Source organism: Oncorhynchus keta, chromosome 29 (assembly GCF_023373465.1).
Source record: "Oncorhynchus keta strain PuntledgeMale-10-30-2019 chromosome 29, Oket_V2, whole genome shotgun sequence".
Classification (NCBI taxonomy): Eukaryota; Metazoa; Chordata; class Actinopteri; order Salmoniformes; family Salmonidae; genus Oncorhynchus; species Oncorhynchus keta.
In genome coordinates, this window is record NC_068449.1 from 16147618 (window position 1) to 16219706 (window position 72089).

The 72089-nt window shown below is 42.6% G+C and overlaps 4 protein-coding genes across 6 annotated transcripts in view; all 4 read right to left on the bottom strand.

Annotated features, from left to right (window-relative positions):
* Positions 1-6870: 6870 nt before the first annotated feature.
* LOC118362028 (CD109 antigen-like) lies at positions 6871-21648 on the bottom strand. The gene is made up of 23 exons (XM_035742239.2): positions 21361-21648; positions 20696-20800; positions 19948-20010; positions 19662-19844; positions 19328-19477; positions 18693-18788; positions 18252-18321; positions 17910-18012; positions 17652-17769; positions 17236-17349; positions 16724-16942; positions 15865-16006; positions 15078-15254; positions 13932-14013; positions 13601-13829; positions 12235-12406; positions 11799-11989; positions 11475-11630; positions 11267-11332; positions 8648-8790; positions 8292-8448; positions 7902-8004; positions 6871-7792 (listed from the first exon to the last, which is right to left on the bottom strand). Exons 1-23 carry the CDS (start codon positions 21646-21648, stop codon positions 7602-7604), a joined length of 3318 nt encoding a protein of 1105 aa, XP_035598132.2. The 3' UTR covers positions 6871-7601.
* An 832-nt stretch (positions 21649-22480) lies between these two features.
* On the bottom strand, positions 22481-24452 carry LOC118362153 (CD109 antigen-like). The gene is made up of 8 exons (XM_035742347.2): positions 24377-24452; positions 23955-24191; positions 23706-23831; positions 23532-23571; positions 23288-23369; positions 23063-23171; positions 22743-22881; positions 22481-22512 (listed from the first exon to the last, which is right to left on the bottom strand). Exons 2-8 carry the CDS (start codon positions 24018-24020, stop codon positions 22481-22483), a joined length of 594 nt encoding a protein of 197 aa, XP_035598240.2. The 5' UTR covers positions 24021-24191; positions 24377-24452.
* Positions 24453-29441: 4989 nt separating this feature from the next.
* Positions 29442-53573, bottom strand: LOC118362341 (cytospin-A-like). 3 transcript variants are annotated; one of them, XM_035742587.2, is made up of 11 exons: positions 53091-53573; positions 51746-51855; positions 49902-50834; positions 49632-49705; positions 39927-40489; positions 39407-39500; positions 38479-38545; positions 38184-38356; positions 34366-34482; positions 30202-30261; positions 29442-30087 (listed from the first exon to the last, which is right to left on the bottom strand). In XM_035742587.2, the coding sequence occupies exons 2-11, from the start codon at positions 51783-51785 to the stop codon at positions 29998-30000; spliced, it is 2211 nt and encodes a 736-aa protein (XP_035598480.2). In that variant the 5' UTR covers positions 51786-51855; positions 53091-53573; the 3' UTR covers positions 29442-29997. The 3 variants fall into 3 exon arrangements, with proteins under 3 accessions (XP_035598480.2, XP_035598479.2, XP_035598483.2); XM_035742586.2 differs by having other exon boundaries at positions 39407-39503; positions 53091-53563; XM_035742590.2 differs by lacking the exon at positions 34366-34482 and having other exon boundaries at positions 39407-39503; positions 53091-53570.
* An 18139-nt stretch (positions 53574-71712) lies between these two features.
* LOC118362344 (glutamate-rich protein 1) overlaps positions 71713-72089 on the bottom strand; it is a 15948-nt gene continuing 15571 nt past the window's right edge. The window contains exon 6 of the mRNA XM_035742592.2: positions 71713-72089. This exon is cut by the window's right edge and continues 1000 nt beyond it. The gene's annotated coding sequence lies outside the window, so the exon portion shown is untranslated.

Consider the following 72089-nt stretch of genomic DNA (forward strand, 5'->3'; position numbering starts at 1 on the left):
TGTGTTTAGAACAGCACACACATACACAAGTATTTTCCAATTCAAGTTGCATTGTCCTCCAGGATTGGCTCAATATTTCCTTAACTCATGCATCTTGGTTGGACTGTGAGGTTAAAGACAGTACAGTATGAAGATGGGCAGAAATCCATCCCTGATCACGCTTGTAGGCGATGTTATGGCAACGTTGGCTATTTAAGATCATGCACATAAACACATCAGGTCTAACAGTCATCTTACGCTGAACATTTCACTCAAATCAAAAGGACTCCTTCAATTTAAAGTTATTTTTGATGAAAATGAAAACGTGTCAGTTTGTCACTTTCGCAGCGGTTGGAGTAATAACATGTTCAACTACTTCAGATATTGGTTCAAATCTAGGCTATGCATTTAGATGGAGAAAATTAACAACTAAGGATGAATTTTTCACTTCTTGCATTGACTTCTTAAACCCCAAACCCCGGCCTGGTCTGCTTGGTCTGTTTAGCAAGCTTTTCCGGAAGTCTCACAATGTTGCACCTCTGGGTTTGAAACTCTGTTGCGAGATACTGTACCGAGTCTAGTGACACTATAGTGTTGCTTTTCCTGGGCAGAAGCAGCAGCCTACTATAGTAAAGTTGAGGCTATGATCCCCCGCTGTGAGTAACTAATTCAAACACATCCAATCAAGTTTAACACAACCTCGGTTCACCAGGTTTCACAGAGCCATGCCAAAGCATCAGGCCAGATTAATCACACAGAGGCAGCTGATGAGGGGGTCCTGCCATGTGTCAAGGCAGAATAAATCAATGACAGAGACTTCAGTTCACGACGTCTCAGCCTCTCATGCTTTCCCATTTCACCACACTGAGAACATCTGCATTTTGTTGGTTTAAAAGCCAATGGGACCTATTCAAAATAGTTGACTCGTTCTCTTTCTGCGTGGCCAGGCCTCTGAGTGGAAGGGTCATGACGACTTTCTGACTGGGAGAATAATACTGAATTGTGAAAGAGGACTCTTTGTTTGAGTTTCATGGTCTTTGAATGGCAACCTTGTGATCCAGACATGCACAGACACACACCCTCATCATTCCCAGTGCTTCCTGACAACACCCTGTGCTAACAACTTTTTCCAGACTCTTCATGTACGTCTCACTTCTACCTGGAAGCATTATGGTATTGTGGTGAGATTAGGGCGGTTTCATGTGTCTGGAATGACTAAAGCAGATAGCTGATGTTTCTTAGTCCATACAGGCTCTCTCTAATCCCCTGTGGGTCTCTTTGTGTCTGGGTTGGCTCAGCCCCCACCAACAGAGCAGAGCTGTCTGTATGGTGCTGTGGAAGGTCCCTGAGGAGATAGCACAAAGCAGCTCACAGGGTTGTGTAAATACAATCTGGCTAGGATGAAAGCTCAAATGAGTTTCCATGACTCTCCAGGATGACTGGAGTGTGGCCACCCAAACTCACACATCATTATGGCGGACATCACAGCCAATACAGAGACCAGTTAAAGCCAATCACTAGGGTTTTTCCTCTGTTCCCCATCCCTCTTCTTGTTGTTGAGAAGACCCCTGTTGTCTTTCATGTAGTTTACTGTCCTAGTTTACCAACCATGTGATTTTTGTTTGATTTCCCTTTTGTTATTGCCTTCCATTTAATCTCTGATGCCAGAACAAAACATTATGCCTATGTTTGTATGAAATACCAGGTATAGAACTCCAGTTTGAACAGCAGAAGTGTAATAGGCCTACAACTTCACATGCAAAATCATATGCAGAATGAATTCAAAAATCTAACTCATCCCCATGCAGTCACTGAGGTTTATTTGTAATAAAGTTAAAACTGTTTGTCTTTCCTTGCGTCAGATCTCTCTTCAACAGCAGCAGTACATGTTGCTCACCAGGCTTCCTGTTAGGGAGTGGGGATCATAAGTTAGTGTATTTCCTTAGTTCATTTCATGTTCTTCCCCATGGCGACAGTATTTTAGCAAACCATAATCTCCAATCTCTTGGACATTATTGAATATGAATAAATGTCACCAGTCTCAATGGTCGTGATTTGAACATCATGGTCATGATGTTGTCTAGAAACCAACATTATGACAGTTAGGGACAGATGTCTGCACCATCAGCCAAATTCAGAGATTCCTTCTATCAAACATTGCAAGTTTCAACAGCTGATTATTGAAAATAATTGCATTTTCTCTAACCATAAGTCTACAAATCATTCAGTTTCATCCCGAGAATAAATGCAATAACAGTGTTGTATCTGCATTACCAATAAAGTCTTCCCAAAACAAAAGCACATAACAACAGGGACTTACTACCATCCTGCTCCATGTGAAAATTGGCATCCTACTGCAAGACAATGATGCACCCCCGATACCCAGCTTTTCTTTGGTGCATAAAGGTGTTATAATTTCTCAGTTGTTTTAAAAGACACATAACCACATACTGAGTGGTCTGTCGTCTGTCCAGACTCCTTGCCTTCTTCCAGACAGTTGGATAACTTGTGGGGGGAGGATCTGCGGAGAACTACATTCTAGGCTACATTCTGGTCAAAATAACAAAGCTACATTACCTTAGACACTCTGACCCTGCCAGCAAAGATTCATGGTACCGTTCATCTCTAGCCCTAAATCCTCCATAATACCATGGTAACACCTCATAGAGACCAATACTTTATCACCTGTGTGGCATAACAGATGCCATAGACCTGACATCAGGATCAAGGTATGACCATGGCTGGCTAGTTGGTTGTCTTTAGCTAACCAAAGTGTTGGTATGTGTCAATGGTCAGTCATGACTAGATCGTCAAAACACTAAGATGGTTACTTGTAAACATGTCTTTAGACAACATACCTTAGATTTGCATCTACATTTTCCAACCAACTGCAATGAAAATCCCCAAAGGAAACTGACTCCCTCTAAGGCTAATTACAATGACACTCCACAACTATGTTTATGATGAGTACTCACACCTACATATGTGAGCACACAGTTATCATAATAATCACAGATATGTATATATGGCAAAACTATGTCCTAGTGTGTGAGGTTGTGTCTGTTTCCTGTTTCTTGGGATTACAGCACAGCCTTTGCAACAGAGCAGGACAATAACAAGCCTGCCATATACTGGCAAACAAAAGGTACTTCTCAGCCTGTCACACAGAAAGTATTCATACCTCTCGACTAATTCCACATTTTGTTGTGTTACTGCCTGAATTAAAATTAGATTAAATAGCTATTTTTTATGACCCATCTACCCATAATACACCATAAAGACAAAGTGAAAACATATTTTTAGAAATGTTTGCTAATTTATTGAAATATCAATTAAGAAATATCTCATTTCCGTAAATATTCACACCCCTGAGTCAATACATGTTAGAATCACCTTTGGCAGCAATTAAAGCTGTGAGTCCTTCTTGATAAACAAGGAGGTATTGTTTCAGAACACATTTTCTTATAGATGCAGACTATAACGATAATGATAAATTATATATACAGAAAAGTATGTGGAATTAGTGAATTTGGCTATTTCAGCCACACACGTTCCTGACAGGTGTATACAATCGAGCATACAGCCATGCAATCTCCATAGACTGTTGGCAGTAGAATGGACTCACTAAAGAGCTCAGTGACTTTCAACGTGGCACCGTCATAGGATGCCACCTTTCCAACCAGGCAGTTTGTCAAATATCTTCCCTGTAGAGCTGCCCTGGTCAACTAAGTGCTGTTATTGAGAAGTGGAAACATCTAGGAGCAACAACAACTTAGAAGTGAAGTGGTAGGCCACATAAGCTCACAGAGTGCTAAAGCATGTAAAATCATCTGTCCTTGGTTGCAACACTCACTACCGAGTTCCAAACTTCCTCTGGAAGAAAAGTCAGCACAAGAACAGTTCACCGGGAAGTTAATGAAATGGTTTTCCATGGCCGTCCAGCCACACACAAGCGTAAGATCAACATGCGCAATGCCAAGCGTTGGCTGGAGTGGGGTAATGCTCACCACCATTGGACTCTGGAGCAGTGGAAACACGTTCTCTGGAGTGATGAATCACACTTCACCATCTGGCAGTCCAACGGACGAATTTGGGTTTGGCTGATGCCAGGACAAAACTACCCCAATGTATAGTGCCAACTGTAAAGTTTGGTGGAGGAGGAATAATGGTCTGGGGATGTTTTTCATGGTTCAAGCTAGGTCCCTTAGTTCCAGTGAAGGGAAATCTTAACACTACAGTATGCAATGACATGCTTCATGATTCTGTGCTTCCAACTTTGTGGCAACAGTTTGGGGAAGGTCCTTTCCTGTTTCAGCGTGACAATGCTTCCTTTCAGAAAGTGAGGTCCATACAGAAATGGTTTGACAAGATCGGCGTGGAACATTCTTGACGCACCCATCCCTTTAGTGGGATCATTTTCACCAACATCTGCTGAATTGCAGAGCTCCAAATTCAAATGAAATTACTAAAAATATTTAATTTTCATGAAATCACAAGTGCAATATAGCAAAACACAGTTTAGCTTGTTGTTAATCCACCTGGCGTGTCAGATTTCAAAAAAGCTTTTCGGCGAAAGCATACCAAGCGTTTATCTAACGACATCTCTCTCAGCAGACAAAACATTACAAACCGCTAGCAGCAAAGTAGTTTGGTCAGGTCAATAATAAAGATTATGTTATATCCAAAATACCTCCATTTGGTTGGCGCGTTATGTTCAGAAATCCACAGGCTCGAGCGGTCACGACAGGGCAGACGAAAATTCCAAATAGTATCCATAAAGTTCGTAGAAACATGTCAAACGTTTATTATAATCAATCCTCAGGTTGTTTTTACAATATATAATCGATAATATTTCAACCGGACTGTAGCTTCTTCAATAGGAGAGAGAGAGAAAATGTCGGCTCCACTCTGTTTGCGCATGCAAAATGCAGCTGGCACCCAGCCATCCAATGACACGATGTGATCATTCTCGCTCATTTTTCAAAATAAAAGCCTGAAATTATGTCTGAAGACTGTTCACACCATGTGGAAGCCATAGGAAAATGAATCTGGTTGATATCCCTTTAAATAGAGGGAATGCATGCAATGGAACAGAGAGCTTTCAGGAAAAACAGCACTTCCTGGTTGGATTTTCCTCAGATTTTTGCCTGCAATATCAGTTCTGTTATACTCAGACAATATTTTGACAGTTTTGTAAACTTTAGAGTGTTTTATATCCTAATCTGACAATTATATGCATATTCTAGATTCTGGGCCTGAGAAATAGGCAGTTTCATTTGGGTACGTTTTTCATCCAAACATCAAAATACTGCCCCCTACACTCAAGGTTTTAACTGGCCTGTACAGAGCCCTGACCTCAACTCCATCGAACAGCTTTGGGAAGAATTTGAATGCCGACTGCGATCCAGGCCTAATCAACGAACTTCAGTGTCCGATCTCACTAATACTTGCGGCTGAATGGAAGCAAGTCCTCACAGCAATGTTGATATGGTGGCTGTTGTAGCAGCAAAGGGGGACCAACTCCATATTAATGCCCGTGATTTTGGAATGAAATGTTCGACGAGCAGGTGTCCACATAATTTGTCATGTAGTGTAATTTGGTGTTGCATACAAAAACAACCATTCTTGTGTACACAGCGACCTGACATGTTAATATTGAGGAATGAGGAATTAGTGTGTGTGTCTATTTCCTTTAAATGTGCTTAGAATGTGTGTGTGTGTGTTCCCATCCCCTCCTCAGCCTTGTTTATATTCCCAAGGGCACAGCGTGCCGTCACAGCTGACTGAGCAACATGTGTATTTAAGAGGGTGTCTTTGATTATTATGTGTTCGCATCTCACCACAACACAGGAGGAGCAAGGCGTGTCTGTGAATCCGTCTTTCCTGTGTACACTAACAACCTCATCCTCTGGTGAGCACACCAGTTTTTAATAGACGCTGTATGATATGGAGCCGTTCTGTGTCACTGCTCTGGGAGTTATAGGTGGTCACACAGCCAACAGGCTGCAGAGACTGATGAGTTGCATGACCTGTAGATTTAAATAGTTTTGTATGTTTACAAATGGACAGAAATTGTATGGACAAAGGTATTGTCAGTTAGTCACTCTCAGAGGAAGTCACTGGGAATGATATGGGAATGATAATAAGGTATTGGTGCGAAGACGTAGAACAGGCCCTGGAACAGTCCTGCTGCATCAGCTGCCCACGCTACGCCCTGTTATGTCTAGTCTGCGGTCTGTCCGTCCGTCTGTCTGTCTGTCTGTGAATAGAAACAGTTGAGGAACCCTAGTTGGCCAGTACACTAATTATCCCCATTCAGCTGGCTGTAGATAAAGCAGGGAAGGTTTATAATGACTGTGTAACAGTCATTCTGACAGAGTGGTGCTGTCCAGTATGGTAGAAGCAAGGTATTACAGGGTGAAAGCCAGAGAGCAGGAACTTGTCACACCCAAGCTTTGAGCTACATCACAATAAAGATGTGACGAGAGATATCCCAATGACAGATACTAGAGACATTACACATGTGAGATTAGCCAGCACCTGAAACAGAGTTTCACTTCTAAGTCCTTTCATCATCCTCGTGGTAGACTTTACGGTTGACTGACCCAAGCCATAGAAACCGTGGTTTCTCTCTTAACCTCGTCGCCAGGCTCAAATTGCTGGAGCATAGAGAGAGAGCCGGCTGGTGGACGAGATTACATCTTTCCTAAAGTGGCAAGAGTTACACAAACTCACAGAAGAGTCCAGTGCACGCAACGGCCAGATGCTGCCAAAAGTGCCATACATCACTGTAAGCTAAAACAGATTGAACCCACAAGATGCATTTGCATGGAGTCAAGTTGAGTGCTGCCAGAATAAATCTTAATTCACTATTTTACTGCTTCATCTTAACATGTCTGTCTTAATCTTCCAAAGGGTCAGAGACATGTGGAGGGTAAGAACCTAATCATCTTTATGTCTTCTGTTGCCAATCATCCAGAATCTGGGTTACATCATGAGCCATTTAGTCTGCCACGTAACTCATAATAGTGTCCTGCAAACTGTATATTCACCTCAATTTATTTGACTTTGTTTACATTTGGGTACAAATGAATGAGGTTACTAAAAAACCCAGATTTATGATAAATATTAAAAGTACATTCCACATTAAATCCAGCGCATCAAATAGCTAATAAAACAGTCTGATTTGGCCAATTTACTGGTTAAGGCTAAAGTAAATAAAATATATTCATAGAATAATAATTAGATATTTCTACAGGTAGTTTTTGCCTTCTGACAACGGCTTTTAAAATATGCAGTTTATATTATTACAATCTCAGTTAACATAGAACTAAAGTCTTGTGTAAATGGGCAGCTGCTGGATTAAGTTCTGGGTCCAAAAGTGATCAAGAAATGCTAGAATCAGGAGCTCCCCCCTCTCTCTTCGGGCAGAATGTCCGCTCCCATTCACAATTCTAAAGACGCTAATACCTGCCAAATCGTGATTTGTCCAAATAACTAGCGACGAAAAAACCTCAACATCAGAACTACTACTGCTCCTACTGCTCGTTATCTCACACATCCCATAGATTCTATGGTGCCAGTTATGTCTACGTAGATCTGTCCAGGAGACATTGATATTGTTATAACAGTAAAGCTGTAATTGCAATCAGTACACATCCCAACCAGTAGATGGCAGTGTTCTTTGTGTGGGCGGTGGAGGAGCTCGAGATTAATATTTCTTGCCTGCAGAGACCACAGTCTCTCCCACAGAAGGCACAGGAGCCCATGTCCTGCATCACATCGGAGTTGTAGGACCTCACTGCTTTACGCCCTTTAAGATATGGCAGAGGGAAATATTGTATTGATAAATATTGCATTGATAACAAGAGAGACAGTCTACGAATGAGTGATTGTCTGCTGTGATAGTAAAAGTTACTTACTTGGTTCATAGTAGTCGTACACCTGAACCACAGCATCATGCACACGTGACACTTTGAAGTTTCTTATCATTGGGATTCTGATGCACACCTGTGTTGTGGTCAACTGCAAATAAAAGTAATGAATTAGCTACACAATCAATAGATGATTGGCTACACACAATGTACACAATCAATAGATGATTGGCTACACACAATCCATAGATGATTGGCTACACACAATCTACACAATCAATAGATGATTGGCTACACACAATCTACACAATCAATAGATGACACAAATTAATCTTCCAACGTACAGCCAATACAATGTGTATTTTCCTAATTCCACCTCTGAAACAGCAGTGCTATTGTATCTAAACATGGGACGTACAATATGTAAAGTTAACTTACTGAATCTAAATAGAGGCTAACTTTCCCAGAAGAAGCCTCAACTTTTCTGACCAGGTCATCCGTGGCAAAAGCCTGTGGCGCAAGGGTGAAGCCACTCAGCACACCTACATCTACCAGCACCATACCTGTCTGAGCTATCTTCTGGCTCTCCAGCAGCCTAACACAGAACAAATACATGATTAAATGACCAAATACATGATTATATAATGAACATATTTCTGTCTGCTCACAGACATTTATCAAGACATAAAACTGTCTAGATAAATGTATAATAGTGGCTCAAAACACGAACATGTCTTGATGCCTGCAACAGACAAAGAATGGTTGAAAACATCTCCATAGAGATGGACACTTACCTGGTGCATATGGATAACATGATATGGTCCAGGTCATCCTCATCATCTAACACTTCAACTTCCAGAGAGAAACCTTCATGGTCTGTGTCATCATGGCTCCTCTCAGACAGCACTCTGTCCTCTATGTTGTAGAACACATTCATCTGAATGACAGGAGAGGTGATAAAAGTCAGTGGGTATCTGAGTTACATTGTAATTACTATAGTTATATTGTCTAAGGATAGTACTGTATAACTTGTTGTGGGCAACTACAATACTACAATAAACAAGAGCTTTGGGGGGCGGGGGTCTGCAACAAGATGTTTTGGGGGGTCTGTAACAAGATGTTTTGGGGGGTCTGTAACAAGATGTTTTGGGGGGTCTGTAACAAGATGTTGAGGGGGTCTGTAACAAGATGTTTTGGGGGTGTCTGTAAAAATATGTTTAGAGGGGGACTGTAGCAAGATGTTTAGGGGGGGTCTATAACAAGATGTTTTGGGGGGTCTATAAGATGTTTAGGGGGTCTATAAGATGTTTAGGGGGTCTATAACAAGATGTTTTGGGGGGTCTATAACAAGATGTTGGGGGGTCTGTAGCAAGATGTTTAGGGGGGTCTATTACAAGATGTTTTGGGGAGGGTCTATAACAAGATGTTTGGAGGGGGTCTGTAACAAGATGTTTGGAGGGGGTCTATAACAAGATGTTTAGGGGGGTCTATAACAAGATGTTTAGGGGGTCTATAACAAGATGTTTAGGGGGTCTATAACAAGATGTTTAGGGGTCTATAACAAGATGTTTAGGGGGTCTGTAACAAGATGTTTTGAGGGGGGTCTGTAACAATATGTTTTGGGGGGTCTGTAACAAGATGTTTTGGGGGGTCTGTAACAAGATGTTTAGGGGGGTCTATAACAAGATGTTTAGGGGGGGGGTCTATAACAAGATGTTTAGGGGGGGTCTATAACAAGATGTTTAGGGGGGTCTATAAGATGTTTAGGGGGTCTATAAGATGTTTAGGGGGGTCTATAAGATGTTTAGGGGGTCTATAACAAGATGTTTAGGGGGGTTTATAACAAGATTTTTAGGGGGTCTATAACAAGATGTTTAGGGGGGGGTCTATAACAAGATGTTTAGGGGGGTCTATAAGATGTTTAGGGGTCTATAACAAGATATTTAGGGGGTTATAAGAAGATGTTTAGGGGGTCTGTAACAAGCTGTTTAGGGGGGTCTGTAACAAGATGTTTAGGGGGGGTCTGTAACAAGATGTTGAGGGGGTCTGTAAAAATATGTTTAGAGGGGGTCTGTAACAAGATGTTTTGGGGGGTGTCTGTAAAAATGTTTAGAGGGGGTCTGTAGCAAGATGTTTAGGGGGGTCTATAACAAGATGTTTTGGGGAGGGTCTATAACAAGATGTTTGGAGGGGGTCTGTAACAAGATGTTTGGAGGGGGTCTATAACAAGATGTTTGGAGGGGGTCTATAACAAGATGTTTGGGGGGGTCTATAACAAGATGTTTGGGGGGTCTATAACAAGATGTTTAGGGGGGGGTCTATAACAAGATGTTTTAGGGGGGTCTATAACATGTTTAGGGGGGTCTATAAGATGTTTAGGGGGGTCTATAATATGTTTATGGGGGTCTATGAGATGTTTAAGGGGGTCTATAACAAGATATTTAGGGGGGGTTATAAGAAGATGTTTAGGGGGGTCTATAAGAAGATGTTTAGGGGGGTCTATAAGAAGATGTTTAGGGGGGGTCTATAACAAGATGTTTAGGGGGGGTCTATAACAAGATGTTTAGGGGGGAGGTCTGTAACAGAGGACTACATTAAAGGCAGTTGGAAGCAGGACCTTCCATCATATCCTCTCTGTGATACAATCGGAGCCGATTTAACATGGACCAGACGGTATGTGTTCCAGATGGTAATTGCCGTATTAATGTGGTCAATTACCACGTTTTTGTGTTGACTCGTCTCAACACAGGGTTCATGCTGCATTGTGGCGGGCAGATCTATGAGTCACAGCTGTTGCCTTCATTCACACTGGACATGGTTCCAAGATTGCATGGAAAGCTAGTGAGACAACCATTGTAATGTATGGCCATTAAATCTGAATTGTAGGAGTCATTGGAGGCCCCCTCCATTGCCTGTAATGGGTACAGGGGTACTAGGACCCCTGGGGTTACTTGGTCTATCCACAGGGGGTACTTGAGAACTCATGAAACCATGAAACCATAGGCCATAGGCCTACTGGGAAAATTCAAAACATACTTCAAATCAAATCCAATTTGATTGGTCACATAGGGGGGGTCTATAACATAAACATGGTTAGCATACACATGGTTAGCAGATGTTAATGCGAGTGAACCACTGTTCTGACATAGTTATGTCATCACATATCATATCAACTGCAAGCCCAAATAGAAAATTGTGTTCATAGGAATGACTTTAGGCATCCAGTTTTTTTATTTTACCTTTATTTAACTAGTCAGTTAATAACAAATTCTTATTTTCAATGATGGCCTAGGAACAGCAGGTTAACTGCCTTGTTCAGGGTCAGAATGACAGATTTGTACCTTTCGGTTACTAGTCCAACGCTCTAACCACTAGGCCACGCTGCCGCCGCAGTGATAAATAAGTAGCAATACCTGAAATAAGGCGAATCCTCTTCCCTCCATAAATACATTGATGAGTAAATCTTGTTCAGCATCTACCTGGAAAAATACAAGATCTCTATTAATACTGTACTGCCTTTAAACTATACATTATGGTGGCTGTTTGCTTGTGTATGCTGTTAGATGATCGTTGAAATATCATATATCTTGAAACAGACAAAGACCACTATGCCCAATTTACCTCTTTGCTCTGATGTACCAGGTAGTTGGTGGAGTTGATGTTGAAATGGGACACTGTAGGTGAGACTGAGGTGGACACTTCGACCCCCAGCTCAATGGCATCTGCCCCACTAAAGGCAGCGTAGACAGACAGGGCTTGTAGGGCTACCACTGTGTCCTAAGAGAGGAAAGGGTCAAAGGAGGTATCATCTTGGAAATCCGCCCATCAGGGATAAATCTCTCTTATTGAAAAGGTCACTTGAAGACAGAGGGTCATACAGATTCAGTGGCATGAAGATAGAGAGACTAGAGAGGGTCTTCTACAGTATGTGAAGTTAGGGTCTACCTGTGTGCTCCCGTATGCCCCCAGGTGGTTCCTCTGCAGACTCAGCCACTTCATGAGGGAGATGGCCTCCACCACACTAGCCCGCTTGTACAGCGCCAGCAACACGTAGGCAGCCATCTCTATCTCTGCTGATCGCGGCTGCCATGAGTCAGACACCTCGGCACTGGACGACCGCCAGGTCTGGACCCCATCTGGAGGGGACAGCAACAGACACCAGGTCAAACAGGATCTCGCAGGTAGATGGGCTGATGTCATCGATATTTACACATTATGTACATTATCATAAGACCAATGTCGATGGTTGAGACCATACTGTTCCTCAACTGATCACTCAAAAACAATATTGATTGTCAACATTTTGTCATGGGCTGTCACGGGCATCTTCTCTCTGTGGCACAACCTGTAAATAACCATAGCTAATTCAATCGCAAATTACCTCTAATATCAGCTCTCCTCTTGAGCTCATCCAGGGCTGTGCCTGCGGTGAGACTGTTAGCCAGAGACAGGGCGTATGCCGCCAGACACAGGCTGTAGTTACTGGACACCCCGCTAGCCACTTCGCCCTCCAGATAGCTCCTGGTCAGGGACTCGTTGCCGGGGAACATGCTCTACACACAGACAAGAATAAAGGATGGCATGAGACAGGGACACATCAAGAGAGACAAGATGGTGGCCCAAGGCCATCATTAAGTTTGCAGACAACACAACAGTGGTAGGCCTGATCACCGACAATGATGAGAGAGCCTATAGGGAGGAGGTCAGAGACCTGGCAGTGTGGTGCCAGAATAACAACCTCTCCATCAACGTGAGCAAGACAAAGGAGCTGATTGTGGACTATAGGAAAAGGAGGGCCGAACAGCCCCCCATTAACATTGAGAGGACTGAAGTGGAGCGGGTCGAGAGTTTCAAGTTCCTTGGTGTCCACATCACCAACAAACTACCATGGTCCAAAAACACAAAGACAGTTGTGAAGAGGGAACGATAACAACTTTTCCCCCTCAGGAGACTGAAAAGATTTGGCATGGGTCCCCAGATCCTCAAAAACTTCTACAGCTGCACCATCGAGAGCATCCTGACCGGTTGCATTACCGCCTAGTATGGCAACTGCTCGGCATCTGACCGAAAGGCGCTACAGAGGGTAGTGCATACGGCCCAGTACGTCCCTGGGGCCAAGCTTCCTGACATCCAAAGACTCCAGTCACCCAAGTTATAGACTGTTCTCTCTAATCCTGCATGGCAAGCATAACCGGAGCGCCAAGTCTAGGACTAAAAGGCTACTTAACAGCTTCTACCCCTAAGCCAAAAGACTGCAGAACAACTAAACTAATCAAATGGCCACCCAGACTATTTACATTGATTACTCCCCCCTTTGTTTTTACAATGCTGCTACTCGCTGTTTATTATCTGTGAATAGTCACTTGATAAATTACCCTGTATATTACCTCGTTAGTGGTATGTAAATGTATTGTGTTACTTATTGACTTGAGTATTTTTTACTTTAGTTTATTTAGTAAACATTTTCTTAACTCTATTTCTTGAACTGCATTGTTGGTTAAGGGCTTGTAAGTAAGTATTTCACGGTAAAGTCAAATTTGTCACATGCACTGAATACCTGTTGTATTCAGTGCATGTGACACATTTTTATTTGAAGGCTGAGACTCCTCAAATGTTTAGATTGTCAACCTTCTTCTGCTTACACTTGGTTCTAACTTTGGAGTGTATCAAACTCACTCAACTTGCCACCACACACACTGTGCTTTCATCATTTTTTTTGTAAATCTCAAACTCTTGGTTCTCCTTACCACATAGGCCTGGTCCTCCAGCAGTGTCACCAGTACATAGGAGGTGAGAGAGACGGGTCCATCCAGGCCTCCCTGCAGCTCAGTATGAATGACTCTGCCCATCTCGATGAACTCTCCCTGGGATCCCTGCTGCTGAACCAGCCAGCCCATGGCCTTGGAGAGAACACTCTGGTCAATCTGCATGAAGGACCGGGCCTGCAGGAAACACCTCAGGACAAACGCTGTCAGCCTGGACCAGGGAGAGTTGTGTTTGAGAACAGATACACTTTGAAATGAATGCCTTAAGTCTGAACCACAGTTATGATATTCACATGATTGTATAATGACTTACCAGGTACTACCAGAAGTGTCGCTGGCTCCAAAGGCACTGAAGGATCCATCATCTCTCTGGAAAGATAGCTGTCTCTGATATCCTGAACAGGAATGACAGAACATACTGCATATGAACATAACTCTTCAGAAGAGACAACATTATACTCAAATCATACAGAGTTATAGAGCATGGATTAAATAATACTGAGGATCATACTGAAATATAGGGCATGGAATAAATCATACTGAACTATAGGGCATGGATTAAATCATACTGAGTATCACACTGAACTATAGGGCATGGATTAAATCATACTGAGAATCATACTGAACTATAGGGCATGGATTAAATCATACTGAGTATCATACTGAAATATAGGGCATGGATTAAATCATACTGAGTATCATACTGAACTATAGGGCATGAATTAAATCATACTGAACTAAAGGGCATGGATTAAATCATGCCGAACTATAGGGCATGGATTAAATCATACTGAGTATCATGCTGAACGATAGGGCATGGATTAAATCATACTGAACTAAAGGGCATGGATTAAATCATGCCGAACTATAGGGCATGGATTAAATCATACTGAGTATCATGCTGAACGATAGGGCATGGATTAAATCATACTGAGTATCATGCTGAACTATAGGGCATGGATTAAATCATACTGAGTATCATACTGAACTATAGGGCATGGTTTAAATCATACTGAGTATCACACTGAACTATAGGGCATGGATTAAATCATACTGAGTATCATACTGAACTATAGGGCATGGATTAAATCATACTGAGTATCATACTGAAATATAGGGCATGGATTAAATTATACTGAGTATCATACTGAACTATAGGGCATGGATTAAATCATACTGAACTATAGGGCATGGATTAAATCATACTGAACTATAGGGCATGGATTAAATCATACTGAGTATCATACTGAACTAAAGGGCATGGATTAAATCATACTGAGTATCATACTGAAATATAGGGCATGGATTAAATCATACTGAACTAAAGGGCATGGATTAAATCATACTGAACTTTAGGGCATGGATTAAATCATACTGAACTATAGGGCATGGATTAAATCATACTGAGTATCATACTGAACTTTAGGGCATGGATTCAGCATGTGTGAAAGCTCATCACCTTCCATCATGTATGACAAAGCCTTGCTGCGTATCTCCTCGTATGGCTGGATGGATTTTGCCAAGCGCTGCAGGACATAGACGTTGGGAGCGAAGTTGATCATGTTCTGCTCTCCACAGCCGAGAGGCATCTTAACCAGCAAGCCCAGCCCTGTGATGGACAGGCCCAAGATATCACCTGTCACACCACACCCCACAAACAAGAAGGGAAGGGAGGAACCATTTAGACGTTATACAACCTGAACATTGTGGTGGTAATACAGACGGATTGGGTTTGATTTCACCAGAGGACATTTCAGACCAAGCACCCTGAACCGATGTGCGAGCAGAAAGAGAGAGAGAGAGATGGACAGATTAAAGAGAGGGAGGAGAAGAATATGGCAGAGATGAAGAGACAGAAAAGCTCTTGGTGTTTAGAAAAGAGGAATATGCCCTGTACAGTAAACACAAAGCGCAAGAAGATTCTAGGTTAGCATTCTACCATGACAAATACCCAACATCTCTGGACCTGACTGGTGATCATCATAAACAACCCAGCAGCTGCTCCGAGTCGGCTTGCCACAAATATTGTTTTGATAGCCCTCATTTCCTTTTCCATCATCTAACACCCAACATGGTAAATGACAGCTCTTTACTGGACTACCACCTGCCTGCTTCATGCCCTGTGTCTAAACACAAAATGAAACATGGGCGTATGCCGCGGTTGAGTTCACGACATGTAAAAAGTAAACAGAGCTATGTTGGTGATAACAAAAGATGGATTGTATAGAGTAGGGCAGGGTACATACCAACCACTGCCACGTGAACCCTCTCGCTGCCTGGCACTACATCTGGAGGGAAGGAGAAGTGGAGCTGTCTGGACAGGTTATGGTTGGTCGGAACCACCTCCAGGAACACGGTCTCTGAGTAGGACTGTTCTTTACCCTCAGGCTAAGAGAACACACAGACAGCGATTACGGGAGGAGTACCAATTGGAAATATACACAGAGTATACCAAACATTAGGAACACCTTCCTAACATTGAGTTGCACCCCCCTTTTGCCCTCAGAACAGCCTCAATTCGTTGGAGCATGGACTCTTCAAGGTGTCTAAAGTGTTCCCTAGGGATGCTGGTCCATGTTTTCTACAGTTGTGTCAAGTTGGCTGGATGTCCTTTGGGTGATGGACTATTCTAAATACACACAAGAACCTGTTGAGCGTGAAAAACCAAGCAGCATTGCAGTTCTTGCCACAAACTGGTGCGCCTGGCACCTACTACCATACCCCGTTTAAAGGCACTTAAATATTTTGTCTTTTCCATTTACCATCTGAATGGCACACAAAAATAATCCATGTCTCAATTGTCTCAAGGCTTAAAGTTCCTTTTTTAACCTGTCTTCTCCCCTTCATCTACACGGATTACAGTGGATTTAACAAATTACATCAATAAGAGATCATAGACTGACCAGGTGAATCCGGGTGAAAGCTTTGTCATGGAAAGAGCAGGAGTTAATGTTTTGTATACTCACTATAGTGTTAATTAGTGATTTACTGGGGTGTTCTGAGAGGGGTACTGAAAGGTGTGCATCAAGATACAGTTCATCATTTTACAGTCACCAAGGATCCATTTTATAACTTAGAAGACTCGGTTATTCAGCCCCGTTGTACCTTCACAAGCACTTTACGAACAATCTTTTCTGTGGCCTGTCCAGTCATTGCTTTCACAGACATCAATATCTCTCCAAAAACCAGAGGCCTGATGGGAAAGAGAGCGGTGGCGCCGCCCTGGCTCCCCACCGTCACTCTACGTGCGTTCACCATAGAAACAAGGTCTCGGTCTGCCAGAACAAACTCAAAGCGAGAGCTCTCAGCAACCACCACTATGACCTGTGGAGAACAACAGGAATGGGAAAACAATTGAGGAATGGCAAAACAATTGAGGATGGATCACTTACATCCAGGAAGCTGTTTGATGTGGGAGATACAAAGAGAATGGGAAGAAGGTAATGATTTCTAAGACGTTTTCACAAGTGTTTAACAACTTGGTTTTTTTGTTCACTGTTCGAGAGTCACACAAACTGTTCTTTGAAGAAATCACCCTCCATGGTGAGATTGTTAAGACCATAAACATGTGAGGAGAGGTAAAAAACCTCCTGGCCATTTCAACCAAGACCACCGACCTCCGTGTCCTCTTCTAGATGGTTGAAGAGGTTGACCTCGAGGACAAGCTGCTCCCCTTTGGTGATGCATTCTGGGACATCCAGAGACAGGGAGACATCTGTGGACACTATCAGCTGTGGGAGACAACCAATACTCAAGATTATCCTCAAAAATCGAATTCTAGAATATCTGAATATTGCACTGACATTAAATGAAACATACCATCTTTATCAACCATGTATTTATGTCACGCAGCCATACATGTAACCTATTGATTAGAGAGGCCAGCCAGCAACTAGAGGGGTTAAAAGTGGAAGTCAAATTTTGGTTGGACCTTGGGTGCAATTGGCCAATAAAGTTATATTAATCTTAATAAACTACTAGTTAGCTGCCCAAACTAGGTAACGGTGAAGGTAGTGGATAGGTCTTAACATACCTTCTGTGGTTTAAAGGTGAGGCCCAAGCCCAGGTTATCTGACATAACAAACGCCATTGCTCTCCAGGAGGTGATGCTGTCTGGGACAACCACATGGAAACTAGTTGTTGTTGAGTCACTGACACAGACAGGAAGGAATAGAGTATTTCAACATTCCCTGCAAATAACCCTGACCGTTTTCAATAGTGGTGAATGTAAACGGTATCCTCAAGAGTATTCACACCTAAGCCTTGTTAATGTGCTTCTCCTAATGCTCACCTGATGTTCATGTCCAGCCACAGCCAGGTCTTCGAGAAGTCCTGTCCCATGGAAGGCCTCCACTCCGGCCGATCCTCTCTCATGAGAGCCTCCGCCTCATGATCTGATGGATACACAACATAGGTCATCAGAACTATCTCAGCCTCCGTCACAGAGCCTGTACCACTGTGAATGTAGATGTAGTCTTTTATTTATGTAGTACGCCACAGCTCCACAAGAGGGAACCCTTGATTTCATATTCAATTCAGACACACAAATATCTCCCAATGTGTGTTTGTTTATACATTTTGTTCAAAATGTTTGTTTATCCAAACACTATAGAGTGTGTAATTGTTTTCATACCCATTTCAGTCTCCTGATAATCTCCAGTCGTATGTAAACTGGCATCTGTTAATACCACAAGGTTGCAAGCCTAAGATTTGAAAAGCAAAAAGCAAATGTTCATGACAACATTGTACACAAAACACTGCAGGGCAATTAGACCTGTGTGTATAAACAGAAAAGGTTTTGGATACTTTATATGGAATTTCATCTGCATGGTGTTCAACGTGTGAAATGAACACAATAGTAATACAACACATGTAACAAAGCCAGAATGATACAGTATGATAACAGGCGCTTCCATCACTGTCAAATACGTGTGTACGGCCCAGAAGTGGGTCAGGTTGCTCATGATGTTACATGACATTAGATAACTGGGTTGATTTACAGTGAGGCGAGGCTTGGGGTAACTCCAGGTTCAGTGTGGTCTATTCAGCGAGACACAATGTGTGGTGTCAATACCGTGAAAACGGAGAGCGGGCTGTCATTCCCTCCAGTTATTCCACTATGGTGAAGGGTCATCTCCTCCTTGAGGTATTCAGTCATTTCCGCCAGCACCTGAGAACAGTACAACACTAGAGTTACCACAACCTCTTAGAAAAAACATCATTCCACAACAATACAACTAGCTACATTACAGCCAGTTGGGTCAGTTCTGGGGGAGACTGAAGTTCACCATGTCTCCATTGATACAGAGCCTGACTGCTGAGCTGATTCGCAAAACTGTTACAGTCACAAGATGAACCACTTGAGGGTTATTCCAGGCTCAGTAAAATCTTTGAGATGAACCACTTGAGGAGATCATTATGAATGCAACTATGTTAATCGAAGGGAAAGCCCAAAGAGAAATACCTTTATCACTGACATTATCTGAAACCTCCTTTATGTCTGATTGAAATGTTCACTGCTTCACAGAAGTATCCATTTCAAATCAAATTTGATTGTATTCACAGATGAAATCTCAGATACGGGTGCTTTACAGACAATAGAGGCAATAAAGCACTGTAAATCCTAAACGTTGTTTACAGTAGGCTGTATTTCACGTGGCAGGGATTATATACATGTACAGTACAGTTTGGTATTGTTGTGTTCCTTACCTTCTTCTCTGTGATGTCACCAGAGTCAGAGTCCTTGTCCCCCATGTCCACCACCATGATTCCGACCAGAGAGCCAGGTTCAATCACAAGGACAGTGAGGGACACCTCTTCACCTGGCATCACCTTCTCATGGCTCCAGCTCAGATATACCTGAAGAAACATGTACACACAGTATAAGCAAGTAAAATATGCCAGACCTAGTCTGTACACTTAACAATGTTAGCATTCCATTTGTATTTCATGGCTTCTAACAGAGTTGCTAAAATCACCATTGAGGCTCTGTAGCATCATCAGTAAGGTTCAGACTGATTTATCTAGTGAATAAGTTAGTTACTTCATTTTGTAGGACTCCATGGGGCTTGATGAAGACGTGCATTGAGTCATTGATGATCTCTCCATCTGGTAGGACACAGAACACAGTGATGCAGGCCTCTGGTGACCAGGATACTGCAGGGGAAAGAGAGAAGGAGGGAGAGGTTGCTGTCCCAGCAGCCACCACCTGACCCCTGGACGTCACCTGGCAGTTAATGACACAAGAGGTCAAAGCAGAGGTCAACCAAAAGAGCACTGAGGAATCACTATACTTCTCTACAATCTCACCAACCAAGAGAAATACCTACCAGATAGTGAAGCTCAGTGAGTTGGAAAGTGCTCCCTACAGATATAGGAAGAGGTTTTCCAATCTGGAACATAAAATGCAAAAAAGTATTATTTTCATCAACTGTATACCATAGGTCAGGGTGACTCTACTCTTACCCTACAAGGTCTGGAGCCTGCTGGTTTTCTGTTCTACCTGAATTAATTGCACACACCTAGGGTTCCAGGTCTAAATCAGTCCAAATCAGTTGGACTAGTTATCGGAAGGTTGCAAGTTCAAACCCCCGAGCTGACAAGGTACAGATCTGTCATTCTGCCCCTGAACAGGCAGTTAACCCACTGTTCCTAGGCCGTCATTGAAAATAAGAATTTGTTCTTAACTGACTTGCCTAGTAAAATAAAGGTATTTTTTAATTTTTTAAATAACATGTTTCAAGTTAAACTGTAGCCTGGAAGATGGATAGCTAAACAAAGAGAGGAGCATGGACTCACTGAGGTCATACAATGTATAGCTGGGGAGGTGATGCCAACAAGGGAAGAGTATAAGATGTGTTGTGAGCTTTCTAAATGGATGCACTCAGCTGATGGCATCCTTGGTATAAAACACTTGAAACTTCTCTTGAGCTTTGGTCTCAATTCCTTATTGCAAAGAGGTTGCAATAGCATTTTTCTTTTAACAAGATACAGAGCTGAGTTTGAGGGCCTTAAGTTAAGGCCAGACTCATTTAGAGTTGCAGTCAAGTTTTGGTGATCTGGATGCTGGTATGTCACCTGTGGTGGAGAGCGGAGGCGTTGGATCTGGATGTATGATCCACTGGGAGAGGAGTGGTTACTATTGTAGAGCTCCAGGCTCTCCTCACTGCCCATGAACATGGCCTGCAGAGAACAAACTCATGGCTTGTAGTGTCACGTCACAGATAAAAGGTGCACACGCACAATTTACTCCGTTCTGGGTCCCGAGATTATAGCTCGTGGTGCACATGTTCATACAATCATAGAATGGTGACTTGGGATTGTGTTGGATTAGATTCATCTTGACCTACTGCAGGGCTCTCCAACCCTGTTCCTGGAGATCTACCCTCCTGTAGGTTTTCAATCCAACCCCAGTTGTAACTAACCTGGTTTAGTTTATCCACAAACTAATTATAACAAATCAGGTGCGCTAGATTAGGGTTGGAGTGAAAACCTACAGGACCGTAGCTCTCCAGGAACAGGGTTGAAGAGCCCTGACCTATACTACTGAGAGGAAAATCTGTGGTTCCATACTAGGTCAAGTATACCTTCCGATGTGTATTTCTTATATAGTTTTACTGCTTACCCTCACTTGACAACTGAGTCATGATTAATATCCGTTCAGCTGAATTGCTGAAAGTGAGTTTCGTTGCGTATTGAGATTCCTGTGGTAGAGAGTAGCTCCTTGAAACGTGTCTATTCACCTGAATGAAAAGCATCTCTACTTGTTTGCGTAACTGGAACTCAATGTGTACGATCCCATCCTCAGGCACTGGTAGAGTCAAGCGTCTATAGCTTTTTATGTCCTCCATCTTGTCTTGTTGTAAATCGGAGTTGGTTTCTCCCTGGTTCTGTCCGATGGGCTTAGATGTTCTGTGATCGATGTCAATGAACACAGAGTTAATCCGATCCTCTGGAGTCAGAGGGTCGTTGTCGTACCTGGATATTTTCAGCTGAGGGATACAGGAAGGTGTAGTCTGTGATTCATACATTATTATTAGAACAGTGAACTAGTGGTACCAAAGGTAGAGGTATGTAGAGGTATGTATTACTCCAAGCCAATAGATATTTACCACTCACATGTGTTGAAAAGTTTAAAGATGGCTTCAGAACATGTGGGAAATTGTAGAATTCAAGGTGGTATGTATTCTCCATAACGTGCACGACCACAGTCTTATTGGTTTTGAGTCCTTTAGGACAAAAGACAATGAAACAGGTAACTACCAAAATAAAGGAAACACCAACATAAAGTTTATTTTAAAACGGCAGGGCGTTGAAGCCACCAAGAGCCAGAACAGCTTCAATGCACCTTGGCATAGATTCTACAAATGCCTGGAACTCTATTGGAGGGATACGACACCATTCTTCCATGAGAAAATCAATCATTTGGTGTTTTGTTGCTGCTGTCGTGGAATACGCTGCTTCAGAATCTCCCTAGAAGTGCTCAATTGGGTTGAGATCTGGTAACATACGACTCTGGCATATGGTTTACACTGTTTTCATGCTCATCAAATCATTCAGCGACCACTCGTGCCCTGTGGATGGGGGCATTGCCATGGTAGTCAAAATAATGGGCAACTGGGCCTTTTATACATAAGCATGATGGGATGTTAATTGCTTAGGAATTGCTCAGGAACACACCTGTGTGGAAGCACCTGCTTTCAATATACTTTGTATCCCTCATTTACTAAAATGTTTACTTTATTTTGGCAGTTATCTGTGAACAATCCAGCTATATTAAATTAATTTAAATATGCATCAAATTGTTACTTCAATTTTAGCAATATTCTCAAAACACGTGATATACAGATGTAGGATCTTAATTTAAGCCAGTTTGCTACCGCAGGAAAATAATCCTGCAGCAATAAGAAATGTGAATTATTATGTGGATTATAATCAATTGACATGTTTGTAGGGGTTGATACATTTTACATAAGGGAAAATCAAGTCAAATGTGAAAGTGGAAATTAAACTTCAGAAGCCTTTTTAAACCTCAAATACACTACAAAGTTTTGAATTTCCTGCATTGTAGGAACGTTCTCCTGCAACAGGGTGATCAAATTAAGATCAATCATCGGTACCTCACCTGTGGACATCTCTGTAACACAAGCTGTAATATAAAGGATTCCATTGGTGTGGTGCTGAGAATTATTCAGATCTGTTGCCCTGTGCTGGCGTACAGGGGGATCATCTTGGCTGATGAGAAACTGGGTCGACCCATGAATCTGAAAGAGATTGTCAGATAGATGATGTGTATGACATTCTGGCACCATTGTCAGGCAGGTACACCTGTAACATATATCCATTTTGGATCAAACAGTTACTGAATCCTGGCTCAAACTGGATTTAGCTAGCATGGTTTGCTGTTACTGGTTTCACTTCATAAACTTAACATGACAGTCTTACATCTTTAGTTGCATTATGGACAATGGTTGGACGGCCAGAGTTGAACAAAGCAGACACCAGAGTAACGGTGACAGACAGTGTCCCCTGGACTGGCTGTCCATTGGCGTGTCTAGAAAGAAATATCATGTATGTGAACCAATAGAATTTACATATTGAAAGTACATTTTTCTAGCACCTTTAATATCGATATTAAATATTTGCTTGTTATATTAAAGCCTGACTCACTGAGCAGTCACAGTCCCTGAGAGGTCGTCTACCATGACAATCTCTGGGGCCGTCTTTACCTGCACATTAAAGTGGGGCGGCTCTAGAACAGCCAAAAAGAGAGGTTGAATAGATAGTCTGATATGTCAACTATCGGAAACATTTCAATGACCCGACCCCCCTCCACCCTTCCATTCCTTTAGCCAACCCTTAACTAGGCTGTTTCCAATCATTAGCTATGGCAACATAGCTAGGATTATCTTACCATAGTAATCCACCACGAACTGCTCCTCTGTGGTCAACTCCTACAGAGAAACAAAAACCAATGTCGATGGGGTGAAACTAGATCAGATCTTCATCACCGATATGAAAAACAGAACGTATTCATGGTGGAATACAGTAGGATGACAATGCAGAATGATAGTATGGTGAATCATACATCCACCATGGTCTCGATGGTCCATATGCCGAGGGGAGTGGTCTGAGACAAGTGGAATTCTTTGGACACAACGCCCAGGTAACTGTTCAGGGACGGCCACCCTTGGATGAGGTTCCCTTTGGGATCCTGGATTACAGGGCAGGTAGCACAAAGGGATAGTCAAACTGTTTAGAACACAACACAGGCTGGAAATCTATTCATCACCCTGGGTTTTGTTTCGATGTTCTCACACAGACAATTCAGACCCACCCTTATCGAGACATACACACGGCCCTTGTGTGGCTTGCCGTCTGGTTGGACGGACAGGACTCTCATTTTGACCGTGTCTCCTGGTCTATAGTTGTGTTTATCAGTCTGGATGAAGGTGGAGAAACTCCTGGGGTTGAAGCGTAGAGTGGTTGTGTTGATGAATACCAATCGTTCTCTTTGGTATCCCCACACATGCAGTTTAAAGGAATACCTCTGATCAACAGAGCTCTCAGGAAACTAAAAAATAAAAAGTATATTACTTAATTGAGTTGATCTTATATATATAGTCAAAATGAATGCCATGCTTGGTCTAACTGGTCAAATGTGTATACTTTTTGTATCATCAATGGTTCTTCACACACCCCTGACCAGCCCAGATATTACCTCAATAGACAATAAATACAGATTTAAAAAATACTCACTGGAGGAAGATCTAGAACTCCAGTCACACCTTCGGAAAAAAATCAGCAACAATGTTTAAGTTGCTTAATAACAAATAGTAAGTTTAACATCTTGCCAAGTTATCTTGCAGTAAGCATCATATAAGTCAATGTCACCTCCTGTAAAGGTGCTCTCTGCCTGGACCAGGCTGGTGTTGCCATTGGTCAGCTCTGCTGTGACCCTGACTGGATCGTTAGTGAGGATGGTGACAGCCAGGGAGGTAGGGGTCCCAGGATGCAACACACTGGGAGCTGATATCAAGTATTTTGCACTCATACTGAGAAAGAGGAGATAGAATTCTGATCTTTTTTCCACTAATCGGTCTTTTAACTAATCACAGTTATTTTTAAGAGGTAATCTGATTGGTCAAAATACCAATTACTGAAAAAAAATATTAGAATTGGTCAGCCTGTGTAAAGCCTACGATTGTTCAAGCAATCAATAAAACATGCTTCTTGGCTCCTATGAGTTCTGACTATCAGACATGAGTACTTCTAATAATAAACAGATTACCTGACAGAGAAGACCCAGTCATCTTTAGAAGTTCAATTTAAAGATATGGCAAAATATATGAAATAAATCACAGAAATATCTAATTATCATCAGCTCAAATTGAAGGTGAATTACCTGGAGGAGACCTGAGTAGAAGTAGAAACGACAGCCAGTGCCACACAAAATCTCAGGAGCCAAATCCTCTCCATGTTTTCTTTACTGTACCCAGGGCCAGACTGAAAGAAACACCAGTCCGTATTGCTCGAACCAACTCCACTGACCCGTTCCGTACCTGTACAAACCACACCCAGTGTGGAGTCCAAGCGGCTACCGCCCTGCCCTTACTCAGCCCCACACACAGACAGCCATATCAGGTTCATCCTGTGTCATGCTATGGGGGGCTGAAGAGGATCATGTGGGGATTGACACTACATTTTGACCCAGAGGGACCATAGTCAGTAGCTGAGATGATACCGCGCATTAACTAAATCCAGCTTTTTCAATATCACCAACTTGGAACAAAAGTTAGCTTGTAGCAAAACAACTTCCAAGCCAAGAGCTATATGAGTAATATTATTCAGTGTTCTAAGGTTTTCATCATTCATTCAAGTACAGTTGAAGTCAGAAGTTTACATACACCTTAGCCAAATACATTTAAACTCAGTTTCACAATTCCTGACATTTAATCCTAGTAAAATTTCCCTGTCTTAGGTCAGTTAGGATCACCACTTTATTTTAAGAATGTGACATTTTAGAATAATACTAGAGAATGATTTATTTCAGCTTTTATTTCTTTCATCACATTCCCAGTGGGTCAGAAGTTTACATACACTCAATTAGTATTTGGTATCATTGCCTTTAAATTGTTTAACTTGGGTCAAATGTTTTGGGTAGCCTTCCACAAGCTTCCCACAATAAGTTGGGTGAATTTTGGCCTATTCCTCCTGACAGAGCTGGTGTAACTGAGTCAGGTTTGTAGGTCAGGTTTGCCTCCTTGCTCGCACAAGCTTTTTCAGTTCAACTCACACATTTTCTATAGGATTAAGGTCAGGGCTTGGTGATGGCCTCTCAAATGCCTTGACTTTGTTGTCCTTAAGCCATTTTGCCACAACTTTAGATGTATGCTGGGTGTCATTGTCCACTTAGAAGACCCATTTGCGACCAAGCTTTAACTTACTGACTAATGTCTTGAGATGTTGCTTCAATATATCCACATAATTTTCTTTCCTGATGATGTCATCTATTTTGTGAAGTGCACCAGTCCCTCCTGCAGCAAAGCACCCCTACAACATGATGATGCCACCCCAGTACTTTACGTTTGGGATGGTATTCTTCGGCTTGCAAGCCTCCCCCTTTTTCCTCCAAACATAACAATGGTCATTATGTCGAAACAGTTCTATTTTTGTTTCATCAGAGCAGAGGACATTTCTCCAAAAAGTATGATCTGTGTCTTTTGTACCCGTTTCCTCCAGCATCTTCACAAGGTCCTTTTGCTGGTGTTCTGGGATTGATTTGCACTTTTCACACTGTCGTGTCTTTAGCTATGCCGGATTAAGTGATATGACATGCTATTCTATAAAACCCTTTCTCCGTAATTAATATTACCTAATTGAGCTAATCATGTAAATGTAATTAACTAGAAAGTCAGGGCACCACAAAATAATATTTATAGAGCTGTATTCTTCCGAATAAACTCTTAAAGACCGAGTAATATTTTACATCAAAAGCAGTCAATATTAATCGTCACCTTATTTCAGTCTCATATGAAAGTTGTAAATTCTCAGTTATCTTCACAAACCCTGGCTAACAAGTTGAATCAGCAATAGAGAATTGGGTTTAATTATTTATTTACTAATTACCTAACTAAATCACACAGAATTACATATACACAGAATTAATCATACCTTGATTACAAATTACGTCATAAAGGAAAACGTCCCTAGTGGGCAGAACAGATATGACAGCTGGTTAACACAAAAAAAGGGGCTGGGTTTGAGTGAAAGAGCGGGAAGACTGAGGAACAAAGAGAGAAGCGATGTCTCTATCGTAAATACAGTATCTTATGCATTCTAAATTACCTCCCATTTGGAAAAGGAAAATGCAATAAATATTTACTCTGAGCTGTGGTAGGTTGGTGGTAGATGAAAGGCTGTGTCCTTTGAAGAATGTCTCTGCTGGTAAATTGTAGTAACGTCGTTGTGTGGTAGACAGCATACTCTGTCTGTTCTGTCCTAGCTCACGTTTGCAGCTGCTGTTGCCAACTCAACGGCTAGGAGGTATCACTTCTGTCGTGAAAAAGAGTTCAAAGGCTTTGCAACCAAAGCTCACGCTGAGGTTGGCTTTGTTCTGTAGTTGACATCTGACTTCCTCAGAACAGATAGTTATTTGCTCTTTTAACGCAGAGGCTGCAGACCTCACGTACTTGGAACAGGAGGTTACATTTTCATCAAAGCTTTATATAGTGGAGCGAGAAGGGTGTTTTTGAAAAGTTTTATAACCCATGTCTCTTCACAGGGGCGGGCCACTGATTAAGCAGAGCCCTAACCTTATGAAAACACGAATCTCTCATTTGGAAGCTAAAATAGCTAAAATTACATTTAATCTCTTCACCAATAATTTTATATTCAAACATGTAAATTGAACAATTCCATGTGAATCTGATAACTACAATGTGCAGACTTTCCACTGTAGAATTTATGTCATCCTATCATTGATGAGAATGTCTCAGATGACAACCGAACTGACATCATATTCATTAAGTACCACTGCATATGTTCAATTGGTCAGATTACCAGAATATAGTTAATCCCCCCCCCCCACCTTCTGATGTTCCCAGAATCTCTATGTTAACCAAGGGATTTTCAAATGTCACATCAGTAGGGTAGAGAGAGGAAAAAGGTGGGGAAGAGGTATTTATGGCTGTCATAAACCTACCCCCAGGCCAACGTCATGACAACACCAAAGTATGTTCATCTCTAGGAGACAGAACATGTCTCCTTCCTGAGCAGTATGACGACTGCGTGGTCGCATGGTGTTTATACTTGTGTATTATTGTTTGTACAGATGAACGTGGTACCTTCAGGAGTTTGGAACCATACTTCTGGAGGTCTACAATTTATTTTGATTTTCCAATTATGTCAAGCAAAGAGGGTTGAAGGTTGGCCTTGAAATACATCCACAGCTACACCTCCAATTGACTCAAACTATGTCAATTAGCCTATCAGAAGCTTCTGAAGCCATGACATCATTTTCTGGAATTTTCCAATCTGTTTAACGGCACAGTCAACTTAGTGTATATACATTTCTGACCCACTAGAATTGTGATAGTGAATTCAATTTGAAATAATCCGTCAGTAAACAATTACTGTCATGCACAAAGTAGATGTCCTAACCGACTTGCCAAAACGATAGTTTGTTAACAAGACATTTGTGGAGTGGTTGAAAAACTAGTTTTAAAGACTCCAACCTAACATGCTGACCAGACCCGACACGTCACCTGCGTTGCAAAATAAATTGATTTTTACATGTTATTCAATTATTGCACCCACACTGCTCGCGCACGCCAACAAGCGTCTGCGTTGCCAAGGGCTAAAATAGAACTCATTGCTATTTCTGACGCAGATCGCACTGCAAGTCCTGCCTCTCCCATCTTCTCATTGGTTTATAGAAGCAGGTACCCACGTGCCATCTCCTCAGTGGTTATACCCATGTGGGTGATTGAAAGACAAACTGTTTTGCTGGTAGTTGTTGTAATACAAGGAAAGTTTAGATGCGATCACCATATCAGTTAAACGATGAAAAAGCCTGGAAGGAGGAGAGATGACTAGAAACGATTCGGTTGGCCGTTTTATGTGTGGATTAACTGTCGGAGTAGAGGTCCTAGTGCATTTCAAGTAAAATAACAAAATGTTTATATCCCAGGACAAATAAGCAACAGCAAGTTAGCTAAATAGGACAAATTAACGTTAGCTAGCAAGTGCAAGCTAACTAGTTAAATTGCCATACATGTTTAATGGTTTTCGACCTGTCCCCAAAATAATGTCATTGGTTCAGAATTTGTTTTGATATTTTAACCTGCGTGTCATGATCGCGTTTGGTGTGTGGGGGGCAAAATAAATGTATGCACGATAGCGCACGATGACGCATGCGCGCAGCCGGTTTTGGGTTCCACGTGTATGTAAACTTCCGACTTCAACTGTATGTAATAAATGGATGTGATCCTTCCATTACCACTTGCGAACAGATTAATACAGGTGACAAGAGGGCAGCAACTGGGTGGATATTTTCTTAGCCGGTCATTGCGTGGGTGTGTCTGCCTCTGTGTGATTATGGTTCTTCTGTAATAATCTTTGAAAAAACCTTTCAATTATTACATTTGTTTTGATCACAGTACTAATCACTACAATGGCTATAACGTGTCAACTTCGAAGACCCCAGTAGATGGAGACAAAGACCATACTAACCAAGGCCTCCCATATGATTTCCCAAGTCATGTCACTGTAATAAAGCACTTCGGTCTCCCTGCTGGACAGCACTGTACAGAACAAACACACATATCTTTATATTGCCCATTTTATTTATTCTGCATCTTTGGCAACATAGTCAGCGTTCACATTTTAGTTACATATAAGAATCAATGGATTGCTAGACAAGGAGACTGCATCCAATACACTCCCTTTCCCCCTTCCTCCCTTAAATTACAATCAAAGTGCTTATTAAAAGTGCATATTTACAGAGTGCTAAAACGGACAGAAACATGAACATGTTTTAAATGGAAGATTGTGGTACTAAAGGCACTGGACACAGATCAGCAGCTTTAGATGGCACTGCTGAGAAAAAGTTTAGGAGTCAAGCAAAGGTTTGGTATGATAAGATCAGTTACTTTGTGTAACCTTCTGATGGGGTCCCAGTGTAGACATTTACAGCAACCTGCACCTGCACTCTTCACCAGAAGGGGGCTCTGTTGTGCCAACAACGCCTAACTTTCTCTATATGGCTGTCAATGACCATATCAGCTAGTAGAGGAGTGACTCCCACTCCCCATCCTTCCACCAATAGCAGTGAACTGTACCTCCCGCCGAGGTTTCCCTCAAAAACACAGTCCTGGGCGTTACATCTCAAAGTGACGATACATGCACTCCACGTATCCCAGAACTCTTTGCCAGTCTGGTCCTCCGGCCCTCAGCATCTCCTCCATGGTCTGTAAAACACAGATGACTTCAATACTGCAGCGTTCACTGTTGAGTTTTTTCATACAAGCATACAACAAACTTGACAGTCTTTAAATAACACAAGTTCTGATTAACAGACTCACCAGCGATGTTGTGATTCCAACATTCTCTCCCGTCTTAAATGCCAGGCTGAGGTTCTCGCTCTATGGATAAAAGAAGCAGCACCATGTCTGAGAGGCAAATCACTGAATGAGTGTGCAATGCATGCGTGTGTTACCTAGGACTGTTCCGGTGACCATACTACTGCCACACCGGCATTCACGAGTCATGACTAATCAAATTCCATGTGATCGTTTAGTCACAGTAACTAGGCTTCTCCATGAGAGCCCATGAGCTCATATTGCGCCACATTTCTATAAACTATACAATTGCGTGAGGAAACAGAGTTGATGGCCTCTATTAAAAATTGTATCCCATCAGCTTTCTATAGGCTAAGCCTACTATATTTATTTCTCAACTTTATTTTAATGCACATTGCTTTGTGTTACAACAGGAGTAGTCTACCTGGCTGGCATGAAAATTAACCACGGGAAAAGCATCCTCCATTCGCTATTTACAGTGGGGGAAAAAATATTTAGTCAGCCACCAATTGTGCAAGTTCTCCCACTTAAAAAGATGAGGCCTCAACTATGACAGACAAAATTAGAAAAAAATCAGGAAAAAAAATCCAGAAAATCACATTGTAGGATTTTTAATGAATTTATTTGCAAATTGTGGAAAATAAGTATTTGGTCATCTACAAACAAGCAAGATTTCTGGCTCTCACAGACCTGTAACTTCTTTAAGAGGCTCCTCTGTCCACTCGTTACCTGTATTAATGGCACCTGTTTGAACTTGTTATCAGTATAAAAGACACCTGTCCACAACCTCAAACAGTCACACTCCAAACTCCACTATGGCCTAGACCAAAGAGCTGTCAAAGGACACCAGAAACAAAATTGTAGACCTGCACCAGGCTGGGAAGACTGAATCTGCAATAGGTAAGCAGCTTGGTTTGAAGAAATCAACTGTAGGAGCAATTATTAGGAAATGGAAGACATACAAGACCACTGATAATCTCCCTCGATCTGGGGCTCCACGCAAGATTTCACCCCATGGGGTCAAAATGATCAAAAGAACGGTGAGCAAAAATCCTAGAACCACACGGGGGGACCTAGTGAATGACCTGCAGAGAGCTGGGACCAAAGTAACAAAGCCTACCATCAGTAACACACTACGCCGCCAGGGACTCAAATCCTGCAGTGCCAGACGTGTCCCCCTGCTTAAGCCAGTACATGTCCAGGCCCGTCTGAAGTTTGCTCGAGAGCATTTGGATGATCCAGAAAAAGATTGGGAGAATGTCATATGGTCAGATGAAACCAAAATATAACTTTCTGGTAAAAACTCAACTCGTCATGTTTGGAGGACAAAGAATGCTGATTTGCATCCAAAGAACACCATACCTACTGTGAAGCATGGGGGTGGAAACATCATGCTTTGGGGCTGTTTTTCTGCAAAGGGACCAGGACGACTGATCCGTGTAAAGGAAAGAATGAATGGGGCCATGTATAGTGAGATTCTGAGTGAAAACCTCCTTCCATCAGCAAGGGCATTGAAGATTAAACGTGGCTGGGTCTTTCAGCATGACAATGATCCCAAACACACCGCCCGGGCAACGAAGGAATGGCTTCGTAAGAAGCATTTCAAGGTCCTGGAGTGGCCTCGCCATTCTCCAGATCTCAACCCCATAGAAAATCTTTGGAGGGAGTTGAAAGTCTGTGTTGCCCAGCAACAGCCCTAAACCATCAATGCTCTAGAGGAGATCTGCATGGAGGACTGGGCCAAAATACCAGCAACAGTGTGTGAAAATCTTGTGAAGACTTACAGAAAACGTTTGACCTCGGACATTGCCAACAAAGGGTATATAACAAAGTATTGGGATAAACTTGTGTTATTGACCAAATTCTTATTTTACACCATAATTTGCAAATAAATTCATTAAAAATCCTACAATGTAATTTTCTGGATTTTTTCCCTCTTTTTGTCTGTCATAGTTGATGTGTACCTATGAGGAAAATTACAGGCCTCTCTCATCTTTTTAAGTGGGAGAACTTGCACAATTGGTGGCTGACTAAATACTTTTTTGCCCCCCTGTAAGTGCATAAGGATGCCATGTATTTTTCCCCCTGCTCCTGTTCGACAGGTGCATGATAATGGTCAAAACTAAAGAAAAAATTAAATTGAGAATAGCGTGATGGTGACAATATTATCACTTCTGAATGATGCCCAGCGTGTGCAGACAAGAAACAGCTATGACCTTTTTGACTTTATCAAATCATAGTTGCACGCATCATGTAGTCTAGCTCATAGGCCTATATATTTAGATAAGGTTTGTATCACAACTAAAGTGGCCAAATAACTCCAAACGTGGTCTATAGGCCTAGGACCCCTGGAACACGATCAGAGCACATAGCCTACGGAGCGCACAGCCTACAGAGCCTAGTGAAATGTGTTCTTATAAGCCCAGTCATTGAGCAATCGCGTGTGAAAGAGTTTTGACTGAACACTATTTAAAAAGAGGATCCCAGCTTTCTCATACTGCTATATTTATTGAAATTAAGCACATTAATCCCCTTTACAACAGGGGTAGCCTACCTGGCATACATAGAATGCAGAAGGGGGGAGTGCACTCAATATTTGGAAGATGCTCCTAATGTTTGGTATACTCAGTGTACACTAATATAAAAGTTGCACCCCCCCATTTTGCCCTCAGATCAGCCTTTGGGGAATGGACTCAACAAGGTGTCGACAGCGTTCCACAGGGATGCTGGCCCATTTTGACTCCAATGCTTCCCACAGTTGTCAAGTTGGCTGTATGTCCTTTGGGTGGTGGATCATTCATGATAGACACGGAAAACAGTTGAGTGTGACAAACCCAGAAGCGTTGCAGTTCTTGACACAAATCGGTGCGTCTGGAACCTACTACCATACCCCATTCAAAGGCACTTAAATGTATTGTCTTGCACATTCACCCTCTGAATGGCACAAATACACAATCCATGCTTTAAATTGTCTCAAGGTTTAAAAATCCTTCTTTAACTGGTCTTCCCTTCATCTACACGGATTGAAGTGACATCAATAAGGGATCATAGGTTTCACATGTAATGAAAAGACAAGGTGTTATTGATGTTTGTATACTCAGTGAATATTAGTAAGCTATATGTAAAGATCATATTAGATTAAGAATAGTCTGATGGAGGGCCTCCCGAGTGGCGCAGCGGTCTAAGGCACTGCATCGGGAGTCCCATGGGGGGGCACACAATAGCCCACCGTCATCAGGGTTAGGGGAGGTTTTGGCCAGAGGGGGCTTTACTTGACACATCATGCTCTAGCGACTCCTCGTGGCGGGCTGACCTCGGTCGTCAGTTGAATGGTGTTTCCTCCGACACATTGGTGTGGCTGGCTTCCAGGTTAAGCAGCGATGAGACAAGATCCATAAGACAAATCTTTATTTTAAATTGTTTTATTTAGGTGAGAATATTATCAAGTGCTTGTCAAATTGCGAATGAGAGACCGATGAAGTGTGTGCAGCCTGCGCAAGAAATAGAGCTGAGCTCATGCCTTGCATGCAACTTTTTTAAAATCAGAGTCGCATCATGCAGTCTCAGAATGTACTAATCATCTAAACATATAGCCTAACATTTGTATCACAACTAAAGTTACATAATTAACTCTAAATTAAGCATATAGAGGACCTGTTACCTTGTAAACGACTCAACACAAAATAACCGCATGTGCACACATCTGGAAATCGTTTGGGGAAAATATACTTTTAAAAATGTTTACTCCCAGCTATGTTCAATTATATTCTTCATACTATAAAATAATGCCACGGAATTCTAAGCAAGTCTGCTATATGAACTAGTGTTGCCCACAGCCATATGACATAGCAAGATCAGAGACTAACATAAGGACAACTCAGAATATGCTATTGTGTTCTTTTGAAATAGACTCAATTTTCTTCATATCATGTTTCTTTAGACCTGTCTAAAATTAATAATGGATTTATTGTGATGGTCTAGGCGACATTAAATGGATGTACATGTTCCAATAGTCTGTATCAATAGCTTGTAGGCTATGCGTGGAAGCCTGGAGATGCTAAACGCGTTTATGTTAATTACCGGTAAATTACCGTGAGACCGGCAGATTTGGATGAAAATCAACATTTGACAAAATGTCATAACCGCCACAGCCCTAGTATTACCCACCTTGTTGTCAGGGCTAAGGGTGCAGTAGGGGATGTGTGAAGGGAGGTAGGTGTGGTATACAGCACAGAAGGCCAGACCATCCGCCCAGCTACTGCTGAAGTTAGTGATGTCAATATTCTGTCAATAGAGAAAGTGAGCGGGGGCAGAGAGGGTAAAGACACCACCATAATGAGTGCTGAGTTATTACATCAGGACAACATTCTCTTTACATCAGAGTCCCAAAGCATTCTTTCTCCTGACCCTGTTCAACACACACACACACACACACACACACACACAAGGGATGGGTGATGTCAACCTTTGTCATATTGTGATTATGTACCCATAAAACATTGTGATGAGCGATGCTTTCGCCCCTACTAAAATAAATAAATAATACAAATCTGCTAAAATGACTATTGGGCTGTAGCACGAAATCGAATCAAACTGGACATGTCGAAAGATAATGTTGTTGAAAGCCTGGGCAGAGGCCAAGTGCAGACAATGGCAAATATTTTCTACAATTCCTTTCTGGTGGAGGAGCAGAAAAAGTTTGTGTGTGTGTGTGTGTGTGTGCGCGTGTGCGTGTAGTGACTGTGATGAGGAACAGCTGTCTTACAGTAGTGAGCTCTAGGTTACAGGACTATATCAAGTGCTGGATAGAAGCAGTCCACAGTACTGGATAATTCTTGCTTTATTTGCATCATAATATAGACTTAGGCTATAGACTTTTCTTGTTCTTTTTGAACAACACCTTAAGACTAGAATATTTAGGAAATAAGCTACTGTTCTTAAGTTACATTTTTCTTAACTTTTATGATCAGCCTAGGAGGAGGATAGGTTATTGGTCATTTGGTTTACCGTCTCACGGAGGGAGTCTCCCAGGCTGCATGAATCATTTCTGTCTTAATAAGCTTAAACGTGTCATTAGATTTTTGTATAGGCTATTGATATTGTTTGTTCTCTCTCATTATTAGTCCTCTGGTTACTAGTGCTGAGTGATTAACCAAAATGTTTTTTAAACAACTAATTGACTGATGTTGTTTCAATTACTTGAATTCCATTTCATACTTTTTTCTTTCTGTGAGCTCAATGGCATATTTTGCTGCAGTTTCTCTATAGATAAATCATATCATCTGCCCAAACTGTGCGATGGAGTAGGGAGTTGTAGTTTCCAACAGGGTAATGTTCTACACAGTTTAGCGTAGAAAACTTGATAATCAACTACAATTTCAGATCTGTGCGATCAAGAGGGGACACAGAGAGCAGTTTCTTTGTGAGGTATCTGAACTAAGGGATTGATAGTTGGTATTCGGCAGTCATAAAAGCATGCCTTATTTACTTTGAAGAAGTACAAAATAGTGATTTTGTCAGAAAGCTTAGCCGGCAGCTCTATAGATATGAGAATTATTTAAAAAAAAATATTTAACCTTTATTTAACTAGGCAAGTCTGTAAATAAGAATGCGTTCTTAACTATGACGGCCGACACCGGCCAAACCCGGACGATGCTGGGCCAATTGGGCCGGATAATGTCATCAAATAAAACAAATGTAAAATCCACAACAACTAAAATGTTTGATTAAAGTACTGTGAATAAATGATGGTTCATAAGTAATCAGAAGTAATGGGCAGTCACAATATACATTGCTTTAGTCTTTGTTACAGCACTCAACCCACAAAATGCATAGTGCATTTAATGTAAAAAATATATATATTTAACACTCAGCAAAAAAAAAAAAACTTCCCTTTTACAGGCCCGTCTTTCACAGATAATTCATAAAAATCCAAATATCTTCACAGATCTTCATTGTAAAGGGTTTAAACACCGTTTCCCATGCTTTAATGAACCATAAACCATTCATGAACATGCACCTGTGGAACGGTTGTTAAGACACTAACAGCTTACAGACGGTAGGCAATTAAGGTCATAGTTATGAAAACTTAGGACACTAATGAGTCCTTTCTACTGACTCTGAAAAACACCAAAAGAAAGATGCCCAGGGTCCCTGCTCATCTGTGTGAATGTGCCTTTGGCATGCTGCAAGAAGGCATGAGGACTGCAGATGTGGCCAGGGCAATAAATTGCAATGACCATACCGTGAGACGCCTAAGACACCTACAGGGAGACAGGACGAACAGCTGATCGTCCTCACAGTGGCAGACCACGTGTAACAACACCTGCACAGGATCGGTACATCCGAACATCACACCTGCAGGACAGGTACAGGATGGCAACAACAACTGCCTGAGTTACACCAGGAACTTACAATCCCTCCATCAGTGCTCAGACTTCAACAATAGGCTGAGAGAGGCTGGACTGAGGGCTTGTAGGCCTGTTGTAAGGCATGTCCTCACCAGACATCACTGGCAACAACGTCGCCTATGGCCACAAACCCACCGTCGCTGGACCAGACAGGACTGGCAAAAAGTGCTTTTCACTGACGAGTCGGTGATGGTCGGATTCACGTTTATCATCGAAGCAATGAGCATTACACCGAGACCTGTACTCTGGAGCGGGATCGATTTGGAGGTGGAGGGTCCGTCATGGTCTGGGGCGTAGCGTCACAGTATCATCGGACTGAGCTTGTTGTCATTACAGGCAATCTCAATGCTGTGCGTTACTGGAAGACATCCTCCTCCCTCATGTGGAACCCTTTCTACAGGCTCATCCTGACATGACCCTGCAGCATGACAATGCCACCAGCCATACTGCTTGTTCTGTGCATGATTTCCTGCAAGACAGGAATGTCAGTGTTCTGCCATGACCAGCGAAGAGCCCGGATCTCAATCCCATTGAGCACGTCTGGGACCTGTTGGATCGGAGGGTGAGGGCTCGAGCCATTAACCCCCTAGAAATGTCAGAGAACTTGCAGGTGCCTTGGTGGAAGAGTGGGGTAACATCTCACAGCAAGAACTGGCAAATCTGGTGCAGTCCATGAGGAGGCGATGCACTGCAGTACTTAATGCAGCTGGTGGCCACACCAGATACTGACTGTTACTTTTGATTTTGACCCCCCCATTTGTTAATGGACACATTATTCCATTTATGTTAGTCACATGTCTGTGGAACTTGTTCAGTTTTAGTCTCAGTTGTTGAATCTTGTTATGTTCATACAAATATTTACACATGTTAAGTTTGCTGAAAATAAATGCAGTTGACAGTGAGAGGACGTTTCTTTTTTTGCAGAGTTTATATACCAAAAAATAATAATACTGATACAATTTCAAGAAAAATAAAATCGCTGAAACCGAAACCAAACTGACCTCAAAAGGCACTAATCGCTAAGCACTACTGGCTACCTTAAGTTTTTAAGCTGTTCAAATAACTTTGAGATGGAACGCCGTTTCATTCTGTTTGATCGGGAGAAAGCCATGCATGAAAAGATGAAGCGTAGCCTTCTGTCATATTCATTGCCTATATTCCTTTCTCTCTCTCCATTCAACAGGCTACGTTATTTTTTTAAACAGCTTGACATAAGATATTCCTTAACTGTCTGTTATTTAGAAAAAATTTAAAGGTTTAGGCTACTATAGCCTGATGCCAATGCATCTGACAGAGAGAGAAACTATATTTTCAGACTGGACATTTTGTGCTGCTTTTGTGGAATTCTCCGCTCTGTCTGGCCTTCAGTCATCACGTGTTCTGTAGCTCCTATAGAACATATGTATAGAAATGAACTATAGCAAATAGGAAACAACAAATTACTCAGAATGTCACGTGTGAATCCCTGCGAGACTACGTTTTGGGTCACATCACGATGTCATCCCCAATCATCGTCGAAAGACGACGCTATCATAATAAATCGCCCAACCGTAACACACACATACGTTACAGTACCTTGTAGCCCTGAGTGCGGCTCTGACACCAGCGCAGAAGAGAGTTCCTCTTGGAGCCTCCATGGCGGCGTAGCAGTAGATTAAAGCCATCCTGAGACCTGGTCTTAGAGGTCGTGTTTGGGGGCAGCTCTGCCAGGGCAGAGTTGTACTGGTTCAATGCCTCCTCCCGTTTCCCTGGAACACACATATGTCAATAGAAAGGGATTTAGCTCATTTCCGTTACTAGACATAAGAGCAACATGGAATGGTGAGCGTACTGACACATGGGTGATTGTGGAACGCACATAGAAACACACCTGTGTGAGTGCTGGACCAGCTGTCTTGCCATTCTAGCCCTTTTCTTCCTCTGGTTTGACTTTGGTTCTGAAAGGACACACCATACAGTATATATATTTGTTAGGAAAATTATGATTAAATGACTGAACAAATCATTTTAAATGGAACTGTAACTAAGTAAACTTATACTCTGTTTTATTATATCTGATTAACAATATGAGTTCATAAGATATCTGATTAACAATATGAGTTCATAAGAAGTGTGACACGGACAAAGAGTAATGAAAGTTAAAGAACACCATTCCAACTAGGAAGAAAGGAATGGTTTGTGGATTAAGTAAACAGATAAGGTAGTTAACCTATGATTGAACCGACGAAACTGAGCTCTGGGGTGTTTTGGATAAGGAAGTGAGTGCATTCCTAGGTTCTCTGTTAATTAGAACTGTCAGCTAAGTGGTGATCGATAATGTTGAGGGGGTCAAAAGTTAATTCAATTATGTTGTGTGACCTGGGAGTGTGTTAGTAAGTTAGAATGAATTTTTAACCTCACTTTGTCCCGGTCGAGAGGAGGGGATTCTGTTAAGTAATGAAATGACGTCATGTTATTGTATATAAACTGTTGCTCGTGGTAACGTGGCAGCGCGCTCCAAGAATAAATTATGTTACCTATTATTGAAATGGCTGGTCTCCGTCTATTTTATGCAAACAAGAATCTTACAAATTATCATAAAATAGATTAAGGGTTTTCAATTAATGAAAACACATTGGCATAATTAAATTACAGTAACAATATTCCTACGCAATAACATAGCATTCAAATTCTAGTAGATCAGAAAACACACTGACTAACACAATGATGCCAATGGTTGGAATAGTAATATCGTTAAATATTTCCAGAGGTATGACACACAAACAAGCAGTTAGACCCCAACTTTTAAATGGTCTCACCTTGTTTATAGATCCAGCTATTGTGGCAGTATTGGACTGGGATGTTCCATTCATTACAGCAGGGGAGTCTGAAGATGCGGGTAGTCTGGAAAGGCTTCTGAAATCAAGAAATGTGCTTTGCTATTATTGGATGAACTGAACTCACACAGCCACACAACATTTGTTGTTCAACTTATCAGGGGTCAGACATGAGAGCAAAGCCAACTGTTATTGATACACATTATTCTCAGTTCATGTTTAAAAAATATATCAAAACAGAAAATGATTATTTTTGAATAATCTAACTGAAAGCGTAGTAGTGGATCAGTTTTAACATGGTTTTTACAAATCCATGTCCTCAAGTGCCCTGCCTGTTAATCTCTGTTCCATTACAGCAGTCCAAAAATCGGTCTGGATTGCTTTTTGTTAGAATAGCCAGCTATATAAATCATGGACGTTAACCTTCATTACAAGCAGGAGGCTGAGCGTAAGTTCATGTATAGTTGAACTCATACAAACAGGAAGTCACCATGGTACTCACCTTGCCCTCTCCTGTGTGACTTTCCTCTGTGTCTCCCTCATGCTACACCCTTCCTCTCCACTCCTCTCCTCATTGGTCACGTTCCTCAAGTACCTGTTGGCTACGCCCTTAGTGTCCGTTCGAGCCTCTTTCACACTTATATTCTTATTCCCTTCTTCCTGGCTCCTCTTCTCCATCTTGTCATCTCCTCTTCCTCGGCCAAACCTGCTGATCCCCCTCTCCCTTCCCCGGTGTGTCCCCTCCTGGGTCTCCAGTGTGCTGGTCTCCCCAGTAGCCCTCTCCATGCCCTGGGTCTTGGCTTGAGCCTGGGCCTGTCCTGGTCCCTGGTTCTGGGTGAGGTGGACCAGTTTCTGCCTGCTCTCCCTCAGCTCTCCTCTCAGGCTGACCAGCTGCCCATCAGTCTCTTTCTGTCTCTGCTGGGCAGCCTCCAGCTCCCGCTCTGTATCCATCTGAGCCGCTCTGAGCGTGTTCAGCTCCTCCTCGGCCTCGGCCCTCAGTCGGTCGGCCACTGCTACCGCCACCTGCAGGTCAGACTGGAACTGGTTCCACTCCACTCGCTCCGTCTGCAGGAAGGAAGACACTAACAGTTAGCTACTATGAAGAACAGTCCAACGGTTGAATCATGTGTGTTAGTGTTGGGCTGGAACAAACATATGTATAGTCTGCAGCTCAAGGCCTGGAGTTAACTAATTTGGTCTTAAAGTTTATTTCTATATTCACACCCAGAGTGCAAGTCTTTAATCTTTGATTTCATATGACATCATTTCCATATTCATTTGTCTGCCAGCATCACATTATACACAGCACTGGGCCTCTAGAGACTATGAGCTATTTAGTGATCAAATATCCAGTTGGCATTCATAATCTGACTCAAATATTGGACAGAATGAGAGGCAAGCTTTTGCAATTTTAGAGGAGTGGCACTAGGGAATCAAATGAGCCACATCGGGACCCTGTGCCAAAGGGTTTTGACATGGTGGCGTCGACAGACATGGAAGCTCTGCTTCTTGCTCCTAAGCAACTTTGCTACACCGCAATAACATCTGCTAAATGTGTATGCACCAATAAAATTGTATTTTCATTTAAATAGCCCTGGCCCCATTCAGGTGCTCAAATCAGATCCACTAACCTGGAAGTGTTAACAGCTCTTACTCCCAAGGGTTTTTGATGCACTGAGATTATTGTATATGTTTCCTTAGAAATGTATCAAGTTCAAACAGGGAAAGGAAATCAGAGCATTATTGGTAAATTTCAGTTCTGCAGAGTGGTCACTAGCTGGCACAACCACAAAGTCATACCATCTGATTTTAAACCTAACCCTAACTTTACCCACAATGCTAACCCTAATTTAAGATCAAAAAGCCCATTTAAGTTCTCATGAAAATGTACAATATAGACAATGTTGACTTTGCAGCTGGCCAATCTAGCGAGGATCACTTAATTTTGCCTCCAGGACAAGACTCATTCCAATAAACGTCAAATAACATTTTATTGGTCGCATACACATATTTAGCATATGTTATCGCGGGTGTATTGAAATGCTTGTAGTTGGCTAGAAGCTAGGAACAGGGCGACCGTGTCTATCAGTTCCATCTTGAATTACCCCCGCATCAAGCTATTAACTCATGATAAGGGTGATACCAAGATACCAACACCAAGTCCTCAAATCAAAACCAGACGGTGCATCTCAATATTGTAAAGTGGGCTCCTCCCCTAACCTCATCTGCAATGATAGAACTGCACCAAGGTAAAGTACCAACAAACATCAACCATGTTTTCTTCACATCTCCTGTGTCCAAATTGAGTTATTGACATACTGTAGCCTTGTTCTCTACCTATATACCCCCAATTAATTTAGTTAAATAATACAATGTAAAAATTGCTGAAACCATTCCAATGAGGACTTGGACATTCAAAGCCAATTATCTCAGAATCATCTTTTTGCAGATAGAATCTTCTAGTCCCAAGCTCTCATATTGAGAAAAGCTTTTGAGAGCAGACATCCCTATAATGATGGAAATAGAGGACTAACAAGCTCCAAAGCACTCAGGTAACATACAGATGGACTCGGTTCGTGAACATTGCAATGTGACCCGCAGAGTAACGTGGGAGTGTGGAGGAGTTGGGTCGTTTGGTAATTAAATGAAGAATGGATAGAGACGTGGAGGAGGAGGAGAAGAGACAGAGAAACTGGAGCCAAATCATTTCCTCATCTGACCAGCGACTCAAGACCACAGCTGGGGCCAATTATGCAGTCACTGGAGACACACACACACACACACACACACAGAGAACATATTCTCTTCCACCCACTCTCGATAACACACACCTTCCTTCTTTGTCTTTTCCCTTCGAACACAGCCATAAAGTGAAGTTCACCCCTCTCTCGAACACAAACTTTACAGCATGTAAAACCACACAAACCCTGAACAACCCGTTCCCATATTCTTTGATTCAAATCCACAAACACACAGCCTCACACAGAGTTTAAACTGCCTTGTTATGGCAGCAGAGACAAACTACTTTTTATTAGTACACATGATGCAACTCATAACGCCAGATGGGAGAAAAAGGACAACGTGGGAAACCATTAGTCTAAACCCCCACATTCTTTAGTAGCCTGTTCTGAATCCTGTCTGTACAGCTAACTAACTGTCAGTGTCCAAATAGGGTATGTCTTAGAAGGGAAACAGGATGGGACACTCCTTAACTCAAAGATAACACTGTTGATTTTCCCTCAGACACACACACTCGCTCTCTCTATATATATACATCCCTGAGGTACTGACATAGTGACCCACCACAGGCACAGATGTGGACTCTCATACACTGATTCATGAACAGTCTCTCTGGGAGTGTTGAGCTAATTCCAGATGTGTTTCTCGGTTGGTGCGTGTGAGAGATAGAGAGAGAAAGAGAGAGAAAGAACCATCCATCTGTCCCCACGCCTCAGTTTACGTCCACACCCAGACTCCCTAACGCGTACTTGGGGAAACATCCTCACTCTACCGTGGCTCTGCAGCTTTCCACATTCACTGGGGTGTGTTGAACAACCAGTTCCCATACACTCTGATACTCATTAAGAGACTGGCTCAGTCCCTCTACTTACAAGGCCTGTGGATACACTCACCCACTCACCTAGAGAAAAGACATACTGCTTATACCTCTCCCATATACACACACACACGGTATCTACCTTCTCCCCAGCCTCCACCATTTTTTACGCATTGCAAATTTGACACACAACCTTCATTTGGCATGTAAACAAGTTCAACCCCAGCCTCTTGAGTTTCTGGAGCCAAAACCAAATAGCTCATTCCAGGAAATCTGCAGCACTGTCCACCTGGAAATGATCCCAGAGCAGACCTGAGAGCTATTAAATCCTTGGGATCAGCCCACCCACCAACCAACCACACGGACAGGGAATGGATGAATGAGGGGAGACATGGAGGCTAGCATGGGGGGGATAAGAGTCAAAAGCAACAGTTGTGAAGTAATTGTTGTAGTTTCTGTGCTGAAGGAGGGGGGGTTGGTGAGAGAGGAGCGGTGAACCCTCAGATGTCCAGAGAGAGAGGCACAGGAGAGAGAGAGAGGTACATTTACAGTTTAGTCATTTAGTAGACGCAGATTACACAGATCCACAATTAGACAACAAACCCGATTTTGATAAACTCTGTATCTACTGGGTGGAATATCAGTGTGCTATCACAGCAGCAAGATTTGTGACCTGTTGCCACAAGAAAAGGTCAACCCATATTTATGCTTATTTATTTTCCCTTTTGTACATTGTTACAACACTGTATATATACATAATATGACATTTGTAATGTATTTATTATTCTTTTGGAACTTCTGAGAGTAAAGTTTTATTGCTCATTTTTATTGTTAATTTCACTTTTGTATATTATCTACTTCACTTGCTTTGGCAATGTTAACATATGTTTCCCATGCCAATAAAGCCCTTAAATTAAATCTGAATTGAGAGCGAGGCCCAGGGAAAGAGAGAGAGAGGTGGAAAGAGAGAGAGAGAGAGAAAGAGAGAGAGAGGGGTAGAGAGATGCACAGGAAGAGAGAGCGAGGCCCAGGGAAAGAGAGAGGTAGAGAGTAGAGGTCGGCCGATTAATTAGGGCTGATTTCAAGTTTTCATAACAATCAGTAATCGTCATTTTTGGACACCGATTATGGCCGATTACATTGCACTCCATGAGGAGACTGCGTGGCAGGCTGACCACCTGTTACTCGAGCGCAGCAAGGAGCCACGGTAAGTTGCTCGCTAGCATTAAACTTATCTTATAAAAACAATCAATCTTCACATAATCACTAGTTAACTACACATAGTTGATGATATTACTAGGTTAACTGTTAATTTATCATCGAATCACAGCCTAGTTTGCCAAACGGGTGATGATTTAACAAAGGCACATTTGCATAAAAAGCACAATTGTTGCACGAATGCACCTAACCATAAACAAAATCAATACAGAGAAGTATATTTTTTTAAACCTGCATATTTAGTGTTAGCAGGCAATATTAACTAGGGAAATTGTGTCAATTCTCTTGCGTTCATTGCACGTAGAGGCAGGGTATATCCAACAGTTTGGGCCGCCTGGCTCGTTGCGAACTAATTTGTCAGAATTTTACATAATTATGACATAACATTGATGTTTGTGCAATGTAACAGCAATATTTAGATTTAGGGTTGCCACCCATTCGATAAAATATGGAACGTTTTGTTTCGAAATTACAGTTTCCGGATTTGACCATATTAATGACTTAAGGCTCATACTTCTGTGTTTATTATATTAGAATTAAGCCTATGATTTGATATAGCAGTCTGAGCGGTGGTAGGCAGCAGCAGGGTCGTAAGCATTCATTCAAATTTTACTGCGTTTGCCAGCAGCTCTAAGCAATGCTTGATCACAGTGCTGTTTATGACTTCAACCTTCTCAACTGCTGAGATTAGGCTGGCAAAACTAAAGTGTATTTCTTTCCTGGGAATATTGAACCTCCAGCTTTCATATTTTCTGAGCAAAGAACTGAAACGTTAGCTTTTTTTACATGGCACATATTGCACTTTTACTTTCTTCTCCAACACTGTTTTTGCATTATTTAAACCAAATTCAGCATGTTTCATTATATATTTGAGACTAAATAGATTTTATTTCTGTATTATATTAAGTTAAAATAAAAGTGTTCATTGGTCCTTCAGTATTGTTGTAATTGTCATATATATACATAAATATATACACAGTGCCTTGCGAAAGTATTCGGCCCCTTTGAACTTTGCGACCTTTTGCCACATTTCAGGCTTCAAACATAAAGATATAAAACTGTATTTTTTTGTGAAGAATCAACAACAAGTGGGACACAATCATGAAGTGGAACGACATTTATTGGATATTTCAAACTTTTTTAACAAATCAAGAACTGAAAAATTGGGCGTGCAAAATTATTCAGCCCCCTTAAGTTAATACTTTGTCACGCCACCTTTTGCTGCGATTACAGCTGTAAGTCGCTTGGGGTATGTCTCTATCAGTTTTGCACATCGAGACTGACATTTTTTCCCATTCCTCCTTGCAAAACAGCTCGAGCTCAGTGAGGTTGGATGGAGAGCATTTGTGAACAGCAGTTTTCAGTTCTTTCCACAGATTCTCGATTGGATTCAGGTCTGGACTTTGACTTGGCCATTCTAACACCTGGATATGTTTATTTTTTAACCATTCCATTGTAGATTTTGCTTTATGTTTTGGATCATTGTCTTGTTGGAAGACAAATCTCCGTCCCAGTCTCAGGTCTTTTGCAGACTCCATCAGGTTTTCTTCCAGAATGGTCCTGTATTTGGCTCCATCCATCTTCCCATCAATTTTAACCATCTTCCCTGTCCCTGCTGAAGAAAAGCAGGCCCAAACCATGATGCTGCCACCACCATGTTTGACAGTGGGGATGTTGTATTCAGGGTGATGAGCTGTGTTGCTTTTACGCCAAACATAACGTTTTGCATTGTTGCCAAAAAGTTCAATTTTGGTTTCATATGACCAGAGCACCTTCTTCCACATGTTTGGTGTGTCTCCCAGATGGCTTGTGGCAAAATTTAAACAACACTTTTTATGGATATCTTTAAGAAATGGCTTTCCCCTTGCCACTCTTCCATAAAGGCCAGATTTGTGCAATATACGACTGATTGTTGTCCTATGGACAGAGTCTCCTACCTCAGCTGTAGATCTCTGCAGTTCATCCAGAGTGATCATGGGCCTCTTGGCTGCATCTCTGATCAGTCTTCTCCTTGTATGAGCTGAAAGTTTAGAGGGACGGCCGGGTCTTGGTAGATTTGCAGTGGTCTGATACCCCTTCCATTTCAATATTATCACTTGCACAGTGCTCATTGGGATGTTTAAAGCTTGGGAAATATTTTTGTATCCAAATCCGGCTTTAAACTTCTTCACAACAGTATCTCGGACCTGCCTGGTGTGTTCCTTGTTCTTCATGATGCTCTCTGCGCTTTTAACGGACCTCTGAGACTATCACAGTGCAGGTGCATTTATACGGAGACTTGATTACACACAGGTGGATTGTATTTATCATCATTAGTCATTTAGGTCAACATTGGATCATTCAGAGATCCTCACTGAACTTCTGGAGAGAGTTTGCTGCACTGCAAGTAAAGGGGCTGAATCATTTTGCACGCCCAATTTTTCAGTTTTTGATTTGTTAAAAAAGTTTGAAATATCCAATAAATGTCGTTCCACTTCATGATTGTGTCCCACTTGTTGTTGATTCTTCACAAAAAAATACAGTTTTATATCTTTATGTTTGAAGCCTGAAATGTGGCAAAAGGTCGCAAAGTGGGGCCGAATACTTTCGCAAGGCACTGTACATATATATACACACGTGTGTGTAAATAAAAATCGTCCAATTAATCGGTATCGGCTTTATTTGGTCCTCCACTAATCGGTATCGGCGTTGAAAAATCATAATCGGTTGACCGCTAGTGGAGAGGTAGAGAAAGCGAGGTATAAAGAGAGAGAGGTAGAGAGAAGCACAGGGAGAGAGAGCGAGGCCCAGGGAAAGAGAGGAAGAGAGGTGGAGAGAGAGAGAGAGGTAGAGAGAAGCACAGAGAGAGAGCGATGCCAAGGGAAAGAGAGGAAGAGAGAGGTGGAAAGACAGGGAGGTAGAGAGAAGCACAGAGAGAGAGAGAGCGAGGCCCAGGGAAAGAGAGGAAGAGAGAGGTGGTGAGACAGGGAGGTAGAGAGAAGCACAGAGAGAGAGAGCGAGGCCCAGGGAAAGAGAGGAAGAGAGAGGTGGAGAGACAGGGAGGTAGAGAGAAGCACAGAGAGAGAGAGAGCGAGGCCCAGGGAAAGAGAGGAAGAGAGAGGTAGAGAGAAGCACAGAGAGAGAGAGAGAGAGAGAGAGAGAGAGAGAGAGAGAGGCCCAGGGAAAGAGAGGAAGAGAGAGGTAGAGAGAAGCACAGAGAGAGAGAGAGCGAGGCCCAGGGAAAGAGAGGAAGAGAGAGGTAGAGAGAAGCACAGAGAGAGAGAGAGAGCGAGCGAGGCCCAGGGAAAGAGAGGAAGAGAGAGGTAGAGAGAAGCACAGAGAGAGAGAGAGCGAGGCCCAGGGATAGAGAGGAAGAGAGGTAGAGAGAAGCACAGAGAGAGAGAGAGAGAGGCCCAGGGAAAGAGAGGAAGAGAGAGGTAGAGAGAAGCACAGAGAGAGAGAGTGAGGCCCAGGGAAAGGGTAAACACTGCAGCCCGACACCCACATCTCAGCCAAGACTCAATGTGTCTGATCTCTCTCCCCATTCTCTCTCTAGCGCACACACACACCAACAATAGTCAGTCAGTCTCTCCATTCTCTCCCTCTAACACAGTCTGACTTTTTCCCTAACGCCACCAAACAAAACAAGTTTTGTCTCCGACAGCTGAATGCAGCCCCCCTCCTCCACACATCTCTGTCACTCTCTGAAAGTACATTAAAGCTTTTATCACTTATATTACACAACTGAGTCAACAGTGTTAGAAACACTGAATTTAATATTTAGGGGTAGAGGTTCTCTCTCACTAGAGCCCGTCTCTCTTGGCTTTCCCCAGCTCAGTCTATCTGCCTTGGGTCCCTACATATATGTTGAAGAGTTCAGGGAAGGAGAGGAAATTATATAAAGGGATGGAAGGAAGTAGAAAAAGAGAGGATGGTAGGAAAAGAGAGAGGGATGGAGGGAGTAGGGCTTGTATTCCATCTTCCCAATCTGGAGCAGATCAGGGGAAGCTGTGAGCCCCTGGAAAGAAAAATAATTATGGTGGGTCAAGGTTTGGAATGGGCTTTTGACAGGAAATTAACAGAAAAAAAATGGAATCTGAATTGGAATCTCTTGGGAGCCTCTGGATTGTCTGAGCAACGCTCAAAGAATTTAAACTTCCATCTTCCTTACCATGTCTTTCTACACACCATCTAGCCCTTTCAATACAGGAACCTGTGATAGTGCATTGAGCAAGGGGGGCAAAACGGTATCAGAGCATTTCCTCCTGGGCCTCTCAGGATGGGTCTAGGACAGGATGAGGCCTATTAGCAGGACCACGTCTCCCAGAGGCCCTTGCTCTGATCCATTTATGGGTGGAGATGACAGGGTCTTTTGTTGTTATCTCCTAAACTCAGATGTTACAAGCGGTGAAACCCAGCCCTGACCTCTGCCTCAGGGTGGTGTCATTTCCTGTTTACATTTCTAAACTTATCCACACCCCCATTCTCGTCGACAGGGCTGCAGCGGAGCAGGTTGAGAGCTTCAAGTTCCTTGGTGTCCACATCACCAACAAACTAACATGGTCCAAGCACACCAAGACAGTTGTGAAGAGGGCATGACAAAACCTATTCCCCCTCAGGAGACTGAAAATATTTAACATGGGTCCTCAGATCCTCAAAAGGTTCTACAGCTGCACCATCGAGAGCATCCTGACTTGTTGCATCACTGCCTGGTATGGCAACTTATCAGCCACAAGGCACTACAGAGGGTACAACGAATGGCCCAGTACATCTCTGGGGCCAAGCTTCCTGCCATCCAGGACCTCTATACCAGGCGGTGTCAGAGGAAGGCCCTAAAAATGGTCAAAGATTCCAGCCCCCCTTTTACACCGCTGCTACTCTCTGTTGTTATCATCTATGCATAGTCACTTTAATAACTCGACGTACATGTTACCTCAACTAACCGGTGCCCCCACACATCGACTCTGTACCGGTACCCTCCTGTATATAGTCTCGCTACTGTTATTTTACTGCTGCTCTTTAATTACTTGTTACTTTTATTCCTACCCATATTATTTTTAAACTGCATTGTTGGTTAAGGGCTCATAAGTAAGCATGTGACTAATACAATTGTATTTGATTAAAACTGAAGGAAATACACACCTGGGCTTCAGTACTTCCATTAATAGGAATATAATCTGTCATGTTCTACTGTCTAAATGTGTAGCCATGATGAGCCTCACTCCAGATCTGTTTGTGCTTTAGCCAACTGTCCTCTACAGTGTTCCTTTGTTATTATGCCAAATGTGCTGCATGGCAACAATAGTCAGAAGACTAAAGCCTAATCAGATCTGGAACTAGACTGAAGCTGAAGGGTTACATTATGTAAAATCAGTTTCCTGATTTGGAAACAGGACATCTTCTGTCCTAAGGTAAGTTTAGTGTTTATTGGGATGTCTTGTTGGTATTTCTCACCTGCATGGTCTCCCTCAGACTCTGGACCTCAGCGGTCAACTCCTGGCGCTCCACTAGCAGATGCTTCAACACATCTGACAGAGGGAGGGGAGGGAGAAAAAGGAGAAAGAGGAAGCGTGAGAGAGGGAGGAGGACAGAAAAATGCATTTGGTAGTAGTTATTCATATAATTCAGAGGTATGACATCATGCATTTCATAATGGGGGATTATTTTAGGCATTGCTATTAAGGGGGAGTGGTAATGTTTATGTACATGATGTGCTGCTCTTACCTGGGATGTTTAGTGTTGCATACTGACTGGGACTGAGACCCAGTGCTGTCCTACACTCTTCCACCAGCCTCTCAATCTCAGCCTGGTTGTCTGCAGACCCATGGTGCTCCAGCGTGGTCAGGCTCAGCCCACTGTCCTTCTCGCTCTGCCCCGAGGGGCTGACCGGGCTAATCAGGCTGGCCGAGGACAGGGAGCTACCCAGGGATGAAGGAGTCTTGGTGGGGCTCATCGATGAGCTCTTCCCCTGGGGTACAGGGATCCTGGGACTAGACCTGGTGGGGCCTCCATTACACCCCATCACAACCCACCCTTCAGGCACTGCTGCATTACTTCCTGTCCTTCCTTGCAGGGAGATAAACCCAGGACCAATCACAGAGTAGCCTGGGCTGACGGGCAGGAGTCTCTTTCCACTTAGGGCTGGGGCTAGGGCTGCGACTGGTGCTGGGCCTTGGGCTGTGACTGGTGCTGGGCCTTGGGCTGTGACTGGTGCTGGGCCTTGGGCTGTAACTGGTGCTGGGCCTTGGGCTGTAACTGGTGCTGGGCCTTGGGCTGTAACTGGTGCTGGGCCTTGGGCTGTAACTGGTGCTGGGCCTTGGGCTGTAACTGGTGCTGGGCCTTGGGATGTAACTGGTGCTGGGGATAGGGCTGGGACTGGTGCTGGGGATAGGGTTGTGACTGGTGCTGGGGATAGGGTTGTGACTGGTGCTGGGGATAGGGCTGTGACTGGTACTGGGGATAGGGCTGTGACTGGTGCTGGAGATAGGGCTGTGACTGGTGCTGGGGATAGGGCTGTGACTGGTGCTGGGGATAGGGCTGTGACTGGTACTGGGGCTGCTGGCTGGCCTGGTGTAGAGGGTGTGATCGGAGTGAGAGTAGGCAGGGTGGAGGTTACTGGAGAAGTAGGAGGGGTTTGGAACAAATCCAAGCTGGGCCCTGGATAGAATAAGAGCAATGACGCACGAGTGTGAGGGTGAGTGAGGGACACGTACAGATGGTCAGAGAGACAGGCAGACTGACAAAGAGAGTGTGAGAGATTGAGTACAGTGGTCACTGGTTGGGCATGCAGAGCTGCTAGGATGACTAAACCAGACCATTAACCCCGTACAATACCCAGGCTGTCATTCAGGATGAATGGGCAATTGCTCATCAGGAGACACATTCCTCTGCTCTGTGCTGCTGATCTACACCACCACTGACCCCGTCCTCCTCTGTCCTTCGCTTGAACTGACCTTCTCTAGGTTTAATTGATATTACCACTGATCGAGTTCAACTAAACAAGTTATTGAAAGTGATGCATCATGATCAGTTAAATATCAATCCACATCAAATACAGAGTGACGGGCCATAACTCCCCACTTCCACTGCTGTCTTTTATGCACCTATTCCAAGCCATAGTGTGCTAGTGTGAGTGTGTCTGCCAGCATTAGGCTTGCCATGATTAAGCCGTTGCCCTTGTGCAGAGCTGGGGAATTCTGCCGATTCATCACAGCTGGGGCAGCAGAGCCTGACGAATCACAAGAGGACGCGAGGAGAATGAGCCCAGCCAAGATTCCTACCCTCTGGCTTACACACACACACACGTTGTGTTCCCCAATCTCCTGTCTCTTCCCCTCTTCTTGTCTCATTCCTTCTCTCTATTCATGTCAGTCTCTGTCCATCCCCCCTCCAGTCTCCTTTCGGTCTTTCCACCGTCGACTAAAAGCTTAAATATAAATGCGAGTCTCAAGGTATGTTGTCTTTGTTCTCTGTAAGAAAAGTCAATAGACTTGTTCAGCACAGAAAGGGGGGGTTGGCGGGTTAATTAAGTGAGGTGTGTGTGTGTATTGTAGGGGGGCATAGGGTACCTGTGGGTCCATGGCCGTCCTTGCTGGAGAAGGTACCCATGATGCAGTGAGAAAGTGGGCAACACACCAGTGGCTCTCAGTCAGGACAGAGCAGAGGCTGCAGAGGAGACCTGCACACAACAATCAGTAAGATTCATCTCCAATATGACACTGCACAATGTCATGTTCCACAAGGGAAATTATGCACCAATGAAATCAGTCATCACTTCTCTAATCATACACATAGCACTCAGTGGCAACACATTTGAGGGGCCCCGCAAGGTCTGGGGGGGGAAATAAGAAACTTCCAGCAGTTCTACACATTTGGCCATGGGGCAGAAAGGAACATGTGCAGTTACATAGCTAATAATATGCCATTCTACACATTTTGGCATGAGAGAAAACGTAGCAGTTTATTTTTGGGCGGGGGCTGCAGGGTGTGTGGTAAGCCAGTGATAGTTCTTCTCTAATCACGTGATATGATTAGAGAAGTGCTATGGAAAAGGTCTACTTTTTTTCACAAGTAAACTAATCACTTGAACCCGACCCTCTAGTCTAGCATATTGAATGCCCAGTAAGACAGAGAGATCGTGCACCCAGACTAAACATTACACACCCTAGAATCTACGCCATGTTCATTTGAATGTTCATTTGAATTTGGTGTCGTACTTGTGGTGTAAATCAAATCCAACAACAAAATAAACTACATTTTAGTGAGCGGGATATACCAGGAGACAGAATAGAACCCCACAACTTCTTATCATTAGCACAGAAAACAAACGATATCATATCCAAGGTAAATTTGCATACATTTTAATTACAGAAGACACTAGACATAAGTCTATTTACATTAGTAGTAGTAATAACAATAAAAATCTGTGCTGGTATCCTAAATTAGGTTGTCTAATCGTGTGAGTGCATAACATCAGTCCAAAGGAGATTGCCAATACACCAGGCACTGGCAGTACTCAAACCAAATCTGTAGCCGACTAATGATGGAGATCACTCAAACCTCAAGTGGCTTTGGGCGTTTGCATTGTTCTCACATTTTAAATGAACAAGAAAGCCTTTAATCAAGATTTTAAATTGGATTGATAAACCGAAGGAAGTTTCATGCATGTAGTCCTAGACTTACAGAACCGCACCTTAACCTAATTAATGTAGCCTAGGAGGGAAATCCAAGTCGTCCCATAAACATATTTATTCAGAAACATGCCTATTTATCCAAGGAATTACAAAAGCAAACATTGTTGTTCTACAAACACAAAACCAGTTTCAAAAGAAGTTGGCTGATATGTTCTTTCTTTCCAAACAGTGACGCATGCATCAAACTTTTTACTCTGCGAAAAAAGTAACTATACACAACCTTTAAAGTAGAATAATTTCTTTTTTTAAATCGATTTATTTTCCTCCTCGTGGAAATATAGTCCGTGTGTTGTCCTTTCTTCCCTCTGTAGCCTACCGCGCATTAGATCCGTCTTCGTCAATGCGGTGGGGTTGAGCACAACGAAAGAGTCGGGACGAAGTAGCCAAGTGCACCAACTCCACTTGTTCTCGGTGGAGTAGACATATAAACTCCTGTTTCTCTCATGAAAACACCCAATATGTCATGTGATTATTTTCTAACAGAAATGAATGCATCTTTATCAACTTTATACAGGCCTAGCTTTCTCTAACTTTGATCCATTCTTCTCTGATGTCCTTTAAATTCGGGCCTTGACCACTAGGGAGCATAGTTGGGCTGTCCTACGGCATGCAACCTACCAGATGGAATTATAGCCAAAGACAGTACAGTATGAAGATAGCTAGCAAATCTCATGTGCAGACACACGTCATCGGTCGTCACGCTCCGAACTGCGCATGTACAAGATGTCAAATCAAAGGCACTCCTTCAATATAAAGTCCGTTTTTCACTTTCACGAGGCTGGAGTAATTGACATGTTCAACTACTTAAGACGTTGGCTTGAATCGAGGTTGTGCCTTTAGATTTCGAGAAAATTAAGAACGAAGGAAGAATGTTTCACTTCTCAAACCCAAAACCCCGTCCTGGTCTGCTTCTCAAGAGTTCCCGGAAAACTTGCGATGTTGCGCCTCTGGGTATTGGAACTCTGTGTTATAGCCTTTTGAGTTGTCACCTCTTTTTGATCTAGTGGTATCTTATACATTTTTTCAGGTGTATAATCATATAAAATTAAACATATTGGTGAATCCTGTTGTAGGGGTAGGCCTGCGCCTGTAAGGTTGGCCCAGCAGTAGGCTTGGAGGCTTGAAAGCATTGGAATGGAGGCAGTGATAGCCTGGGCCTACATCATTGGTTTATTTCACAAAAACTATGGAAAGTTCCAGGTCTCTATGGGAATTAGGCTATTTACAGTGCCTGGCAAAATTATACAAACTTGAAAAAAGCAAACTTGGTTTAGACTACGCCAACTTGGCTTAGGCCCTAAAAAGAGTTCGCCTCATATGAATCATCCTGGTCTCACGAAACAGACCCTAAGCTCGTGAGATCAGGATGGTTTGTACAAAGCTAAAAAGGAGTGCCATGTTATCTATCATAAAGCGTTTCTCATGGGGGTCTGGGCAAAGATCGTGGATGAATGAAGATTGTTCACTCAGGTCGTTTACCATTTAACAAAAATGGTCAAGGTTCCTGTCTGTGTAAGTGGCCGTTCCCTCTCTCGCGTGAACAGATGGTTCTGGTCTACTTATTGTCCCATCCCCACTCTCCCCATCCTCCCCAGCACAACCAGAAAAAAACAACCCTTCGCAGGGCTGGGGCAATAATCAGACCATATTGGCAGAACAAATAAGGGAGTGGGATGTCTCGCTTTCTATACCATCTCTGGTCTGCCTACCCATGCTGTGAGCAGCATGAGGAGCTTTTATGTGGTTCGAACCAGTGGAGGCTGCCGAGGGGAGAATGGAACAGAGCAAATGGAATTCTGCTCCGCCCATTACCACGAGCCCATCCTCCCCAATTCTGATGCCACCAACCTCCTGTGGTTTGAAACCCTGGAATGATGGTACCTCTCCAGTCTCTCGGTCCTTGGAATCTCCCAATTCAGGTTTGCAATTTGGACAGATAGAGATTCGGACAGGTGTGATGAATGGCGACAGAACCATAATTCTGAATTCAGAAGCTACAGTTTCCATTAACGTGTCCAGTGATTTCTTTAGTGAACATTTAGAACGTTTGCACAGAACAATTGCCTGCTAGGATGCGTTTCATGTATCCATTTAACTATCATGCATTGATAATATTGGGAGTTTGCCCCACCAAGATTTACATGCTAAAATTGGCACTGGATTTCACAAACTCATTTGATAGAATATCTATCAACAGCCATACTTAACGATAACAACACCCACCCGTAGCACGCACTCCAGCAGGTGTATCTCATTGGTCATCCCCAAAGCCAACACCTCCTTTGGCCGCCTTTCCTTCCAGTTCTCTGCTGCCAAAGACTGGAACAAATTGTAAAAATCGCTGAAGTTGGAGACATATCTCCCTCACTAACTTTAAACATCAGCTATCTGAGCAGCTTACCGATCGCTGCAGCTTTACATATCCCATCTGTAAATAGCACATCCAATCTACCTACCTCATCCCCATATTGTTTTTATTTACTTTTTTGCACACCTGTATTTCTACTTGCACATCATCATCTGCACATCTATCACTCCAGTGTTCATTTGCTAAATTGTAATTACTTCGCTACTATGGCCTATTTATTGCCTTACCTCCTCACGCCATTTGCACACACTGTATATAGACTTTTTTCTATCGTGTTATTGAGTGTACGTTTGTTTATTCCATGTGTAACTCTGTGTTGTTTGTGTCGCACTGCTTTGCTTTATCTTGGCCAGGTCGCAGTTGTAAATGAGAACTTGTTCTCAACTGGCCTACCTGGTTAAATAAAGGTGAAATAAAAAATTTAAAAAATACTTTGTCACGCAATATAATGAACAACCAAATATACATAATATGAAGAACATGAATGAATAAAAACAACCCAACACTATGAATACACTCCTTGGTTGTAGAACTCACACACTTGGCTTTATATTGTCACACAGTGAATTTGTCCTCCCTAAATATAATGAATGACTCAATTTCTCCCTGGTAAAACTGAGTTGAATCAATTTGGAATTTAGTACAGCATAAAAGCGCATTATCCCAACCTTTCGGTTCATTAAGAGAATGTATGGTATCTAGTTGGATGATGATAGTGTGGTGGTGGGGATACACCCCAACGGGCTCAGGGGGCGAATTTTGAGTCATGCGTCCTTCGAAACATGACCCGCCAAACCACGCTTGTTTAACCCGGAAGCCAGCTGCACCAATGTGTTGGAGGAAACACTGTTCACCTGGCTACCGTATGGTGGCAAAATTACAAACTTTATGTACATGCTCTGTATGAGCCATAAACCTGTACAGTTCCACTGTATGTTTCTCTCATGTAAGAAAAAGCCAGTGTTCTTCCTCTATTTTTTGAGCAACTTGGTCACTCGGCCAAAGACAAAGAGCCTCTGAGAGTGACCACAGGTTTTGGTTCATCCAGTTCTTTTCGTATCTTTCAAGGGCACAGCTGTGTGGAGATAAGAGAACAGAGACTAGCTTGAGCATCAGCGACAATTCTATCAGCAGAAAGGAGTAACACAACTGGTGTTTTCACTTGTTTGTGCGCAATGTTCCCACCATGATCTCACACACCTGCTAAACTGCCACATAAACAGAGGTTGTAATGTCCTATAAAGGCTGAGACTCAACTCGTTTGTTGGGCTCTTAACTCTGATCTGTTGTTGAGTGGATTGATAACCAGCTCCAGATTTGCAAATCTTATAATAAAAAGTTATTTTGAATGATCTGCAGTCCTTCTTCCTTTTGATTAGAATTTCCACAACCAAGGTCAGCCTGTAGGCGTCCCGCCCGCCACAAGGAGTCACTAGAGTGCAATGGGTCAAGTAAATTCCCCCCGGCGAAACCCTCCCCTAACTCAGAGATGCTGGGCCAATTGTGCGCCGCCCTGAGACTCCCGATCACAGCCTGTTGTGATACAGCCCGGGATCGAACCCGGGTCTGTAGTGACTCCTCTAGCATTGCGGTGTGTTGCCTTAGACCACTGCCCCACTTGGGAGGCCAAAGGCAATATTTCTTAAACTTACAGAAGGTAAACAATATCTCCAAAACTAAATACCGTGGGGGGAAAAAGTATTTAGTCAGCCACCAATTGTGCAAGTTCTCCCACTTAAAAAGATGAGGCCTGTAATTTTCATCATATGACAGACAAAATGAGAAAAAATGAGAAAAAACATCCAGAAAATCACATTGTAGGATTTTTAATGAATTTATTTGCAAATTGTGGTGGGAAATAAGTATTTGGTCACCTACAAACAAGCAAGATTTCTGGCTCTCACAGACCTGTAACTTCTTCTTTAAGAGGTTCCTCTGTCCTCCACTCGTTACCTGTATTAATGGCACCTGTTTGAACTTGTTATTAGTACAAAAGACACCTGTCCACAACCTCAAACAGTCACACCCCAAACTCCACTTAGGCCTAGACCAAAGAGCTGTCAAAGGACACCAGAAACAAAATTGTAGTGAATCTGCAATAGGTAAGCAGCTTGGTTTGAAGAAATCAACTGTGGGAGCAATTATTAGGAAATGGAAGACATACAAGACCACTTATAATCTCCCTCGATCTGGGGCTCCACGCAAGATCTCAACCCGTGTGGTCAAAATTATCACAACAACGGTGAGCAAAAATCCCAGAACCACACGGGGGGACCTAGTGAATGACCTGCAGAGAGCTGGGACCAAAGTAACAAAGCCTACCATCAGGCAAGGGCATTGAAGATGAAACGTGGCTGGGTCTTTCAGCATGACAATGATCCCAAACACACCGCCCGGGCAACGAAGGAGTGGCTTCATAAGAAGCATTTCAAGGTCCTGGAGTGGCCTAGCCAGTCTCCAGATCTCAACACCATAGAAAATCTTTGGAGGGAGTTGAAAGTCCGTGTTGCCCAGCAACAGCCCCAAAACCTCACTGCTCTAGAGGAGATCTGCATGGAGGAATGGGCCAAAATACCAGTAACAGTGTGTGAAAACCTTGTGAAGACTTACAGAAAACGTTTGACCTCTGTCATTGCCAACAAAGGGTATATAACAAAGTATTGAGATAAACTTTTGTTATTGACCAAATACTTATTTTCCACCATTTGCAAATAAATTCATTAAAAATCCTACAATGTGATTTTCTGGATTTTCTTTCTCATTTTGTCTGTCATAGTTGAAGTGTACCTATGATGAAAATTACAGGCCTCTCTCATCTTTTTAAGTGGGAGAACTTGCACAATTGGTGGCTGACTAAATACTTGTTTGCCCCTCTGTATATATGTTGTTATTAGTTGGCAGGGGTCATTACATCATTGTGTTTTGATGTATTTCTGATACAAAACATCTACCCCAAAAAATAAAGGGTAAGAACCATTTTCTATCTGTTGATTCAGAACTCAAAGCCTTTACTTATGCCTTAATTTCCCAAAAATATAGACTCAACTTTCATTTGACACCCAATTGTATATTTTCCTAGGAATATCACTTCGGTGGTCATGGGTCATTTAATGGAAATGCCCACATGCGGTTTCAGTGATCATTATTCATTATTCTATAATACTAAACAATAGATAATACATTGTTCAATCCATCTGGAAAAAATGATTGACTTTCTAATGTACAGGTAGAGAACAGACTGAGGAATAGTAAAAGTCAACAATAGTAGCAACTTAAAAGAATCATACATTTGTAAAACAAATATAGATAAAAGAAAAACATGCCAAAAGTTGAACAAATGTATTTGTCCCAGAAATCCCTTACAAATTTCATACAACATGTATGCAGTAGGTACAGACGACATAATATTCTAGTTTGAAGGAATTAGGGGTTGACCTAACAGGATGCATTCGTTTTGTGTTCCCAAAAAAGTGGTTTCCAAATTGAGCTCAACGGGAACACACCGTGTCATGTTTCTGCGTAAAACCATTAGGTAGTCCATTAACAAGTGTTTGAGTGTCAGTCTCTGTCACGAGTTGAGGGAACTGCCGGTAGCTCTTTGGTGCCAGCTCAGCCAATTAGCACATCTGCTGAGTGTATTAGGGCCATTTGTAGCGACCTAAAATGCAGTGGCAGGGCTAGCACAGCTAATCTGGTCCTGCTAAAAACGTCTATTTTGGCAGACACAGGAAACTGGCTCAGCTGCTGTGGAAAAGGATTATGGGATCAGCTTTTGCAGACATCTACTGTACCTGTGGTTCCAGTGGTTGTACAATGGATGTTTGATTTTGCGTCTCACTATCTTCTTTGGGGGGGGGGTAATATAGGTGTGGTTCACACTAGCTCTGAGAAATTAACAATGTCCTTTGGTAGCAGTAACAGAAAAATTCTCATTCTAAAAGATGCTGTGCACATTTCCCAATCTGGTTAAAGATACCTGATATCATATGAACTCTTTGGAACACAGCATTTGCTCATGGCACTGCAGGAACCAGTCTCCTGTTTTCACCCCTAATACCAGATTGGGGCGATGTATGCCAGTTCACGGATGTTACACCTGGTTTAATCCCACAGGAGGAAATTGGTTTAGTGATGAGCTTTGTTCTCTCTCGCTCTCCCTCATCATTTTAACCATGGTTCAAATAAGAGCTATACTCTAAGGAGCAATATTGATACAGTTACATTATTCACATGGCATAGCAGTGAGACATCATAAAGAGAGTCTGGATCATTCTATACAACCAGAGGCATCACTAGCATGCTTCAGTAACTGTAGCTGAACAATCGTCCAGCCTTTCCTTGCAATGTACCTCATTACAATATCAATATGTAAGAGAATTGACACCGTCAGAGAGGACGACTACTGTAGCACTATCATTTGAAGACACCGTGAAATAAAACCTGTGTCTTTCACTCCAGTCCAGACTGGACCTGACAGTGGATGTCAAGCTCTAGTGATGGATAGGTCCGCCTAGTTCTTATCAGTTGAAATCAATGGAAGTTGTTGGCTGTGGATGAGCTGCCAACACTTATGGATGGCAACCAGCCCGAGGGGTTGCCAACCATCTGTGTACCAGGGGGCCGAGCCAAACACGTGACTTCACAAAAGACACACAGGATGTAGCTAAATCAGACTCCCATAGCTAAATCTTCCGACCCACTGTGGCAACAAGTTGAATTACTCATCCAATCAGCAATTTTAAATCCATAACCTGCAGCTCCTATACTGCATGTCAATGCAGAATCTCACACAGGTGGGGCTAGTAATTATTGATTATCAGATTATGGATCTCTGGGTTAGGGTTCAACATATGTTAACACTGAAGTGCTAGCACAGTGGAATAAAGCTCCACCATACCTGGCTAAGTATTGCATACTGAGGGATTAAAACATGCACTCTAGATCTGGTGGTTGTTTTAAGGCACTTTCTGCCCAGCGAATGCTGGAGGTGGGATGTCCTGACAGATGCTGTGGCTTTGAGACAGGTCCATGAAGGAAGGGGCTCTCCCCTTCACCGGGGTGCTCCCAACGTCCATCCAGGTCAGCACGCGGGCAGAGGGCCGGTGGTGCAGTGCCAGCTGCCTGGAGCTGTAGCCACACACCCCGATCCCCAAGGCCCCCAGGAGCATGGCCAGACGGGGCAGGTCCCCAGCTCTCTGGGTCTCACTCGCCATAGCCTGGGTCTGATGGGGAGACAAAGCAACATGACATGGTTAAAGGGGAAAGCAATCTTACTCATGAATAATGGTCTGGGAGATGGCATTGGCATCCATAGGATAATCATAATAGGCTTTCTAAACGGGCTCAACGCTAACCACAGACTACGGCACTGACCAATGTACTGTGCATTGTGCTATATACTGATAGATACGGGGATGTAGTGGGCTTCAGTCGCATAAACAGAACATAACTCAAAAAAACAAAACCTCCCAGTCTCTTGCGACAAAATTCCCAATTTCCCAAAGTACCAAGTCAGCCACATTATGCCCCCTTCACCCCCACACCCCAATTGAACAGATTAAAAACCCATCTTGCCACATTTGCCAAATTACCGTCTGTGACAAACAAAGGCTGTTATTTTGCGAGATGGACAATTTCCTCGCAGGCCCCTAGACAATAATAAAGAGCAGAGAAGAGGAAATAATAGCTCCCCAGCTATAATGGGGCTGGGACTCAGGCTGTTAAGCAGCCCTTCCTGATGCTCCCTCAGTTATTTTAATCATAATTCAACAAACCATGTCATGGATTTCTCCCTCACTAGCTAGCAGTAAACACTACTAAATAAGTCCAATAAAGTTGAGCTAAAACAAAAGACTTCCTCAAACTTGCAGCTGAGGAGTAAGACCGAGAATATATATTTATTTTTATGCAAGTAGAAGCGTAAACTGCACTGTGGTCTATCACACATTACAACGCCACTGTGTTCTCGGTCATTCATAGCCTGCAGACACTTAAGTTTGAATAGAAAGGGGAACGGCAATCTTAACAAGCTGGCCACTGGTGTTAGTGAGAAACAGACACACAAACTGCCCAATGTTCTATCAAATTGCAAGGCCGCTGCACTTTCTTACAAGGACCTAAACATAAAACCATTTGAGACAAACTGCCCTACTACAAGGTGCAATAGGTTAGTAATAAATGATAACATTAAGGCTCAGTAAAGCAATCTCTGGCCAACGGGCATTAACCTGGAAGCCATGCAGTACCTGTCCATCCATTCACAACTACAGGCAATACAGCATACATCAATACACCATCTCAAGTCCCAGGAACTCCCTAGAGACTCCTAAAGCCACAGAATGCCAAGGACCAAGTCATCTATACCAGAACATCAGCAGATATTGCAGGGCATTTATGTTTGAAAGGTCCTCAATCAAGGCAAGATCAGGCCAAACAAAGCAGAATCCACTGCCTCATGCTAACCAGTGTTGAGGACATACAGTTTCCAGTGATTCAGCCAGAAGATAACTAATTTGGACTGGAGCTACTTGAGGTAGCAGACAGTTTAAACACCACTAATCCCCTTAGAGTAAGGAATGACACAGAAAAACATGCAGTACTTTGTGTACTCATAAGATTTGTCTAAAAGGACAATCAAAAAAGGACAAGACTAAACAGTACCATTTTGTCCACATCACTGGCCACTCACCTGTAGATACCGTAGGTATCCAGGAGTTAGTATTGGGAGTCTGAAAAACATCTTGCTGCGGGTCTCCAGGGTTTCAAACTTTTCCTTAGAGACTGATAGTGAAAATACAGCTCAGTTCCTCTCAAACTGTTTCCTCGCAGTCTTCCTAGACTCTCTTTCTCTCCAGTGAGAACCCCACTGTAAGAGGGCTCGTCAGAGGACCTGGATGTGGGGACCTGCTGTTGTCAACCTGGTGCGTGTCAGCCTCTGAAGCTCTTATATAACCTCTCCTCTTTACACAACTACAGTACAATATAGAACACAGGTGGTGTGTGAGTGGATTATGGGAGTTGCTGGCACAGAGACAATGACCTAGGAGTAAGAGAGGGAAGAAGGGGGATTATACACAAGGTCATCAACAGGGAGACAAGTCAATCACTAGAGAGCCAGAAGAGAAGTCACATTGCTGAGATCAAGTATGTAAACACAGCATACATAGTAGCTGTACAGTAGTAATACATGGTTAGAAGTAACGCTATATGGTCAAGAATACTAACTGGTAGGCTACCTCCAATAAGATGAGCATTAGGACACATCAACACCAGTTGGTTAACTGCTCTCCCCTTCCCAAGGGTAGAGCGAGTATTGTTAGTTGTGAGTTGAACCCGCAACAATAGACTCCTTCAAATCGGCCGAGTTGGGAGATCTGGATGTTTTTCTGATTATGTTGGCAGCAGTGTCTCCTCTCAGCACCTTCCTTGAGGTTTAATATCCTTTTGTGTCGTTGGGTCCATACTTGCCAGGGGGTGGTCTCCAGCTCAGAAGAATATTAATAATAAGGTTGTTCGGTTGGTAACATCATCAGTGGATAGGGAGAGAAGGAAGTGTCACAGAGGAACCAGTAATGACCCTCCACTCAACAGAACCTCTGAACAGTGGCTTGAACATTTCATACTCACTCAACTGAGCTTTAAGAGCATCCTTTCCCCAAAGTTAGTCCAAGTAGATTGTTACTCACAAAAAAAAGGTATTTAATAAGATACGATGCATATCCACATCACCCCAAAATATGACTGTCATAGTATGCAGGACAGTGTTAAGGCATGTCGTAAAGCAGTATGTAAGGCAGTGCGTGAGTTGAGGCATTCTTGTGAGACGTGCATTTAAAAACAACTTACCTAGAAAGATACTCCTGACTGGACAGTCACATTATATTATATGGTGTCAGAAGTGCGTGACAGGCTAACATCCTACTAAGAAAGTAGACTATGGCGAAGTTTGAAGCGCCGCATAACTTTAACTTTGATAAACCGACAGAATGGAAACATTTTATGGGGTTCAGAACAACGACCAAGTTGGATCAGGAAGATAGCGATGTGCAAGTCCCTCATACATGACATGTGCAGCAAGGCAGGGGACGTTTTCAAATCGTTCACCTTTGCATCAGAGAATGAGAAAGCAGACTTTGATATTGTCATGTGGAAATATACTGAACAAAAATAACACATGTAAAGGGTTGGTCCCATGTTTCATGAGCTGAAATACATTATCCCAGAAATGTTCCTATGCACAAAAAGCTGATTTCTCTAAAATTCTGCTCAAAAATGTGATTACATCTGTTAATGAGCATTTCTCCTTTGCCAAGATAATATACCCACATAGCAGGTGTGGCAAATCAAGAAGCTGAATAAACAGCATGATCATTACACAGGTGCACCTTGTACTGGGGACAAAATGTGCAGTTTTGTCAAACAACATCATTCCACAATTGTCTCAAGTGTTGAGGGAGTGTGCAATTGGTATGTCTACCAGAGCTGTTGCCAGAGAATTTATGTTAATTTCTCCGCCATAAATTCTCTAATATGACGTTGCAGGCGGTCTGGCAGTACTTCCAACTGGCCTCACAACAGCAGACCACGTTTAACCACGCCAGCTCAGGACCTCTACATCCGACTTCTTCACCTACGGGATCGTCTGAGACCAGCCACCTGGACAGCAGATGAAACTGAAGAGTATTTCGGTCTGTTTAAAGCCCTTTTGTGGGGAAAGAAATGTATTCTGATTGAAGAATACAGCTACCTGGGGAAAAGGAAGAGACATTTATCAGAGCACTTTATTCACAGCAGTCACAATGCTCTGAAAGCTCATAGAGATTAGCATATCTCTCGCAAAATGCAGTTGATGTCAGATCTCACATTACAACTACTATATAAACAGTCCTTCAGTCAGAGGTTAGCATGTGAGTAAGAGATTGCAAAATGGCGCACAAAACACAATGAGAACAGAGATTCAAGGGACACGGAGTGTGCAGAAGGAAAATGCAGCCGGTGTGGGAAAATGCAACATAAAAAGCAGGAAAGATGAACAGAAAACAGGACATTGGGAAAGAATGTGTCACAAAAAATCGGTTAGTGAAGTTACCGAAAATGATCAGGTGTCATATTTCTTGGGATCCGTTAGCAATGCCGATAAGAGTAATGGACCAATGGACAGTGCAAATCCTCATTGGGGCAACACCTGGAAATAATGTATTGACACTGGAGCAGAAGCTAGTGTAATGTATGAAAAGAGATTTGAAAATCATTCCAGAGAGAACATTGCAGCCATCTACCATTACTCTGTGAAGTACCGGGGGCCACGAATTGTTTAGGGCAATTTCAAGCAAGCACCACATACAACGAAAAACACTACTCCTTCCCACTATATGTCTTTCAGGGACAGCGTGAACAACCTAGTCAGCCGGTCAACAGCAGCTAAGATGGGCCTGGTGAAACACATCGAAGAGTTCATGAGCGCAATAGGAGAACATGGCTTGCTCAAAACAGAACCAGTGAGAACACAGCCATATGCAGTGCACACAGTGTCCAGAATCCCAATACCACTTATGCAGAAGGTGAAATAGGAGCTGTGCAGGATGGACGAAAATTACATTGTGGAGAAGGTGACGCAGTCAACAGATTGGTGTGCACCCATGGTGCCCTGAAGAAAAATGCTTGCGTATATATATATGTGGGTTTGAAAAAGCTTAAATAAGCGGTGAAAAGAGAATGGTTCATCCTACCCACCTCAGAAGAGATACTCACAAAGCTGAGCGGAACCAAAGTATTCTCAAAATTTGATGTGTCAAGTGGGTTCTAGCAAATACCCCGCCTGCCGTTTGGGATCTCGAGCACTCCCAGGCGAAAATTACGGAGACTTCGCATTTTTTATGGATGACATTTTGGTATATCAAATCCAATTTTAATGTCACATACACGTTATTGCTGGTGTAGCAAAATGCTTGTGTTTCTAGCTCAAACAGTGCAGCAATATCTAACAATTCACAACAATAAGGAAGTAAGGAATATATAAATATTAGGATGAGCAATGTTGGCGCGGCATAGACTAAAATACAGTAGAATAGAATACAGTATATACAGTGGCTTGCGAAAGTATTCACCCCCCTTGGCATTTTTTATATTTTGTTGCCTTGCAACCTGGAATTAAATTAGATTTTTTGGGGGGTTTGTATCATTTGATTTACACAACATGCCTACCACTTTGAAGATGCAAAATAATTTATCTTGTGAAACAAACAAGAAATAAGACAAAAAAAACAGAACTTGACCGTGCAGAACTATTCACACTCCAAAGTCAATACTTTGTAGAGCCACCTTTTGCAGCAATTACAGCTGCAAGTCTCTTGGGGATGTCTATAAGCTTGGCACATCTAGCCACTGTTATCTTTGACCATTCAAGGCGAAACTGCTCCAGCCCCTTCAAGTTGGATGGGTTCTGCTGGTGTACAGCAATCTAAGTCATACTACAGATTCTCAATTGGATTGAGGTCTGGGCTTTGACCATTCCAAGACATTTAAAAGTTTCCCCTTAAACCCCTCGAGTGTTGCTTTAGTAGTATGCTTAGAGTCATTGTCCTGCTGGAAGGTGAACCTCCATCCCAGTCTCAAATCTCTGGAAGACTGAAAACAGGTTTCCCCTCAATAATGTCCATGTATTTAGCGCCATCCATCATTTCTTAAATTCTGACCAGTTTCCCAGTCCCTGCCGATGAAAAACATCCACCACCATGCTTCACTGTTGGGGATGGTGTTCTCAGGGTGATGAGAGGTGTTGGGTTTGCACCAGACATAGCATTTTCCTTGATGGCCAAAACCTTCTTGCATATGTTTGGGGAGTCTCACACATGCCTTTTGGTGAACACCAAACGTGTTTGCAAATTTCTTTCTTTAAGCAATTGCTTTTTTCTGGACACTATTCCATAATTCCCAGCTCTGTGGAGTGTACAGCTTAAAGTAGTCCTATGGACAGATACTCCAATCTCTGCTGTGGAGCTTTGCAGCTCCTTCAGAGATATCTTTGGTCTCTTTGTTGCCTCTCTGATTAATGCCCTCCTTGCCTGGTCCGTGAATTTTGGTGGGTGGCCCTCTCTTGGCAGGTTTGTTGTGGTGCAATATTCTTTCCATTTTTTAATAATGGATTTAATGGTGCTCAGTGGGATGTTCAAAGTTTGACATTTTTTTATTACTCAATCCTGATCTGTACTTCTCCACAACTTTGTCCCTGACCTGTTTTGAGAGCTCCTTGGTCTTCATGGTGCCGCTTGCTTGTCAGTTCCCATTTCTTAGTGGTGTTCCAGACTCTGGGGCCTTTCAGAACAGGTGTATATATACACTGAGATCATGTGACAGATCATGTGACAGTTAGATTGCACACAGGTTGACTTTATTAATTATGTGACTTCTGAAGGTAATTGGGTGCACCAGATCTCATTTAGGGGCTTCATAGCAAAGGGGGTGAATACATGTGCACGCACCACTTTTGTTTTGTTTTTTGAAACAAGTAATTTTTTTCATTTAATTTCACCAATTTTGACTATTTTGTGTATGTTCTATTATTAAAGTGGCCAGTGATTTCAAGTCTGTGTGTTTAGGTCAGCAGCCTCTAAGGTGCAGGGTTGCGTAACCGGGTGGAAGCCGCATAATGATGGCTATTTAACAGTCTGATGGTCTTGAGACTGAAACAGCTTCTGTCTCTCGGTCCCAGCTTTGATGCATCCGTACAGACCTCGCCTTCTGGATGATAGCAGGGTGAACAGGCAGTGGCTCGGGTGGTTGTTGTCCTTGATTTTAGGGCTCCCGAATGCCGCAGCAGACTAAAGCACTGCATGTCAGTGCAAGAGACGTCACTGCAGTCCTTGGTTCGAATCCAGGCTGCATCACATCCGGCCATGATTGGGAGTCCCATAGAGCGGCGCACAATTGGACCTGCGTCGTCCAGGTTTGGCAGGGGTAGGCCGTCATTGTAAATAAGAACTTGTTCTTAAACTGACTTGCCTCGTTAAATAAAAGGTTAAATAAATAAAATAATGATATTTTTGTCCTTCCTGTGACATTAGGTGCTGTAGGTGTCCTGGAGGAGCACGACAAGCAACTAAAGAGTCCTGCAGATGATCAGGATCAACCGGACTAAAGTTGAAAAGAGGAAAGTGTCCCCTCAGGCAAACACAGCTACAATTAGTGGGATACCTCATCTACCCCTCAGGAGTCAGGCCTGATTCAGAGAAAGTAGACGCCATCAGGCAGGTGTAACTCTACAGCTCCATGGAGAGGACTGGAAGCCTGTGGCGGTCTGCTCCAGACGGCTCACCAAGGCAGAAACCAGATACGCACAGATCGAAAAGGAGTGTCTGGCGAGTGTTAGAAGATCAAGAAATACCTGTACGGCCTGGAGGACTTCAAGTTACTGACAGACCTCAAGCCCTTGGTCCCACGAATGAACAGAAAAAAAACTTGGATCATAATGTGGCTTTACGGTGTCAGAGACTACAGATGTGGCTTATGAGGTTCAAAGCCACAGTTGGAGTACGCACAAGACAAAAACCTTGGTTGTGGCAGACAGTGTGTCAAGGAGTCAGTTGACACGCACACAGACGTGGAGTGTTGCATCACAGCCGTAATCAACGACATACCTGATACAGACAAAAATGAAGAGCATCAGAGTTGCCACTGCAGCAGATAAACTATAGACAGTGATCAAGTACTTCACGTTAGGCTGGCTTGAACATGTGAGTAAAACCCCAGTCACAGTCAGTTTCCTCCAGTGAAAAGTGAACTGTCAGAGTACAACGGTATAGTCACATGGAGAAAAGTAATTCTAGTATCAGACAGAGGGCAGACATGTCCGTCATACACAATGAACATCAAGGTCTGACTAAATGCAGAGAGAAGGCCAACGCCTCAGTATGGTGGCCGGGGATCTCAGAGATAAATAAAAAGGTATTGTGAGCTTCGAAAGGCACAGCAAAAGGAGACTAATCTCAACACCGCTCCATCAGGCCATGGAAAATAATTGCTTTGGACCTATGTAAGCATTAAAAAAAATACAAAAATCATAGACTATTGCTCAAGGTTCATCGAGATACTACACATGCATACATATCTCATATGCATACATATCTCAATTATATAGTTCTGAGTTCCAAGAACTGGTGTTGAAGACCTGCTGGTTGCTCTCAAGTGCTACAGGTCAACCCCATGCACAACAGAAGCGAACCCAGCAGAGCTCCTTATGGGTAGAAAAATCAGAACTACACCCCCAACCTTGGAGAGAAACCTAACAAAAAAAAACACATCAGGTTAAAGGATGAAGCAGAAAAGAGGAAACAAGCCTTTTACTACAACTAACATCATGGCGCGAGACTATTACAGTTGCTACTACTGGGAGAAACCATGCTCACTAAGCCCGATCGCCAAAAGGAGTGGATGACACCTGCAGCGGTACCAGGGGAAAGCACCACATCCAGGTCTTACGTCATCGAGATGCAGAAAGGAGGAACACTATGATGAAATCATCACCACCTCCAGCAGTGCCTAACCCAACTAAAGGGTAGGAAAAGGTGGATACCTAGTCAGTTGTACAACTGAATGCATTCAACTGAAATGTGTCTTCCGCATTTAACCCAACCCCTCTGAATCAGAGGTGCGGGGGGCTGCCATAATCAACATTCACGTCTTCGGCACCCAGGGAACAGTGAGTTAACTGCCTTGCTCAGGGGCAGAACGACAGATTTTTTACATTGTCAGCTCGGGGATTCAATTCACCAACCTTTCAGTTACTGGCCCAACGCTCTGGCCCAACGCTCCTGAAAGAAGAGAAAACAGTGACTGTTCCACCTACCTCGAGTGACAGCACACAGGCTGCTGGTGAAGGACTTTTACTGTACCAGGTCTGGTAGGCTTAGCAAACCAGTTGTCAGACAGGACCTGTAAAGAACAACTATAGAAACAAAGAGGTATTGAAATGAGACACTACAGGTCAAGATATTATAAGAGACTTCAGGGGAAAGTAGTGATAAAAAAGAAATGTTGCGTTGCTTGGTGCTTTCAAAACCTTTACAGTAACATTGTTACTGCTATTGTTAAGTACAGTTGTTTTCATTATGTTTACCATAATTTGTAGGCATTAAAAAGAAAATGTGTAAAAGTTAAAGGGGGAGATGTCATGGTATGCACGACTGTTACGGAATGTCATAAAGCCGTGCGTGAGTTCGAGGCATTCTTGTGACACGGGCATTAAAAACAACTTACCTAAAAAGATACTCCTCTGAATGGACATTTACGTTATATTACAATGACATGTATGAATCTAAGTTGCTTGTGACTCATAAGTCTTACAAGACTTAAGATAGTTTTTGTGATAGCCTATCCATGTCACATCCTCAAAAAGATGACAAGGCTGAATAAAAGTGTGAATTTTAGCAGCACCACCAGGCAAAGTGCTAATGGTATGCCTCTAAAATTCACTGTTACAGCATGATGAGAATGTAGTGTTTGACCTCATCATCCCCTCTGGCTAATGACTCCAGAATGGGCCTCTTATGAATAGGGGCCCTTGTGTTAATGGTTCACAACTGCTATGGTAGCTAGTTACTGATCCAGCCAGGACTATGCCTGATCTCATAAAGCCACTCATTTCTAAAATCAGCATCTAGAATCAAATTAATTCTAGATTAGAACGCTCAGAGCTAAAGTAAGATGCTGTGATGTCAGTGGATAATCTGTTGGCTCAGGGACAGTAGGTGATTATCAACTGAACTTCACTCACAAACAGAACGTCAGCAACATTGTGGGCGCATTCCTCTGCCCAGGCATTGCCGACGCATGCCAGATCTTACACAACGCCTGGATAGGTATTTTACGTATCAGCAAACCAAATTATGTAATTGAAATCTGGTGCCCTACGGTACAGAACCATTGGTTGATGCATGCAGAACGCAACCTGTGCATGAATGGAGACTATACACATGTAGATTTAGGGTGACTACCAATGTCTAAACTGGTCTTTGTCCCAAGGGCCAGGAATTTTTCCTATGTTCTGAACAGCAACAATAGCCTGTTGCTAGGGCTCAGTTCTCCTGGTCAGGTCTGATGAGCAAGAAAAAACACCTAGCCCTAAACCTATTACATGCTGAAGAATATCTCCCTTCCAAAACATCGTTCAGACGTCGTATGTGTACCTTGACTTGATTAGTGAAGTAAATTGTCGCCAAGTTAGTTTAGTCAAACGGTGTATGTCCCGACCTCATTGAAAATGGATTGTGAAGGCTACATTGTACAGTAATTGGTGAGCTTTCAAGTTAGTCCAAATGTCATGTCAACAAGCCAACAATTGGGTCAGATTTGGCATACGTCTCATGTCATTTGGAAGGAGGACGCCAAGTGTGATGCTACTCCTAATTAATCATGTCATCATATGAAACAACAGTAACTCAGTGGCATTATCACACTTACTCATGGAAGGTGGATCATTCTAACAGCCTCTTCATTTAAAATAAGTAATTAGGGTGTAATGTCTTACTGTATATCAATCAGGTGGACAATAAAAATAAAAGCAAAATATATCAAAAACATTTTAATACGCAGACACTAATTGATTTGCATTCATATCCACTCCTAATGAACAGCTTCACGTGTGCATTACATTTTTTTTAATAAATGAAAAAGGGAAAAGAAAAAATGTTTTATTATTATTTGTATTTTTTTTTAAGTTCTACGCACTAGGCTGCATTCAAAACAAACCCTGCACCGCATCCATTTACCCATAACATGGCAGAGACTCACGCTTGAGCCTTTTACTTCGTTTTGGTCCACTAGCTTCAAACGGCTGTAAAACATTTGTTAATTGAAAATGCATTTCACTGCAATTTAGATGGTACAATGATTCCCTACACTATTTAGTGCTTGTTTTATCACAAACTGAATTTGAGAGTATAACTTCAGCGACCAAAAGAATGAAAGCGTTATTTGTACATTGGCCGCATGATCCAATTTCCACTAGATAACACAGCCAAAGTCAGAACAGCTTTCCTGTTTTGACAGGTGCCAATATCACACCCAGTCAAGGTGGGACAGTAATACTATAATTTCACTATTACTGCAGATATTAGGGACATATTCCAGAAATGACAACGCAAAAATTCAATAACAAAAAAAATCCTACAAGTATGTCATGTCTTTACTATCATTAAATTGAAGACTTCGTTATTATCCAAGATTCTCTGTAATTAGTATTATGCGATCAAACTGATTAATCATGTAACTGTAATTAACTAGGTAGTCAGGGCACCAAGGAAAATATTCAGATTACAAAACTATCATTTCCTAAAATAACTTTTCAGATATTTTATATCTGATCAAATAGTCTTCTGATTAATGAATTATTTACCTCACGTTAGTCTCATTCCAAACGTCGTAAATTTTTGGTTATCTGCACGAACCCAGTCTTCACTATGAGTCATCCATACATCAATTGTCTTAAATCATCTATTTATTACTAAGTAATTCACAGAAATGCATAAACAAAGTCAGTATGGTTACAAGAAATGATAAGGGAATGTGCCCTAGTGGGCTAAACCAGCATCGCGGCTTGGTGGACAAAACGGGGAGTCAGCTGAGAAGTCACCACAGAGTTGATCATTATAACAATTGAAATGCTAATCCTTTGCACATGAACGCTCACTCATTCGGGAACAATTGCAATCAATATATATATTTATGCTCAGTGTGTCGTCTTGATCGCTGGTGAAAAGTTTGTTTCTTTTGTAGAATTGTCCGTCTCTCTCCCTCTCTCGTGGTTAGAGTGGATTGTTCAGTGACATTCATTCATTCGTTATAGAACGGATGTTT

Coding starts and splice junctions, on each gene's coding strand:
- LOC118362028 (XM_035742239.2), bottom strand. CDS start 21,648: ATGTATGAATCACAGACTACACCTTCCTGTATCCCTCAGCTGAAAATA. Junction 11,631..11,798: donor GGGCATACGGGAGCACACAG/GTAGACCCTAAC, acceptor TTCCTCTCTTAG/GACACAGTGGTAGCCCTACA. Junction 8,005..8,291: donor TTAGCCTCTATTTAGATTCA/GTAAGTTAACTT, acceptor TTTTATTTGCAG/TTGACCACAACACAGGTGTG.
- LOC118362153 (XM_035742347.2), bottom strand. CDS start 24,020: ATGAGAGTCCTGTCCGTCCAACCAGACGGCAAGCCACACAAGGGCCGT. Junction 23,572..23,705: donor CCATCGAGACCATGGTGGAT/GTATGATTCACC, acceptor GTTTCTCTGTAG/GAGTTGACCACAGAGGAGCA. Junction 22,882..23,062: donor TCCATAATGCAACTAAAGAT/GTAAGACTGTCA, acceptor AATCTCTTTCAG/ATTCATGGGTCGACCCAGTT.
- LOC118362341 (XM_035742586.2), bottom strand. CDS start 51,785: ATGGGTACCTTCTCCAGCAAGGACGGCCATGGACCCACAG. Junction 40,490..49,631: donor GTCTGAGGGAGACCATGCAG/GTGAGAAATACC, acceptor TCCTTCCTGCAG/ACGGAGCGAGTGGAGTGGAA. Junction 34,483..38,183: donor GCCGCACTCAGGGCTACAAG/GTACTGTAACGT, acceptor CTCTATTGACAG/AATATTGACATCACTAACTT.